Source organism: Humulus lupulus, chromosome 5 (genome assembly GCF_963169125.1).
Source record: "Humulus lupulus chromosome 5, drHumLupu1.1, whole genome shotgun sequence".
NCBI lineage: Eukaryota > Viridiplantae > Streptophyta > Magnoliopsida > Rosales > Cannabaceae > Humulus > Humulus lupulus.
Window position 1 is genome coordinate 87,682,522 of NC_084797.1, and position 72,089 is coordinate 87,754,610.

The 72,089-nt window shown below is 44.0% G+C and overlaps 1 pseudogene; it reads right to left on the bottom strand.

The window, feature by feature from the left end:
* Positions 1-27,916: 27,916 nt before the first annotated feature.
* On the bottom strand, positions 27,917-35,552 carry LOC133779283 (uncharacterized; annotated as a pseudogene).
* Between the last annotated feature and the right edge of the window lie 36,537 nt (positions 35,553-72,089).

Consider the following 72,089-nt stretch of genomic DNA (forward strand, 5'->3'; position numbering starts at 1 on the left):
ATTTTACCAAGTTTTCAAAATAAAACTAAGTAATTTACATGCAATTGATTTCACAAAACAATTCATATAAACATATAGGACAATCCTAATAATCATGTTTCTACTAATGAGATGCATGATTATAACTGTGTGGGTTTTCATGTATGGCATACAATGCATGAACATGTTATCAATCACATTAACCACATGAAAAAAATTATTTAAATAAATAAATAAACAATAAATGTTGAACCGGGTGCTTTTGGGTATTTCTAATTTTACAACCACTTTATAAAATTACAATAAATAAAATAAATCTGCCTTGATCTCCATCGAGCTTCTTTACTTTACTGTCGGTAGGATATGTGGCATTGTTGGTCCAGAATAATAATAAGAAAAAAAATTTCAAATTATTTTGATTAATTAAAACAAACTTTTAAATAATCATTATTAAAATCTGAAATAAATTTAAATTAAAATCTGTTATTTTGAAAAAATAAAATTTAAATAAGATATTCAAAAAAAGTTTGTTAAGACAACAAAAATATCTCATTATTTAAATATCAAATTTCAAAAATAGGATATTTAAACATTTTAAAATTAAAAAAAAACAGATTAATTTCAGAAAAAAAAAATTCAGGACCAGTCAGGCGGGGACATGTGGCGTCAAACGGGGCCGCCGGGCTGGACTGTACGGATCCGTACGGACACGTCCGTACGGCCGTCCGTACGACGTCCGGCAGCGGCTCGGAGGTCGGCCTCAGAGGTGCGGTGGCTGAGTTCTGAATCCCGGGCTCCGTTCTGACTTTTGTGTGATCAGAATTACAATTTTATGGTGTCGAAAACCAAATAAAATTACATAAATCCTATGCCCTTTAATGGCTTACACAATGATCTAATCATAAACAAATCCTAACCCAAAAACACCATACAATTAACGATTCAACATTCCCACATATTCAATCACATTAAGCCATCCATTCATTCATCAAGATAAATAAATGCATAAAATTAAACCCACACAGATTCAATACATATTGTTGACCCTGATTTTGGGCAACTGACACAGAGTCAAAATACGCTTGACGTGGATGAATTGAAAAGAACGTAATGACGAAAAGAATAAGAACAAGATATTTTATAGTGGTTCGGCCCCAGGATCTGGTAATAACCTACGTCCACTTAGATTGTTATTGATGTGAGATTCAAAGGAGTGATCAAAGAACTAGGGTTCAATGAGTTTCACTAACCTTTGCAGAACAATACAATATGAGTGATATGATAACTCTGATCTCAAGCGATTTAGAAGTCAGAAAAGAAAAAAAAGGATATGCTTCCCTGAGCCCTCTTCTTCTATTTATAAGCTTAGGGAAGATTTACATTGATTTGTTACAGATATTATTTCCTAAATAATCAGATACTCAGGAAATCATGGGAGAGAATTTCAGATTCCATCATAACTGCCTAAGATTTCCTCCGCGTGTTACATGCATACGACCAGACTGGTCGTATGAAGAGATCGATCGCATAATGCCGAATATCTTCCTGGTCGATAGTCGAACACAGGTTTTGCCAGGTGTCAGCCACGTGCAATTAATTCCTGCCATGTCATTCACTTCTGATTTTCGGGATAACATTTGCCCCCCAAGTTTGTTTAGTGTGACCAGTAATAAAGAAACTTAAGGGAACATCCGTTCGTCTTTCCCACGTCTGTCAGAGTCCCCGTGCATTTTCGAAAACCGTGTCATAATTATGTCTAATCAAGCCTTTTCGGTTTCGAAAAAGACACTTTCGACGGCTTATACACTTCCCCACGTTTCGAAAGTGGGAAGTAATGATTACCACCTTTCTGCCATACCCTCAACCTTTATAAATAAACTTTTCTTTCCCATTAAGAAAATTTTTATTCACCATTTTCGCCCATATTCTCAAGAACTTGCACCAGAGTTCAGAGCTTCGAATATTAGTCCGACGTCTAGCCGAAGGTTTTCCAGCTCGAGTCTTCATTTTCTTCCGAATCTCCTCCTTCTCTCAGGTAAGGATTCCATCCTTTAAGCTCTGTATTACGCCATGCATGCTATTTTTGTGCTCTGATATGTTTGCGTTCTTGAATAGGGTTTTTAGGGTTTTTGGTATAAACCGTCTAATATTCTGTAGAAGTGCGTCTTTATACCTTACATGGGTTAGATCAATACTTTGATAGATAGAGTTTCTGATTTGGGATGTTAGGTTGTCGAAAGATTCAACCTTTAAGCTAGACAAAAAAACTGAAATTTTTTCCCGCCCTTTAGGAGTTGAAAAAAGTTCTTTTCAGAAAACGTTCTTCTTTCCTTTTTTTTTAACCCACGTTGAAGTTAGCGTAGGATTAGGATGCTGCTGGCTATTAAGGCACGAGCAACGTTATCCTAGCTTCCCCACACTACTTCGCAGATTGTGTCTTATCTCCTCCATTGTCTGTTTACAGTTCATATGCAAGACCCTTGGGGGGGAGAAAGACCTATCGAAGACGAACTCTTAGCCCAACTGCTTGAAGGCGAAGAGAATCCATCCACGTTGATTCAAGAAATTCCATTTTCACGCTCTAACCCAAATCCTCCACCAGCTCCTACCCAGAAAATGGCCAGAACAAAAACCAAGGCCAGAAAAAGACACAACCCTTCTCCAAGTCAGCCTCCTGCTGATGCCCCCTCGACCAGTGGTCGAGGAGAATTCCCTCCTGAGACCGAAGTTCAGGCACGTGCCCATCCTCGTCATGCCAACCAGCCGGTTGTCGAGTGGCACGTGGTATCTCCGAGCACGGTGACCATTTGCATGGTCTCCAATTATTTAAATAAGTATAATCTGACGGGGGTGACCCTAGTCAGACCTACCATCGACCAGCGAGCCAACCTGCCAAGGGGGGCTTATAGCACCTGGTTGAGATACCACATTGAGGCGGGTACCACCTTGCCTCTGCATTCATTTTTCCAAGGGGTGGTTAATTACTTCAGGGTGGCCCCTTTTCAGACTACCCCGAACGGATATAGGATGCTGACCGCGCTCTATATCCTTTACAAACTCAAGAAATGGCCAGCCCCCTCCCCTCATGAGGTCAATTATCTATTTGACCTCAAGTCCAACCCCAACCAAGACGGTACGGGGTTCTTCCATTTTTGCCATCAGGAGACCGGACGCACCTTCCTGTCCGAGACCACCCATATCTCCAATGTGGGGAAGTATCATCTGGAGTACTTTCTCACGCCTGACATTGCTGCGGACAACCTAGCATTCACCCGAGGAGGTAAGGGGAATAACGAGCCTTAAACCAGTAGTTCTTTCCCTTTAAATTTTTCTTGTCATAATACTCCACTGTTCCACTGTACTCCAGGTCCATGGTTGCGCCCGACCCCCACTCCAGGAATGGAGTCGAGGGCAGCACTCTTAGCTAGCATGTCCAATACTGCTAAGTATGTCAAAAACTTGATCACTGAGGCTAACCTTAGGTTGGCTGGCCTTAAGGGCTCCTCTCCTGCGACCAGCGAACCTGCGGCGGGTGGTGTCCATGCTGGCGTGGGATGCGAGCAGGGTCCCGAGCAGCAACCTCAGGCACCTCCTCCTAGGAGGAGGCCAACTGGGGTGACAATCAGGAAGCCTGCTGTTCCCCAGCGAGCAGCAGAACCGTCGATCCCCAAGGGCAAGGGGAAACAAAAGGCTGCTGAGCCTGCCGAACAGTCTGACGACTCGTCGGATGTATACGGTACACCGTTCTCGTTTTTAAATAACTTGCCAATTCCCATCCACCTATTTGATGGGGACGGCAACTTTAGGAACACTCCTTCTTTAAATTCAGATTTCTTCCAGGAACTAGGTAGTTCAGTAGACAATGTTACGACCAGTAGGTGTAGCTCGGGTACCTTACTTTTGCAACCCTTATACTCTAACCTCTGTTTCTCTGCGACCCTTTAATCTCATCATTTGAAATGTTTATTCTTTGTGCAGGCATGGACTCCGGGGACTTCTTTGCACACTACCAAGCTGCTGCCGATGCTTCTGTCCCGAAGGACAACAAAAGAAAGTAGCAAGACCCCCTCGAAGAAGCCCGAACTGAAGATGCTCCCACCGACGCTCCCTCCAAGGAGGACTTATCACATCCGCCTGTCCCCGAGCAGCAGACTCCCATGGCTGCCAATCCTTGGTCTTCCACAAAGGCCATAGACAAAGAGACTTTTGGATCATTTGTCCGAAGGCTCCCTGCCCAGCCACGTAGTTGGCATGGCCAGGGAGAGAATATATCGGCTTTCCAAGCACAAACGCACCCAGGTCGCCATCAACGACACTGCCACAATGGACATCCACGAAATCGTTAACAGAGGGTTGAATGAGATTGCCAGTGTAAGTTGTCTTTTGCTGCTTTGTCATTTATGCTAAAAAAAATTTCATAACTCATTTTTTTCTTCAGGGGTTTTTGTCTTTGACTGCTGGCTGGCGCCGAGCTGGGGCAATGGTCTCTCGAGAGAAGAACTTTGACTCCAGGCTTGCACAGTCCATGCAAGCACTCGAGAATGAGAAGAAAAAGCTGCTCGAGGAGAACAAGGAGCTGTGTAAGCTGAACGAGCAGTTATGCGAGGACCAAGCCAACCTCACCCAAGAGCTTCAGGAAAGTCAAGCGGCCCGGAATAAAGTCATCGATGAGCGGCACAAATGGAAGGAGAACTGCAAACTCAACACCCAAGAGTGTAAACAGCTCACACTCGATCTGACCGCCAGCAGGGATGAGGCGAAGAAGCTTGGGGAACGGGTACAGGAACTCGAGGGGCGCATTAAAGAGCTTGAAGAGCACAATCAGGAGCTTGAGGAGGATGGGGCCAGAAATCTGGAGAAGTATAAGGAAGCCACCTTCCTAAGCTTCTTTGATTTCTGGAAACACAACCGGGGGGCTAGAATCGACTACCTAGCCAAGAATTTGCAACGGTCGCTAATGGCGCAATGCACTGCTCGGCTGGAGGCAGAAGAGAAGGCCAAGGCCAAGACCCCTGCTGCTGGTGCTAAGGTTGCTCCTCCAGCTGATAAGAATGCTCCTGCTCCAAAGGACCCTCCTGCTCCAAAATAACTCTCTTTTTTTTATCTTTCACGGTTTTTTGCGGCCCACGGGCCTACTTGTAAAGACAATTTCCTTCTATTGATGCGTGGGCAGCTTATTCTACTTATGTTTGAACAATTACATCCGAGCAGTACTGCTCGTGGTGTAAAGGTTTTTCCTTTTAATTTCATATTTACATCCAAGCACTAATGCTTGCGGTGTAAATGTTTGCCTTAATGATATTATAATATTTCTATTATAATACCTGTTCGCATGACCGAACTTAACATAGTACTTTGGTTTGATTTAACAAAATCATAAATTTTGAAAAATACTCTAAGTACCGTAGCATGCTTTCACTCATTTTGTTCATGTGTTTACATATCTCGTGGTATGCTTTGCTATCGATGTACCTTATATGCCCCCCAAGTGATCGAGGAGCTTTAGGTCCTTGGTCACTTGCCTTGACCAAGACCTGTTCGAACATTACTGCTCGTTATGAAATTCAACACTTGTAATACAGCAAAACAACACACGTAATGAACAAATACTTGTAAAAATAAATCCACAAAGGTTGGCAAGAATGACTGGCTGCGCACAGTCCCTTATAATCTCGTATTAAAATGGACTAAACATGTCTGTACGAGTGATCTTAAAAAAGATCTTACATTTATAAGCGATTAGCCATGCAACGTGGCTAACCCTTTTTGCTAAACTTGTAAAAAGTAAAATTTAATATAAGCCAGTCCTTTAAAAAGGACTGTTCATTGATAATACTTGCGCAGGTGTTCTCCATTCCAATAGCGTGGAACGAGATCTCCGTTTAGGCGTGCAAGTTTATAAGTGCCCGGGTGAAGGACTTCTTCAATCTGGTATGGTCCTTCCCAGTTTGGCTCGAGTACTCCAGCAATGGGGTCGCGGGTATTCAAGAAAACTCGTCGTAGCACTAGCTCTCCGACGTTGAATTTTCTTTCTTTTACTTTTGAATTAAAGTACCGGGCGACCTTTTGCTGGTATGCAGCTACTCGGAGTTGGGCTTTTTCTCGGATTTTGTCAATTGAGTATAGGGACTCCATCATCAGTTGGCTGTTCTGGTCCTGGTCGTATGTTATGCGTCGATGTGAGGGGGGATCTAACTTGACAGGTAACATAGCCTCATATCCGTAAGCTAAGGAAAATGGGGTATGACCTGTCGCTGTTCGGTGAGACGTTCTATACGACCAGAGGACTTCAGGCAGCTGCTCTGGCCATGCTCCTTTAGCATCTTCAAGCCTCTTTTTCAGGGTGTCCTTAAGAGTTTTATTCACGGCCTCGACTTGCCCGTTTGCTTGGGGATGCGCAACTGAAGAAAAGCTTTTAATAACTCCGTGCCTTTCGCAGAAGTCGGTGAATAAGTCGCTGTCAAATTGGGTTCCGTTGTCCGAAACGATCTTTCGGGGCAAACCATACCGACAAACAATGTTCTTGATGACGAAGTCAAGAACTTTTTTGGTCGTTATGGTAGCGAGTGGTTCAGCTTCGGCCCATTTGGTGAAGTAGTCAACTGCCACAACTGCGTATTTCACTCCACCCTTTCCCGTTGGCAGGGATCCAATCAAATCTATCCCCCATACCGCAAAAGGCCACGGACTCTGCATTTGTTTCAACTCGTTTGGAGCTGCTCGTGGAATTTTGGAGAACCTTTGACATTTATCGCATCTTCGTACAAACTCCATCGAATCCTCATTCATAGTTGGCCAGAAGTAGCCTTGCCTTAGAATCTTTTTTGCCAAACTCTGCCCCCCAGCGTGATCTCCACAGAATCCTTCATGCACCTCTTTCATTAGTTCCTTAGCTTTTTCTGGTGTAACGTACCTGAGAAGTGGCATGGAATATCCTCTTCGGTACATAACACCATCGACCAGTATGCACCTAGCGGCTTGCCTTTGCAGAGTTCGGGCCTTGTTTCTATCTGTTGGTAGTATACCTTTTGTCAGATACTCCAAGTAAGGCGCCATCCATGTATTCTCCATTCGAATTTCCATACTGGCTTCAATTGCTCGTATGCTTGGCTCACTCAATCTTTCTACTGGCACAATGTTCAAGGTGTCAACATCTTTCGCGCTCGCGAGTTTGGCTAAGGCGTCTGCGTTTGAATTCTAATCCCGCGGTATTTGCTGGAGGGTATACTTAGTGAACTAGGCTAGCAGGTCTTTTGTTTTATTCAAGTAGGCCACCATTTTTAGGCCTCGCGCTTGATATTCCCCTAGAACTTGGTTCACTACCAGCTGTGAATCACTGTAAATATCAAGCGTCTTTATGCCCATGTCTTTGGCCATTCTCAATCCAGCGAGGAGTGCTTCCTATTCGGCTTCATTATTTGACGCGGTGAAGTCGAACCTAATGGCGTAGTGAAATCGATGCCCTTCCGGCGTTATCAATATCACTCCCGCTCCTGCGTGGGATTCGTTGGACGACCCATCCGTGAATAACTTCCATGAAGGAGTTTCATCTTGAGGCTCAGGCGCGCTAGGCTGCTCGCACTGCTCGCTGTCTGGGAGTTCGGTGAACTCTGCATAAGATCAGCCAAGACTTGTCCTTTTACTGCTGCTCACGGTGAATATGTGATATCAAATTGCCCTAATTCGACCGCCCATTTTAATAAGCGCCCAGCCGCTTCTGGTTTCTGGAGGACTTGCCAAAGGGGCTGGTCGGTTAAAACTGTGATAGGATGGGCTTGGAAGTAAGGGCGCAGCTTCCTTGAGGCCAGGATTAAGCAATATGCTAGCCTTTCGATGGGCGGATATCTCAGTTCTGCTCCGATCAGCCTCTTGCTTACATAGTAAACCGCTTTGTGTACGCCTTCTTCCTCTCATACTAGTACCGCACTAGCAGCAACTTCAGTGATCGCCAGGTAAATGAACAAAGTTTCTCCTTCGATTGGCTTTGATAAAATGGGAGGCTGTGGCGTGTGGGCTTTCAAGGCATGGAAGGCTTGCTCGCAGTCTCCTGTCCATTCAAATTTCTTATTGCCCCTAAGTAGATTGAAAAAAGGGACGCATTTGTCTGTTGATTTTGAAATGAATCTACTTAGGGCTGCGATTCTCCCGGTAAAACTTTATACATCTTTGATCCTTTCTGGCGATTTCATATCGATCAGGGCTTTTATCTTGTCGGGGTTAGCCTCGATTCCTCTTGAATTTACAATGAACCCCAAAAACTTCCCTGATCCAACTCCGAAGGAACATTTGAGGGGATTTAACTTCATCTGGTATTTTTTCAATACATCGAAACATTCTTGTAAATCCTTCACATGTCCTTCTGCCTTTTTAGACTTTACCAGCATGTCGTCCACGTATACCTCCATGTTTACTCCGATCAGCTCTTTAAACATGTGGTTGACTAGTCGCTAGTAAGTCACACCTGCGTTTTTCAGTCCGAAGGGCATTACTTTATAACAGTATAAGCCCGTATCAGTCGGAAAGCTGGTGTGATCCTCGTCAGGGGGATGCATGCTAATCTGATTGTAGCCCGAATATGCATCCATGGTTGATCTGATCTCGTGTCCTGCAGTAACATCGACCAACTGGTTGATTCTTGGGAGTGGGAAGCAGTCTTTTTGATACGAACCACGCCAACAAGTATGACGAAACCCGACACCAAATATGGAACAGCCACCAAGAACACACGAGATTGGAATGGAACCGCGACCCAATGCTTAGCCAAGCACGAACCTTGGTATGAGGAAGACGCCACAAACGGGGATGGAATCCGTTTGATAAGTCAGGATGAACGCCACAAGGAATCTCCTTGATAAGTTCAAAAGTTTCTTCAAGAACTCAAGAAGAAATAAACTCACAATTTCATTCAACATAATCTGATTTTTCCAAATGTTTTGGCAGTCCTTATAAGGACGAAAATTACATGAAAAGAAGACCCTTGGTCTTCCTAATGAAACCGAAAAATTAAGGACAGCCCCTTTGTCTTCCTAATGAAAACCGAAATTAAAGACAAGCTTTTGTCTTCCTCATGAAAACCGAAAAATAAAGACAAAAGGACTATTGGACTCACACAAGTCAAATGTTTGACTTATCACAAAATAAACAAAGACTAAAAAACGTGACTAAAATAAAAAGACTCATTAAGCTCCTAAACTCAGTCAACTTTGATGAGTAAGACAAGTCTTTGTTCTCCTTCAATGTTGACCACGGTCTCCTCTTGTTTTAGGACTTTGTGGACTAGGCTGTTAAGTTCTTCCTTGAATCTCTTGGCTCGTACTGGACCAACTGGAACTTGACTTGATACTTGGGTCTTGGTGTCCTCATCACTTTTGGGCAGGCTTTATTGAGGTCTGTAAAATCCACACAGGTTCACCATTTGTCGTTAGGCTTGGGAACCAGCACTGGATTGGAGACCCATGATGGATAATATGCTACCCTGATGAACCCATTCTCCTTTATCTTTCGACTTCTTCTTTTAAGGCTCTCGACCGATCTTTATCGAGCAGCCTTCTTTTTTGTTGCACGGGTGGAAAGGTCTTGTCTATATTCAGGACATGGCTGATAACTGCAGGGTCTATCCCAGCCATGTCTTTGTGCGACCAGGCAAAGACTTCCTGGTTCCTCCGCAAAAATTCCACCAGTGTATGCTTTGTGGTTGGTTCTAGGTTTTTCCCGACCTTCTCGACTCTGGTCGGGTCTTTTTCGTCGAGTTGGACCTCTTCCAGGTCCTCGACGGGTCCAACGTTCTCTTCAAAATCCCCAAAGCGAGGATCTAGATCTCTATCCTCCCTTTGGGCAACACCCTATTTGGTGACCTCATCACCGGATTGGGCTTGTGTATCAATTTCCATCTGCAACCTATCTGAGGTAGTGCTCTTCGATGTTCCCTTTTTCGCCTTCGTAACTGAGGCGTTATAGCACTCTCTGGCCTCCCTCTGGTTTCCCAACACGCGTCCTACCCCTGCGTCTGTCGGGAATTTCATGGCCAAGTGCCACATGGAGGTGACGGCCCGTAGATCAACCAGAATGGGCCTCCCAATGACGGCATTGTACGCCGAAGGACAATCGACTACTATAAAAGTAGCGAGTAATGTCCTGGTAGCAGGCGCTGTACCTGTCGTCACTGGCAGTTTGATTGATCTGGCGGGGGCGAGTCCCTCACCAGAGAAGCCGTATATTGTTTGGTTGCGGGGCTCCAGGTCCTTAACGGACAGTTTCATGCGTTCCAGCGAAGACTTATACAGGATATTCACCGAACTTCCTGTATCGACTAGCACTCTCTTCACCATCATGTTGGCCATTTGGATATCCATGACCAGCGGATCGGAATGTGGGAACCGGATGTGTTGGGCATCGCTATCAGAGAAGGTTATTTCGCCCTCTTCTGACCGAGCCTTTTTTGGCGCATGGTCCTCCACAGTCATCATCTCGATGTCCTGGTCGTGGCGCAGAGTCCGAGCGTATCGTTCCCTGGCCTTTCCGCTATTTCCCGCGAGGTGCGGGCCTCCACAAATGGTTAACAGTGTGCCAGTCACGGGGGCAGGCTGCAAAGGTGGCGAGCGTTGGCGTGTGGGAGCTTCTCGTTGGGAATTTCCCGAGGCCTGTACGTATCTTCTCAAGTGTCCTTGTCTAATAAGGAACTCGATTTCATCCTTCAGCTGGTTGCATTCGTTGGTGTCATGTCCGTAGTCGTTATGATAACGTCAGAACTTGGTAGTGTCACTTTTCGAAATATCCTTTCGAATGGGGGCAGGCTTCTTATAAGGCACACTGGAACTCATGGCCTGATAAACCTTTCCCCGAGACTCAACAAGGGCAGTGTAGTTAGTGAACCGAGGTTCATAACGGTTACCCTTGGCTCGTTTATTGTCGGAGGTGGAAAGCTCATTGTGTGGCCGTTTTCCACCATTCTTGCCATTGCCGTTACCATTCCCGTTACCTTTGCTGTTAGGTTTAGACCCATTGGCGGCTTTGGCGGGCTCGGCAGCCTTCTTATCCTTGCCTGAAGGCTTTCCATCGTTGGCTATGGCATCTTCAAGCTTGATGTAACGATCAGCCCGGTCCAAGAATTCCTGGGTAGTTCTAACCCCATCCTTCCGGAGGCTTTTCCAGAGATGGGTGCGGCGCCTAACCCCCGCGGTTATGGCCATCATTTTGCCTTCGTCCCCCACTATTTTTGCACCAGCTGCTGCTCGCATAAAGCGCTGGATGTAGTCTTCCAGCGATTCTCCATCCTGCTGGCGAATTTCAACCAGCTGGTTTGCCTCTGTCGGATGCACACAACCTTCACAGAACTGTCCGTAAAACTCCCTTATGAACATCTCCCAGGAAACTATGCTTGCAGGAGGGAACTTAAAAAACCATTCCTGCGCGGCATCAGAAAGTGTTGCAGGGAAGATCCTGCACCGAGCATCTCGGACACTTTCTGAATGTCCATTTGTATCTCAAACTTATTAACGTGAGATACCGAGGAGTCTCTGCCATAGCTATCCTCTAGACGAAAGGAGTGCCTTTCCTCCTGTCGTGGTCGATATGAGATGTTCTTCCCCCGACCAGCTGTTGCACCGCCTGGTTGAGGGCATCTATGTGGGCTTGCACAGCGATAGGAATCGCTGTGGCCTCTGTTGCTGAGGGGATGTTCTCGCCATGCCGCTCGCGGCGATCGTTGAGCACATCTCTCAAGTCCTCGTCTCTTCTCCGCTGCTCGCTAGCTCCAAGCCGGTTGAAGACGTTATTCTGCCTGGATTGCCCCCTAGCGTCCCGTCTGCCGGGTTGGTCATCGTGAGGTGGCTGATTCCTGTTTCCACCTCTTTCGTCATTCCTCCGACCGGCATTTCCTCTGCCGGAATCGGCCTCATCATAACCATTGCCATCTTTGAATCGCGATTGGCTATGACGGGATCGACTGTTTCCTCGATTTCCTTCCCGGGCTGAAATGTCCCAAGCGTTAGAGGGTGGCCTGCGTTGGTCGTTAGGTACCCGTGCATTATCATGCCGTGGGGGACCTCGGACCGCAGAGCCCAACTCTGAGCTCCTCCTATTACCAGGAGGATGTTGTCCTCTGTTCGGAAGGTTCGGCTCGTCGCCCCTATGGCGTCTAGGACTACGAGGCTGATGCTCGGTCCTATTCTACCTCTGATGCGGGGGATTGCCGCGACTAGCTTGGGATGGAGGCTGTGCCTCAGGGTCCAGTGGGACATCGTCATGAGGCACCTGAGGCTGCTCGGGCCTTTGCGGGCTCGAGGGTTGGATAGGCGGGCTAGGATTGGGACCCCTGTGCGGTGGCTCATTCGCAGGCTGATCAGGCTGCGAGGCAGGTGCAACCTGATTCCTAGCCAATTGCAAGGCTGCCTCAAGGGCTGCCATGGCTTCGCTCTGGCGACGGTCCATCTCCGCCTGCATCTCGCTCAACTCCACGCGCTGCCTTTCAATTTCTTGCTGCTGCCGCGCCATGATTTCGGTAGCACTTTCTTGGCTGGCCCTCAGATTGGCTAGCTCTTCATGAAATGCCCCCAGAGTACTTTTCAGCGTCGCGTCATCCATTTCTTTGTCCTCAAAATCCAAATGTGGCTCATCCTCAGCCACGCTTGCAGGAGGAGGACGAGGAGGAGGCGGGTTTGATGGTGCAGCGGCGGCCGCCTGTCCAGTTTTCCTTGCATCTTTCGCCATTGGTTTTCTCAACGGTGATATGTCAAGCTCTCAATGAAAGCACCAGAATGTTGACCCTGATTTTGGGCAACTGACACGGAGTCAAAATACGCTTGACGTGGATGAATGCGTTGAAAAGAATGTAATGACGAAAATAATAAGAACACGATATTTTATAGTGGTTCGGCCCCAAGATCTGGTAATAACCTACGTCCACTTAGATTGTTATTGATGTGAGATTCAAAGGAGTGATCAAAGAACTAGGGTTCAATGAGTTTCACTAACCTTTGCAGAACAATACAATATGAGTGATATGATAACTCTGATCTCAAGCGATTTAGAAGTCAGAAAAGAAAAAAAAGGATCCGCTTCCCTGAGCCCTCTTCTTCTATTTATAAGCTCAGGAAAGATTTAAATTAATTTGTTAGAGATATTATTTCCTCAATAATCGGATACTCAGGAAATCATGGGAGAGAATTTCGGATTCCATCATAACTGCCTAAGATTTCCTCCGCGTGTTACGTGCATACGACCAGACTGGTCGTATGAAGAGACCGATCGCATAATGCCGAATATCTTCCTGGTCGATAGTTGAACACAGGTTTTTCCAGGTGCAACCACGTGCAATTAATTCCTGCCATGTCATTCACTTCTGATTTTCGGGATAACACATATATATGTGAAGATGGCTCTGGTACCATTTGTTGGTTTTTATTGATCAAATCAGAGATTATGCGCAGCGGAACAACAATCAAATTGTCAGATTAATCCCATAAGATTTCTAGATCTACTTCTTCACACTCATATATATATTGAATCAAGGACAAGAATAGAAAAATTACCTCATGTCCTTCCTTGCTGCTATCTTTTCGTATGGCTGAATCCTTGAGATCTCACACCAAGATCTTCCAAAATGTTCTCAGGCACACAAAGAACGAGTGTGGGCTCGCTATACAAATAATAGGCAATAATTATTTATCAGATGTTCTCAACACATGAGATCTGATAAAGTTTGGACCTAGGTTTTGTGACGAACAATGACCTTTGTTTTTGTCACTGTTCTCTTTTCTCTGAGAGAATCCTAGATATTTTTCTATCCCTGAAAAATTACGTTTTGTGAAAACTGATATCCAATATTTAATAATATCCAATATATTAAAATATTTGTTATTTTAAACAAATTCAAAATAACTTATCAGTTATCAGATTTTTGTTTAAATAATAATATTTTAATCATATTAAAATATCTCATTATTTATTTAATATTTAAATAACTAAAATTGTGGAATCAAGAGACTAAGTCCATCTCTTATGCGTGTAGCACAGTGCCTGTGCACTGTGCCACACGTGTACCAAAAATTTTTCCCAAATTTTATTATTATTTAAATACCAAAAATCCTAAAAATAAATTAATTATATTTTTGATAAATCAAATAATTAATTAATTCTTAATTAATTAATTACACATAATTCAACAATAATTATGTTTGATACATAGAAAAATATTTTACTTATCACATAAGTCTTTTTTGCCCATTTTTGCATTTGCCTTTGACAGTGATTGTTTGAGCCATTTCGGGGACCATGGACCTATAACATTAAGCTTCAATAAATTGAAACTAAATAATTAAACTCTTTATAATAGTTAATTGATTAATTCTGATTTTACTCCACTATAAATTCAGAATTGCACTCTTTATGTTATAGATATACTTTTACAAAAATCTTTTTCTTAAGTCGTCCATTGATACATCTTACAATAGTTCAACCCTCTAATTAATTAGTTCATAAATTAGAATGGGAGAATTACCATTTAACCTTCCTAATTTACTTCTTATTCCTTAAGTACCATTAATTCACTAGTGAATAATTAATCTATAATCTAATTATAGATTTGAGCTCAAAATCATTCAGTTCCAGAATTAACCCTTAAGGGAACAAATATACGATCCGTTAGGAAAGATTAGATTCCGTATTATTGATACATGTTCCCAGCCATCCATGATATTAAATCTCCAAAACAAAAGTCATTAGCCTCATTCTTTGAAGAGACCTTAACGAATGAATCAAAAGATTTAATAAACATGAACATGAGTTCATGAACACTCAGGGTTTAGGTTGATCTATAAATGATCATCAGTTATGATATGAATTACAAGTCTATATTGTTAAATGGTTTTTGGATAAAGACTTCAATTCATATCGGTCCATGTCATATATAATCATATTATATAAAGCACCTTTACCGAGATGTCTTACCACATCAATAATCCGAATCTAGATTATTTGTATCATTATGGTACTCAGTAAACCGTACTTACAACTCCAATTAAAGAATTCCATAACTTTAATTTGTTGTTGTTGACTATTTTTATTCATTCATGTGATCTTAATTCTCTCGTTCTAATACAAGATCACATCCTCAATAATGAATATGGAATTGTTCTGATATTTACAAAATTATTCAAACAATATTTAACAATCTAAATATGACAATAATAATAAAACATTGTATTTATTTATTCACAGAAAAAACAAATGTCTTTACATGCTTTTAGGACACACTCCTAACAAATTGCACCCTTGTGTGGTAGTGAACGGGACTGAGGTTCCCAATTATTGATTGCTTGTACTATGTGTTTGTAAGATTGACGTGATATAAGAGAATGAATGGCCTAAGAGAGCCAGGGCTAACAGTAAGCGTACTGAACACAGCTCGGCCTAAGCGATCCAGGGTCAACAAGATCAATAGGGGTCTCGGCCTAAGTGTGCAAACCTTGAATAGTTGTGAACTTGAGATTATGTGTTTATCATTGATTAGTTGAATATTCATACTCTATTTTATGATTGAATTGAATGAGTTAAGCTTGAATGAATACCATTATTGCTACATGTATCTGCTGTTTTCTTTGGTTTTCTTGTCGGGCCTTGGCTCACGAGTGCTACATGGTGCAGGTAAAGGTAAAGGAAAGCTGGACCAACCATGAGTTGGAGAGCTATGGGAGCGAGGTGTACATTGTCAGCTGTTCGTCCATCACAGTCGAGAGAAAGGGCAGGGACAAAGCCTTGAAATTTGTAATTTTCCACTAGAGTGGCTTTTGGTTGTATAAAATTTTTTATGGTTGTAAATTGTCTCTTAAACCCTGTTTTTAGGATCCCATGTACCAAACATCTATTTTAATGGAAATTAACCGTTTATGGTCAAAATATTTTAACCCTACCTCATAGTTGACTTTAGAAACGCATTATTGTTCAAACGGCTCGATTAGCGAGTCTTGCACTATTTTAAAATACACAGTGTAACGGTCTTGGTTACCCAGGGTGTTACAACTTGGTATCAGAGCCATCTAGGTTTAAGGGTTCTTGAAGACTAGCTGGGCATGTACACTCGCTGCTAACACAAACTCGACTCAGGGTTGGGTAATTGTATAAATGTGATGTTGACGGTGAACTCGTCAACCAAGTTAAGTTAGAAAAATTGAAATACAAAGCTTATCAATGAAAAACTTCAAAGATCTAATCGGAAACTCAAAGAAAATGGTGAAATGAACTTGTATTTTTTATGGTGTAGTGCTACAGTGTTTTTTTCCAACCCCCTTCCATGTGGAAGTGTGGTTTCTTTTATAGTGGGCTCTAATGGCCCTTGATACATTGTGGTCCAGGGGACCAGATGGTACGCAGTACACTGTCAGGAGAGTGGTCTCAGGGGTAGTGGTGTTGGCTCCAGTACCTGGTCAAATATAATGAGGATGTTCCACTACTTATTTGTATGAATGTCAAAGGGGTGGCACCAGGCGTAGTGGTGCTGGTGGTGGTGTTGATTCTGGCATCTGGTTAGAAGTATTGAGGCCATGTCCCCTCTCCTAGTACTCCCACTACTTGTCTGGCATGAGTATGTGGATCAGGCATACGGGGTCTTAAGGGTCGTACCCCGTACAAGATTGTACTAGTATGACCCTTTTGGATTATACTTGGGCTTTTACCTCCAAATGATGGTGCCTCAATAGGTCTTCATGGGAGGCATCCACTCAAGGTGAAGGGTGCGAGACACCTGGGATGCATTGGGCGTGCAGCCGAGGTATGGGGGAGACATCGTCTTGTAAGGCTCGTGTTGCTGGGCCATGGGTGCGCGCGGCCGAGGTGTGGGCGAGGCACCATCTCGCGAGGCCCGTGTTGCTGGGCCATGGGTGCGCGAGGCGCTGACCTAGGCGAGGCGTGCGAGGCACTGGCCTGGGCGAGACGCGAAGCCACTTGGGCAGCTGCGGGCGCGCGAGGCGCTGGCCTGGGCGAGGCGCGAGGCCGCCTGGGCAACTGTGGGTGCACGAGGCTCTGGCCTGGATGAGGCGCAAGGTCGCCTGGGCAGTTGCGGGCGCGCAAGGCTCTGGCCTGGGCGAGGCGCGAGGCCGCCTGTGCAGCTGCGGGCACGCGAGGCGCTGACCTAGGCAAGGCGCTGGCCTGGGCGAGGCGTGAGGCCACTTGGGCAGCTGCAGGCACGCGAGGCACTGGCCTGGGCGAGGCGCGAGGCACTGGCCTGGGCGAGGCGCGAGGCACTGGCCTGGGCGAGGCGCGAGGCCGCCTAGGCAGCTGCGAGCGTGCGGGGCGTTGGCCGGGGCGAGGCGCGAGGCCACATGGGCAGCTGCAGGCGCAGGAGACGCTAGCCTGGACGAGGCGCGAGGTCGCCTGGGCAGCTATGGGCGCACGAGGCGCTGGCCTGTGCGTGGCGCGAGGCATGCTACGGGGGTCCTCTACGGCCCACCTGCCGGAGTTTCATCCGGCAAGGTTTATCGTATTGTGTAAGCATAGGTACATACTTAAGCACTTATGGGACCTTAGGACGTGTTTTGGACCTTTCGTAAGCACAGAGTTTTGAGCATCCACATGTGATTACATGCTTAAATGTTTAATTAAGTGAGATATAAATGCTTTATTGTATGATTATTGGGGAGCATGAGATACTGATAGGGCCTGTCTCTTGACTGTTGTGTGATCATAATGAGGCATGCTTATTAGCATTGCTGCTGCATGTGAATGAATGTTTAAATGCTTAATTGCATCCTAATTGTATATGGTTGGTTGAGTTTGAAAGGTAGATTATGGAAAGACTGTTAACCTGTCATCATTGCTTGACCGCCGAGTCGTTGATTGCAGATAAACTTGGATAGCTATGCATCCAAGGCGATCAATATGACTAGTCGGCACAAGGATTGAGGCTAGAGACGATGATCAAGGCCAAAACCCTCCGCCAGTCCCTTAGAACTGGCAGCAGATACTTGCTGATATGCAAGCCCGATTACAGAGTCAAGAAGAGCAGATTCGCCTTCCGAGACAACAGGCTCCGTTAGGGAGTGCTACCCCTCCTACTGTGGCACCAGTTGTACAACCACCTGAGGTTAGGAACAGGTGGGAGCCACTTTATGAGCGGTTCAGGAGACAGCATCCTCCAACCTTTGAGGGGGACTAGATCCACTGAAGGCTTAACAATGGATGAGTATGATCATTTCTATCCTGGATTTCATGAGGGTGGAAGGTAATGACAAGGTGGCCTTTTCCACCTATATGCTTAGAGAGGATGCTCATATTTGGTGGGAGGTGGCATCATAGACCAGGGATATTTCTACTTTGAGTTGGGATGCGACTAGACATGACAGGTTCATCCGGGGGCTAAATGCCATGATAGCTCGTGATGTGAGGATTACATCAGTACGTGGGCATACAACTTATGCTCAGATTGTTGAGAAGGCTCTTACCGTAGAAGAGGAAGAAAATAAGATCTGGAGGGAGAACGCTGCGAGATGGGATGTTCGCAGGGCAATGCCTCCATCCACAGGAAATGGAGTCCATGTTCTCAAATTTCGTATGGGATCTTGTGGAAGCACCTAGTGACTTTAGGGCCATTGGGTGCAAGTGGATCTACAAGAAGAAACGAGGTGTTGATGGAAATATAGAGACATATAAATCTCAATGCAATGACCCAAAAATCACTATTAAGGCTTAAGGGTCTTGATAAGTATGCCGGGAGGGCATAATTGATTTATGTGTGAATTAAATAATTTAATGCGTGATTCCGTGATAAGCATGCTTATATGATTATATGGATACATGGGATGCATGTCTAAGAGTATTAGTGTGCATGTAGGCCCTGCCTAACTTAGAGGGGCATATTTATAATTTTAGCCCGTTGAGGGCATAAATGTGATTATGTTATAATTGTGAAGACCACATTATTATGTGGATATATCTGCAGCATGCGACTTGAGGCGATCCTAGGGAGCCAGTTAGTAGAAAAGTCACAACGGGACCCAATACTTGACTCGAGGCGAGTCAAGAGGTGTTTTGGGGATTAGATAGTTATTTGCGTTATCGGGTTATGGAAATAAATAATTGGAGATAAATTTAAGGTTAGGAAGCTTAGGAGGAAATACTGGGAAGTTTACCATTTTGCCCTCGGGGACGTTTTTGGTACCCCGAGCTTTGGGATTAAATAGGTAAGATAAAACAAAATAGAGGAAATAGCTAGAATTTTGACAAACCGACCCTTCCTTCTTCTCTCAGCTTAACTCTCTCTCTCTCTCTCTCTCTCTCTCTCTCTCTCTCTCTCTCTCTCTCAAGGAACCACTGAAAGTAAGGAAGATTTGGCTAGAAATTCAGAGGTTTGAGCTAGAATCTGGGGGATATCTTAGTAGCAATCTGAAGGTTCAGACATGTAATTTAGGTAAGTGTTGAATTTTGGTTTAGCTGATGAAATTCTTTAGTTCTAGTTGGGTTCTAAGGACTTGGGAGTTAGCTCAACAATTGCATGGTGGATTGGTTCTTCAGTGAAGGTAAGCTCTAATTTATAGTTTAGCATCTGAATTTTGTGCTATCTTGGCTGGTTTTAGTGTTCTTGAGCTTATGGGTTTCAAAGATTAAAGTGTAATTTTGATGAGTTTCTAAGCTAGGTTTTCGTTGGGTTTTGCTGCTGGAAACATGTTAGGATGTTTATGATAGTTGAATTGTATCATTAGGATGGTTTTGGGTGGATTTGAGTGAGGTTTGATTGTAATAAATGGTGGGTTTTCTGGGTTCGAAGGGGTCGAGCCGCGACTCAGTTCTTAGTGCGCTGTGGCCCTCTGGAGCAAATGAGAGCTGAGGAAGAGGGGCGGACCACGACATGGGGAGTGTTGGGCTGCGGCCCGTGTCTGTTATTTGGTGAGGCTGGGCCTTTGGAAAGGGGCGGGCCGCGACATAAAAAGCTTGGGTCGCGGCTCTTAAGGGCATTTTTTATTTTAGGCGCGGGAGCCTAACCTAGGGTGCTCGGGATCGATTCCACCACCGTGTTCGGTGGAATTCGATGTCCCAGAGGCTAGAACTTGGTCCGGAAACCCTTATACAATTATTATTGATGGAATCCCTTATCTTGGTTGTGATTAGGTGTAAGCTAGGGCTCAGGAAACAGATTGTGCTCAAGGGTCATCTCTCGTAATCAGAACACTTGGAATTAAAGGTAAGAAAACTGCACCTGCTTGTGAATTTATGACGGGACTAAGGGTTCCCTATTCTTGTATGCATTACGTAAGGTGGTATTATGCCATGTGAACATTAAACAAACAACCTAAGAGTGCCAGAGTTTACATTGGCGCACAGGGTGCGGCTCAACCACTGGTAGCTGAGGACAACTTAATATTCACTGAGCTCAGTTTAAGCGGACTAGAGTCAGTGGGGGAAACAAAGGGTACGACCGAAGAAGGGCGTCGACCCTTATTATTATGTGATTTGGTTATCGTTGTTAATTGATGAATGTGATATTCTGAATAGTTTTGTATTAGTTTGTGGATTTCCTGGTTATGTCTATGGATTATGTGATTAGTATGGATTGTTAAGTGCATGATCATGCTTAAAGAGTTATTTGATTATTATCATTGTTTGTGCTATGATGTTATGTTTTCTTGTTGGGCCTTGGCTCACGGGTGCTACGTGGTGCAGGTAAAGGCAAGGGTAAGCTTGATCATCCCTGACTTGGAGAGCTCTAGAGGCGGAATGTACACAGTCAGCTGCCCGGCTGCCACGGTTGTGGGTTGGACAGGAACGGAAGAACCTTACATGTCTGTTTTGCCCTTAGAGTGGCTAGCAGTTGTTTATACCCTGATTTTTTTTGTAAACTGTCCTTTAAACGTTATTTCTTTTGGGAACCCATGTACTACAAAACGTTTATTTATATGAGATGTGTCTTTTATGACTAAAACCTTTTAACCCTAGTTAACTAATGGTCTTAGCGACACATTTTCAACTAATTGGATTGATTAGCAAGTCTTGCACCTTTATAACACATAGTGTAACGGACTTGGCTACCCAGGGCATTACAACTTCGTATTAGAGCGTCCTGGGTTTAAGGGTTCCTGAAGACCAGCTGGACATGTACATTCGCCGCTAAAGACAATCTCGATTCAGGGTTTGGTAAATGTGTATATGTGTTTATATGCTTAAGTGATTGGAAAGAATCGTGATTGTTGCTATCTGTTGGATTAATAAGAAGCATGAGATACTGATAGCGCCTGGCTCTTGATTGCTGTGTGACAATATTAAGGCGTGCTTATTAGCATTGCTATGCATGTAAATGAATATTTGAAATGATTAGTTGCATATTGCGTATATATGGATGGATGTCTATATCTTGATTGTTTGTGATTGATTGTGTTCCATTGGTGGATTTTGGAAAGGCTTTACCTTGTCATCATGGTCTGATTGCCGAGTCGTTGATTGCAGATTAACTTGGATAGCTATGCGTCCAAGGAAATCTACGCGACTAGCCAGCACTAGGTCTGAGGTTGGAGGTGATGACCAGGGCCAGATCCCTTCGCCAGTTCCTGAGAACTGGCAGCAGATTATGGCAGAGATGCAAGCGTGGCTTTAGAGCCAAGACGAACAGATCCATCTTCTGTGACAGCAGGCTCCGTCAGGGAGTACTGCACCTATTGTGCCACCTGTAGTGGCACCAGTTATTCAGTCAGTGGAAGTTGGGAACAGGTGGGAGCCATTGTATGAGTGGTTCCAGAAGCAGCATCCCCCAACCTTTGAGGGAGGACCTGATCCACTGAAGGCCGAACAGTGGATGACTATGACTACTGCTATCCTGGATTTCATGAGGGTAGAAGATCATGACAGAGTGGTCTATGCGACATATATGTTGAGAGAAGATGCCCGCATTCGGTGGGAAGTGGCATCACAGACCAGGGACGTCACTACTCAGAGTTGGGATGGATTTAAGGACTTGTTCAGTTAGAAGCACTACAATGTTGCTATCAGGGTAGCGAAGGTTAATGAGGTTTTGGGATTGGTGTAGGGCAACATGACAGTTACTGAGTATGCCCTGAAGTTCGACAGACTTGCAAAATTTGCACCAGATCTTGTGCCAACAGATGCAGCTAGGAAAGACAGGTTTATTAGAGGGCTTAATGTTATGATAGCCCGAGATGTGAGAATTACAATAGTATCTGGGGGGACGACTTATGCCCAGGCTATTGAGAAGGCTCTTACCGCTGAAGAAGCGGAGAACAATATTTGGAAGGAAAGTGCGGCGAGGTGAGAGGGTCGCAGAGTGGTGCCTCCATATTCTCTGTCTGGTAGGGGCAGAGGCCCCAGTGATCTGAACAGGAAGACCCCTGACACTTTGACCACTGTTGGTCCTGATAGGAGGGGTCGGGGTGCTCAGGGTGGCTGTCAGGGAGGCGGTGAGGCATAGAGAAGTTATCGGGAGTGCACGAGGTGCAGAAGACGCCATCAGGGCGAGTGTCGGGCCAAGGCCTACTATGTGTGCGGAACAGTGGGACATCTCAAGAAGGATTGCCCAACAGTGAAGAAAGGGGAAACAGGGAAGGTTAACAGCTTAACTCCAGCTCGGGTGTTCACCTTGACACAGGCAGAGGCCGAGGCTAGTCCCTCGGTGGTGACAGGTCAGCTTTCTAGCGCTGGCTCTCCTTTTACTGTATTGATTGACTCTGGTGCTACACATTCATTTGTTTCTCGTAAGGTGATTTATAGATTGTGTAGACCTAGTGAGTACCGTACTGTGGGGTTTGGGACCATATTGCCTACTGGGGAACTGGTACTTTCTAGGAGGTGGATTAGAGAACTTCCAGTGATGGTTGATAGTAGGGAGCTTTCAATAGATTTGATTGAGTTAGATATGGAGGACTTTGACATGATTCTAGGAATGGACTGGCTAGTCAGGTATGGGGCTACTATTGACTGCAGGAAGAAGATGGTGACCTTTGAGTCGGAGGGCGAAGATCCCTTCGTTTTCGTGACCCCACGTACCCAAGATATTAGCACTGAGAGCCAAAGACTTGTTACAGGGAGGATGTATAGGTTTTCTTGCTAGTGTGATGGATACTACTAGGGTTTTGCCAGCAGGACCGGGAGAGACCAGATTGGTTTGTGAGTTCTTAGATGTATTTCCTAAGGATATTGCCGCCGCGCAGGGAGATTCAGTTTGTTATTGAGTTAGCACCACAGACTGAACCAGTATCAAGAGCACCATATAGGATGGCACCGGCTAAGTTGAAGGAATTGAAGATACAGTTACAAGAACTTCTGGATTTGGGATTCATTAGGCCTAGCTACTCTCCATGGGGTGCTCCAATTTTGTTTGTAAAGAAGAAGGATGGGACTTTAAGGATGTGTATAGACTACAAAGAATTGAATAAGTTGACCATCAAGAATAAGTACCCTCTACCAAGGATTGATGACTTGTTTGATCAGTTGCAGGGAAAGACGATGTTCTCAAAGATTGATCTTTGATCTGGTTATCACCAGCTGCTGAGGATCAAGGATGAGGACATACCGAAGAAAACCTTCCGAACGAGGTATGGGCACTATGAGTTTTTGGTCATGTCATTTGGTTTGACCAATGCCCCGACATCCTTTATGGATCTAATGAATAGGGTGTTCAAGGACTTCATGGATCAGTTCGTCATTGTCTTCATCGATGACATCTTAATGTGCTCCAATTCAGAGGTAGGGCACGAGCAACATCTTCGACAAGTCTTGCAGAGGTTAAGGGAACATCGGTTATATGCCAAGTTTAAGAAGTGTGAGTTTTGGTTGCCAGAGGTGACTTTTCATGGGCATATAGTTGGCGCAGAGGGGATTAAAGTGGATCCATCCAAGGTGAAGGCAGTGAGAGATTGGCCGAGGCCAAGGAACGCCTAGGAAGTTCAGAGTTTCCTCGGGTTAGCAGGTTATTACAAGTGGTTTGTAGAAGGATTCTCGAAGATTACTACAGCGATGACAAAATTGACACGGAAGAACCTGAAGTTTGTTTGGTCAGCGAAGTGTGAGAACAATTTCCAAGAATTGAAGCGACGACTTATTTCTGCACCTGTGCTGAGTCTTCCTTCGGAGGAAGGAAAGTTTGTAGTATATTGTGATGCATCAAGGTTGGGTTTGGGGTGTGTGTTGATGCAGAATGAGAAAATTATAGCTTATGCATCATGACAGCTGAAGAAGTATGAGCAGCGATATCCTACCCATGATTTGGAACTGGCGGTAGTGGTTTTCACACTAAAGGTGTGGCGACATTATCTGTATGGGGAGAAGTGCGAGATATACACTGACCACAAGAGTTTGAAGTATTTCTTCACCCAGAGGGATTTGAACATGAGGCAGAGGCGTTGGTTGGAGTTGGTAAAGGTCTATGACTATGACATTCTTTACCACCCAGGGAAAGCCAATGTAGTGGCGGATGCATTGAGCCGGAGGGGCTCGGGGCCGTTATTCAGTTCTGTTCAGATTTCCAGAGAGTTGGCTAATGAGATGACCAGGGCAAGTATAGAACTGGTGGTGGGTCGATTGGCCAATGTTACTTTGCAGTCAACCCTACTAGAGCGAATCAAGGAGGGTTAATTGGTGGATTCGCAGTTAGAGGAATTAGAGAGAATGTCTTAGCAGGGGTAGCTTAGGACTATTCTATTTTAGAGGTTTGTTTGCTACGGTATCAGGGGTGGATTTGTGTTCCAGCAAATGTAGGGATCAGATGAGAGATACTAGATGAGTCCCATACTACGCCGTACTCGGTTCATCCGGGAACCAGAAAGATGTATAAGGATCTACAGACATTGTATTGGTGGCGTGGGATGAAGAAGGATGTAGTGGAGTACGTGGCCAAGTGTTTGACCTATAAGTAGGTGAAAGCTTCGCATCAGTGACCAGCGGGGTTACTTCAGCCTTTGGGTATTCCTGAGTGGAAATGGGAGGATGTTTGTAATGCCCCAAATTTCCTAATAAGGTTTAAGACCTTGATTAGGAGGCCGAGAGGGCCATAATTGATTTATTATGTGATTAAATGATAATATGCATGTGTTAGGTGTATTAAATATGCATGTGAACCCATTTCTGATAATTGGGTGATTTTAATATTTTGGCCATTTCGGGCATATTTGGCATATATGTGATATGTGTGTGGTGCTTTATTATTATTTGGTTATGCCAGGTTTACTGAGCATGACACGATCCTAGGAGGTAAGCTAGTGGGAAAGTCACAACAGGATTTGTTCTTGACTCGGAGTGAGTCAAGGGGTATTTAGTGCATTATCGGGTTATTGGGTAATGGGAATAAGAATTTGACGATAAACTGGGAGTTAGTAAGATCAGAGGGAAATTTGGAGGTTTTGACGATAAGCATGCTTATATGATTATATGGATACATGACATGCATGTCTAAGAGTATTAGTGTACATGTAGGCCCTGCCTAGCTTAGAGGGGCAAATCTGTAATTTTAGCCCGTTGATGGCATAAATGTGATTATATGTTATAATTGTGAAGACCACTTTATTATGTAGATATATCTGTAGCATGCGACTTGAGGCGATCCTAGGGAGCCAGTTAGCAGGAAAGTCACAACGGGACCCAATACTTGACTCGGGGCGAGTTAAGGGGTGTTTTGGGCATTAGATAATTATTTGGGTTATCGGGTTATGGAAATAAATAATTGGAGATATATTTGAGGTTAGGAAGCTTAGGAGGAAATACTGGGGAAGTTTACCATTTTTCCCTCGGGGACGTTTTTGGTATCCCGAGCTTTGGGATTAACTTAAGTAAGATAAAACAAAATAGAGGAAATAGCTAGAATTTTGACAAACCGACCCTTCCTTCTTCTCTCAGCTCAACTCTCTCTCTCTCCCCTCTCTCTCTTTCTCTCAAGGAACCATTGAAACTAAGGAAGATTTAGCTGGATATTAAGAGATTTGAGCTGGAATCTTGGGGGATATCTCAGTAATAATCTGAAGGTTCAGACCCGTAATTTAGGTAAGTGTTGAATTGTGGTTTAGCTGATTAAATTCTGTAGTTCTAGTTGGGCTCTAAGAGTTTTTGGGTTTTGAAATTGAAGACTGAATTGGGGCTAAGGACTTGGGAGTTAGCTCAATAATTGCTTGGTGGATTGGTTCTTCAGTGAAGGTAAGCTCTATTTTATAGTTTAACATCTGAATTCTATGCTCTCTTGACTGGTTTTAGTGTTTCAAAGATTAAAGTGTAATTTTGATGAGTTTCTAAGCTAGGTTTTTGTTGGGTTTTTCTGTTGGAAACATGTTAGGATGTTTATGATAGTTTAATTGTATCATTAGGATGTCTTTGGGTGGATTTGAGGGACGTTTGATTGTTAAAAATGGTGGGTTTTCTGGGTTCGAAGGGGTCGGGCCACGACTCAGTTCTTGGTGCGCCGCGGCCCTCTGGAGCAGATGAGAGCTGAGGAAGAGGGGCGGGCCACGACGTGGGGAGTGTTGGGCTGCGGCTCGGGTCTGTTATTTAGTGAAGCTGGGCCTTTGGATAGGGGTGGGCCGCGACATAGAAAGCTTGGGCCGCGGCTCTTAAGGGCATTTTTGGCCTTAAGGGGATTTTAGGCGCGGGAGCCTAACCTAGGGTGCTCGGGAGCGATTCCACCACTGTGTTCGGTGGAATTCGATGTCCCAGAGGCTAGAACTTGGTCCGGAAACCCTTATACAATTATTATTGATGGAATCCCTTATCTTGGTTGTGATTAGGTGTAAGCTAGGGCTCAGGAAACGGATTGTGCTCAAGGGTCATCTCTCGTAATCAGAACACTTGGAATTAAAGGTAAGAAAACTGCACCTGGTTGTGAATTTATGATGGGACTAAGGGTTCCCTATTCTTGTATGCATTACGTAAGGTGGTATTATGCCATGTGAATATTAAACAAACAACCTAAGAGTGTCGGAGTTTACAGTGGCGCACAGGGTGCAGCTCAGCCACTAGTAGCTGAGGACAGCTTAATATACACCGAGCTCGGTTTAAGCGGACTAGAGTCAGTGGGGTAAACAAAGGGTGCGACCAAAGGGCGTCGACCTTGATTATTATGTCATTTGGTTATCGTTGTTAACTGATGAATGTGATATGCTGAATAGTTGAGTATTAGTTTGTGGATTTCCTGGTTATGTCTATGGATTATGTGATTAGTATGGATTGTTAAGTGTATGATCATGTGTAAAGAGTTATTTGATTATTATCATTGTTTGTGCTATGATGTTATGTTTTCTTGATGGGCCTTGGCTCATGGGTGCTATGTGGTGCAGGTAAAGGCGGTAAGCTTGATCAGCCCTGACTTGGAGAGCTCTAGAGGCAGAATGTACATAGTTAGCTGCCCGGCCACCACGGTCGTGGGTTGGATAGGAACAGGAGAACCTTACATGTCTGTTTTTGATACGAACCACGCCAACAAGTGTGACGAAACCCGACACCAAATATGGAACAGCCACCAAGAACACACGAGATTGGAATGGAACCGCGACCCAATGCTTAGCCAAGCACGAACCTTGGTATGAGGAAGACGCCACAAACGGGGATGGAATCCGTTTGATAAGTCAGGATGAACGCCACAAGGAATCTCCTTGATAAGTTCAAAAGTTTCTTCAAGAACTCAAGAAGAAATAAACTCACAATTTCATTCAACATAATCTGCCTTTTTCACATTGTTTTGGCAGTCCTTATAAGGACGAAAATTACATGAAAACAAGACCCTTGGTCTTCCTAATGAAACCCGAAATAAAAGACAAGCCTTTTGTCTTCCTCATGAAAACCGAAAATTAAAGACAAAAGGACTATTGGACTCACACAAGTCAAATGTTTGACTTATCACAAAATAAACAAAGACTAAAAAACGTGACTAAAAATAAAAAGACTCATTAAGCTCCTAAACTCAGTCAACTTTGATGAGTAAGACAAGTCTTTGTTCTCCTTCAATGTTGACCACGGTCTCCTCTTGTTTTAGGACTTTGTGGACTAGGCTGTTAAGTTCTTCCTTGAATCTCTTGGCTCGTGCCCTCGTCACTGGACCAACTGGAACTTGACTTGATACTTGGGTCTTGGTGTCCTCATCATTCCCCCCCTCTTTAGAAGGATTTGACCTCAAATCGTCACCTGCATCAAAAGGACTCAAATCAGAAACATTAAAAGTAGCACTAACATTATACTCACCTGGTAAATCGAGTCTGTAGGCATTGTCATTGATCCTTTCAAGTACTTGAAATGGACCATCTCCTCGAGGTAGCAATTTTGAACGCCTTTGTGTTGGGAATCGCTCTTTCCTCATGTGTAACCATACCCAATCACCGGGCTCAAAAACCTGCTTATGACGACCCTTGTTAGCTTGCTTAATGTATTGTTCAGTCCTTCTCTCTATGTTGAGTCGCGCCCTCTCATGGATTTTCTTCACAAATTCTGCCTTCTTCTCGCCATCTAAATTCAAATGCTCAGAAACAGGTAAAGGTGATAAATCCAAAGGAGTTAGAGGATTAAAACCATAAACAATTTCAAATGGTGAAAATTTAGTAGCAGAATGCATTGAACGATTATAAGCAAACTCAACATGTGGCAAACAATCTTCCCAAGTCTTAATATTTTTACTTATGATAGCCCTCAACAAGGTGGATAGGGTCCTATTAACTACTTCTGTTTGACCATCGGTTTGAGGGTGACAAGTAGTAGAAAATAATAGTTTTGTCCCAAGTTTTCCCCACAATGTTTTCCAAAAATAGCTTAAGAACTTGGCATCCCTATCTGATACAATTGTTCTAGGCATACCATGTAATCTCACAATCTCCCTAAAGAACAAATCTGCAACGTTAGAGGCATCATCAGTTTTATGACAAGGAATAAAATGAGCCATCTTAGAGAATCTGTCTACAACCACAAAGATTGAATCCCTCCCACGCTTACTTCTAGGTAAACCCAACACAAAATCCATTGAAATGTCAACCCATGGTGAACTAGGGATAGGTAGGGGTGTGTAAAGGCCATTTGGCTGAACTCTTGATTTAGCTTGCCTACAAGTGACACACCTACCACAAATTCGCTCAACATCTCGTTTCATGTGGGGCCAAAAGAAGTGCTCTTGCAACATAGCTAGGGTCTTAGCAACTCCAAAATGTCCCATCAACCCTCCCCCGTGGGACTCTCTAACTAGCAAATCTCTCAAAGAACAATTAGGTACACACAACCTATGCTCCCTAAACAAGAAACCCTCATGCCTATAAAATTTTCCTTCAGCAGATTTTTCACAAACACCATAAATTTCCCCAAAATCATGGTCAGCAGAATACAGCTCCTTTATGTGTTCAAACCCAAGTAATTTAGCATCAAGAGTGGAGATTAGGGCATACCTGCGAGAAAGGGCATCAGCAACCACATTCTCCTTACCTTGTTTATAGCGAATGACATAAGGAAATGTCTCAATGAACTCAACCCATCTTGCATGTCTCTTGTTGAGCTTGTGTTGGCCTTTCAAATGTTTCAAGGATTCATGATCTGTGCGAATCACAAACTCCTTTGGCCACAAATAGTGCTGCCATGTTTCTAAAGCATGCACTAGTGCATACAATTCTTTGTCATAGGTGGGGTAATTGAGGGCAGCCCCACTTAGCTTTTCGCTAAAGTATGCAAGTGGTCTCCCATCCTGCATAAGAACAGCGCCAATACCTATTCCAGAAGCATCACATTCAACTTCAAAAGTGTTAGAAAAGTTAGGCAAAGCAAGTAAAGGAGCATGAGTAAGCTTGTATTTCAGTAGCTGAAATGCCTCCTCTTGAGCTTCGCCCCATTTAAATATCACATTCTTTTTGATAACTTCTGTAAGTGGTGCGGCGATGGTGCTAAAATTTTTCACAAACCTCCTGTAGAAGCTAGCAAGTCCATGAAAACTTCTAACATTACCTATAGTTGTAGGGGTCGGCCACTCTTGGATGGCTTTGATCTTTTCTTCATCCACCTGAATACCTGTAGCACTTACAACAAAGCCTAGGAAAACAAGCTTATCGGTGCAGAAAGTACACTTACTGAGGTTAGCATATAAACTCTGTTTCCTAAGAACATCCAAAACAGAATGCAAATGCAAAACATGGTCATGCAAATTCTTACTATAAATAAGAATATCATCAAAATACACAACCACAAATTTTCCAATGAAAGCACGCAATACATGATTCATTAAGCGCATGAAAGTGCTAGGTGCATTAGTTAGTCCAAAAGGCATGACTAACCACTCATACAATCCATGTTTAGTTTTAAAAGCAGTTTTCCACTCATCCCCTTCTTTCATACGTATCTGATGATACCCACTTTTAAGATCAATTTTGGAAAACACACAAGAACCATGCAATTCATCTAACATGTCATCTAAACGAGGAATGGGATGTCGATATTTTACCGTTATATTGTTGATGGCTCGACAGTCAACACACATCCTCCATGTTCCATCCTTCTTGGGAACTAGAATCACTGGAACAGCACAAGGGCTCATGCTTTCTCTCACATGCCCTTTCTCCATCAATTCTTCAATTTGCCTTTGCAATTCCTTTGTTTCATCAGGATTACTTCTGTAGGCTGGTCGGTTTGGGATGGAAGCACCTGGAACAAAATCAATTTGATGTTCTATTCCTCGAACAGGTGGCAATCCATGTGGTACTTTCTCAGGAAACACATCCTCAAATTCCTGCAAAATAGACACAACAACACTTGGCAGCGAAGAATCAAGTTGGTTAGTATTTAAAAGAGCCTCCTTATACATGAGTAAAATCATGGGCTGTTTTGTACACAATGCTCTCTTAACCTCACTTTTTTTTGCATAAAAATTATTTTGTTTTCTCTCACTTGATTCCACACTTTTCTCTCTTTGTCTCTCTTTTTCCTTACTCTCATTCATCTTTTCACTCTCTTTGTGCTCACTCATTTTCTTTTTGTCACTCAATTTTTGCAACCTCACTTGATCTTCATACACTTGCTTTGGTGTCAAAGGCGCTAGAGTGATTGTTCGTTGACGGAATGTGAATGAATACTTGTTGGTGAAGCCGTCATGCTGCACCCGCCGATCAAATTGCCAAGGCCTTCCTAGAAGGAGGTGTCCAGCTTGCATGGGAACCACATCACACAACACCTCATCTTCATACTTGCCAATTCGAAATGAGACTAGCACCTGTTTTGTAACCCTCACTTCACCACTATCATTCAGCCATTGCAATTTGTATGGACAAGGATGCCTAAGCGTTGTAAGCCCCAGTTTGGCAACCATGGAGGCACTAGCAACATTAGTACAACTACCTCCATCAATAATGACACTACATACCTTGTCTCTCACATGACAACGAGTGTGAAAGATGTTCTCTCGCTGCACCTCTTCTTCCTCTTCTTTTGCTTGCAAATTCAGGACTCGCCTTGTGACTAGTGCAAGCATCTCACCAGATTTTGGTCCATACTCATTGTCAGAAGCATCTTCCAAAGGTGGCATGTTAGCAAGATCATCTTCATCTTCAGAATCTATCTCTCCACTTTCTCGAATCACCATGACTCTCTTGTTTGGACACTGGCTAGCTATGTGTCCTCGCCCCTGACATTTGAAACACCTTATCTCACTAGAATGAGACTTAGTAGGAGTTGTTTTACCTTGAGGTGGTGTGGCTGTGGTGGCTGGTTTTGGTGTAGATGATGAAGTGGGTTGGTCTTCTTTCTTTGGATAGTTCGACCTCCAAGGTGTTGTACTTGGATTGTGTGGGCTCGGTCTTGACCTCGAACTTGAACTACCCTTCTTGAGCTGCCTCTCCACTTTGATTGCCATATGAACCAAATCCTCCAATTCCACATAATGGTGTAGCTCGATTGGGTCAGCAATCTCTCGGTTCAACCCATTCAAAAACCTTGCCATGGTTGCCTCCCGATCCTCTTCAACATTGGCTCTAATCATAGCCATCTCCATCTCCTTGTAATACTCATCAACACTCTTGGAACCTTGACGAAGGCCCTGCAACTTAAGGTATAGATCTCGATAATAATGAGGTGGTACAAACCGTCGCCTCATCACCCTCTTCATTGCCTCCCATGTGTCAATAGGACGATCTCCACTCCGCCTCCTGTTGATGCACAACTGATCCCACCAAACAATAGCATAATCAGTAAACTCAATGGCAGCTAGTTTTACCTTCTTCATGTCGGAGTAGTTGTGACAATCAAAAACTAACTCCATCTTCTTTTCCCACTCAAGGTATGCCTCAGGATCGCTCTTCCCCTGAAATGCTGGAATTCTCATCTTTATATTTCCTAAATAATCATCTACCTGGTTCCTAGCTTCTCTATCCCGACCATACCTCCTATGGTTACCCGTCGACATCCTATCAAACTCATCATCAGAAACTAACCCTTCAAATCCCCTTCATTCTCATCCTCCCTTTGGTACATCCTATTCCTCCGTGGCCTCCGTTGTGTTCCCTCTTCTACCCTATCCAACCTCTCATGTATCTGCTCACACTCCGCCCTCATCATCCTTCGCATCTCCCCTATTAATGCTTGCATTTGTAGATTCGGAACCTCAGGTGGCGGATTATCATTGCTTGCATCTTTCTCTGGATTTTGTGACATGATAGAGAATCTGCAAAACAATAAGGTTAGACAATTATAGAAAGGACCTCGCTGCACTCCCTCACGTGTTTCACTCAAAGAAAATGGTCACTTAAGTACACTCGTGTTTGCACTCAATGATGGCTTTTACCCTCAAATAAGCTCACCCCTCTGCCTTTTTCCACTCTATTTCCTTCTTTAAGCTCTTTGAAAACTAATGAAACGGTAATATGGAGTATTCAAGTAGCAAATCCAACCAAACAACCAAACGAACACCGACGAAAACAGGTGAAAATGACGAAAAAATGAGGATTTTTGGAACACTTGTGTGGGGTTTTGGCCAAAAGGCCTCTAGACCATAAGGAACAAGAATAGAACAAAAAATTTTAAGAGAGCTTTCCAGACTTTTTTTTTTTTTTTTTTTAGAGTTCGGATCCTCTTGGTTTTCTTCTTCTTTCTTTTCTTTCTTTCTTCTTTTCTTTGATTTCTCAAATGCAGATGCAAGGAACGAATTTGAAAGCAAAAATGAATCGGTTTTCACAAGAGAAACAATGGAGACTCAAAAAGAAAAGAGAAACAATGCAGATTCAGATTTCACAAAAAGAAAAGAGAAAACCCAACCCACTTTCGGATTTAACAATAAGAATAAGTGAAACTCAATCCCAACTCAGATTTCACCATAAGAACAAGATAAAACCCAATCTCAATTCAGATTTCACTACAAGAACAAGAGAAAACTCAATCCCAATTACAGAAACCAATATTCCCAAAATCCAATCTGTGATTCAAACAATAAGATCAAAACCAAAATAATTGGTGGCACTATAACAGTCTCGGATTCCACAACAAATAAAGGAACCAATTGAAACCAGGGACACAATTGAAACAAGGGAATTATCAATACCAATTTCGGATTTCACAACAAGAACAAGAGAAAACTCAAGGCAAAATTCGGATTTCAAAACAAAACAGCACTAGAAACTCAATGAAAATTCAGATTCTACAATTAGAACAAGAGAAAAAAAAACTCAAAGCCCTAATTCACGATTTCAACAAGCTCTAGAATAGTTTCTGATTTCACAACAAACAATTGGAACAAGAATATTAAGAACACAATTTGAACAAAGAAATAATCTGGAATAAAGAGATTAACTATAATGGTTTCGGATTTTTAGAAGGAAAACAAGAACAAAGACTAAGAAAATCAAGAACACGAATAGATAGATTTTTTTTTTTTTTTTATTTCAGAAACCCTAAAATTGAAATACGAATAGAATAGCAAACACAAATGAAAAAAAAAAGGATAGGCCAAACCGGATGATCCTAAGCTCTGATACCAACTGATACGAACCACGCCAACAAGTGTGACGAAACCCGACACCAAATATGGAACAGCCACCAAGAACACACGAGATTGGAATGGAACCGCGACCCAATGCTTAGCCAAGCACGAACCTTGGTATGAGGAAGACGCCACAAACGGGGATGGAATCCGTTTGATAAGTCAGGATGAACGCCACAAGGAATCTCCTTGATAAGTTCAAAAGTTTCTTCAAGAACTCAAGAAGAAATAAACTCACAATTTCATTCAACATAATCTGCCTTTTTCACATTGTTTTGGCAGTCCTTATAAGGACGAAAATTACATGAAAACAAGACTCTTGGTCTTCCTAATGAAACCCGAAATAAAAGACAAGCCTTTTGTCTTCCTCATGAAAACCGAAAATTAAAGACAAAAGGACTATTGGACTCACACAAGTCAAATGTTTGACTTATCACAAATTAAACAAAGACTAAAAAACGTGACTAAAAATAAAAAGACTCATTAAGCTCCTAAACTCAGTCAACTTTGATGAGTAAGACAAGTCTTTGTTCTCCTTCAATGTTGACCACGGTCTCCTCTTGTTTTAGGACTTTGTGGAATAGGCTGTTAAGTTCTTCCTTGAATCTCTTGGCTCGTGCCCTCGTCACTGGACCAACTGGAACTTGACTTGATACTTGGGTCTTGGTGTCCTCATCAGTTTTTCCCTTAGAGTGGCTAGCAGTTGTTTATACCCTGAATTTTTTTGTAAATTGTCAATGTTATTTCTTTTGGGATCCCATGTACAAAATGTTTATTTATATGAGATGTGTCTTTTATGCCTAAAACCTTTTAACCCTAGTTCACTAATGGTCTTAGCGACACGTTTTCAACTAATTGGATTGATTAGCAAGTCTTGCACCTTTATAACACATAGTGTAACAGTCTTGGCTACCCAAGGCATTACACTCAATTAGTTGCAAAGGGTTATACCCAAAGAGAAGGCGTGGGCTATGAGGAAACATTTATTCTGGTAGCCATGCTCAAGTCCATTTGCATCCTCCTATCCCTTGCAGCCGCTCTCGACTATGAGGTCTGGCAAATGGATGTCAAGACAAATTTTCTTAATGGAAAGCTTGACGAAGTCATTTTTATGGATCAACCAGAAGGATTTAAAGTAGTTGGACAAGAAGGAAAAGTTTGCAAGTTGAATAGGTCTATTTATGGACTTAAGCAAGCTTCTCAAGCCTGGAACCTTAGGTTTGATGAAATAATCAAAACCTATGGCTTTAAAAAAAATATTGATGAGCCTTGTGTTTACCAACTGAAGGCAAATCAAATAGTGGTATTCTTGGTTCTTTATGTAGATGATATCTTACTCATTGGAAATAATGTTAAGAAATTTTCAGATGTGAAGAATTGGTTGAACACTCAATTCCAGATGAGGGATTTGGGTGAAGCAAGTTATGTTTTAGGTATCTAGATAATTAGGGATAGAAAGAATCTAGACTCTTAGCTCTATCTCAAGAAAATTACATTGATAAAGTGCTTGGACGTTTCTCAATGACAAATTCCAAGACAGGATGTTTACCGTCTCGCTATGGAATTCATCTTTCAAAGAAGCAGTCTCCCTAGACTCTTGAAGAGGAAGATGCAATGAGAAAAGTTCCTTACGCATCTGCATTTGGAAGTGTGATGTATGTTGAATTACCATGATATTAGCTGTGATATTAGCAGTAATTCTAGGATTAAGTTCTTGGGTGATTCTTTCCTATTTTAGGAATGAATAGTTGTAAGTGAGTCAATGAAATTAGTTGAAAAGAGAATTATGGGTTGTAATTATAGCATGAAAATCCTATATGTAGTGTATAGCATGAAAATCCTATATGTAGTGGCTTTGTAAAACATAAAAATCAATAAAAAAAAGGGTTATCATTTCATCGTTAAGATGGTATCAGAGCCAAACCAAAATTGATAAAAAAAAAAAATCTTGATCAGAGAGCTTTTCATAATTACACATGTTGTGGTCCTCTGTTGTCACGCTTCAACCACTACCATCATATCCAAAGTGGTGATATCATTCTATTATCACTATTATATATATATATTTCTTTGATCAAACTTGTTATTTGGGCCCATTTGTCATATTTTTTTTATTTTTTTGTTTTTTTTTTGTTTCTTTTCTGGTCAATATTCTTGGTATTATTCAATAAGATAAAATGTTTGACAAGAATAGTGAAACAATTAGTGAAAAAAATAGTGAACCTTCGGGAATAAAATCTGTTCCCGCATTTGTTCAGTCTGAAAGCGTGTTCAATGCAGGAATCACTCTAACAGAATCAAATTATGATGTGTGGTCTCAGATTATGGAGATGCACATCACTGAAAGAGAGAAATTATCCTACATCTGTGGGAAGAAAGAACCTCCTGCGGAATCAGATGATGGTTGTTATGACAAATGACAAGCTGAGAATCAAAAAGTCAAGAGATGGTTGCTAATGTCAATGTCTCCAGATGAAACGCTATGCATATTTATCCACTACTCGTGACATTTAGAGTGCTCTAGCCAAAGCATTTTCTGATGACAGTGATGAATTACAGGTTTTTTCTTTGAATAAAAAAGCCTTTGCTGCAAAACAAAATGGCAGACAACTCTCTGTATATTATGGAGAGTTAATAGAAATATTCCAAGAACTTGATCATCGTGACAAAATCATTATGAAGCATCCTGATGATGTTCATGCATATAAGAAGTCGATTGATCGTCTTCGAGTACATATTTTTCTTGTTGGATTAGATGGCAATTTTGAACAGATTTGTAGAGAAATTCTACGAAGAGATTCTATTCCTGATATAGAAGAATGTTACTCTATTGTTCGTCGAGAGGCAGTGTGTCAAACCACCTTCAACTCAGCAAATCACGATGCTTCCGCATTAGTCACCAAGAATCGACCCAACTCTTCAAGGTATGAAAATAATGTGGATAAGTCATCTCTCAAGTGCACCCACTGCCAGAAAACTGGCCATACGAAGAATAAATGTTTTGAGCTAGTGGGTTATCCAGAGTGGTGGGATCATAATCGCTCAAAGAAGAATAAAAAGGGCCCTTCCAGTACAGCAGTTGCTGCAACAAAAACTGAAGATGCCATCACTAAACAAGCCTTGACATTGGTAATTTCTTCAAACAATGGTGGTAAGGTTTTAAATATTTCTACACCTGTTTTGCATAGGACATGGATAATTGATTCTGGTGCCACAGATCACATGACATTAGATTCTAGACGGGTTTCATCATTTAAATCTTCCAACCAAAATTTTTTCTCTACTGCTAATGGTGCTTCAACCCCAGTCATTGGGGAAGGATCTTTGATTCTAACTGATACCTTAAATTTGGATTCTGTTTTAGTTGTTCCATCTTTAGACTATAATATTTTGTCTGTCTCTCAAATAACAACTACCTTATCTTGTGTTGTAATTTTTTGGCCTGATTTTTGTGTGTTTAAGGACATCAAAACCAGGAAGATGATTGGTTGTGGTATTAGGCGGGGGAAGCTATATTACTTGGACATGGAGTCACAAAGCATTGAAAGCCTCCAACAAGCTTTGATAGTAGGTGCTGAAAAGAAAAAAAGGGAAGCAGAAATCTGGTTATGGAATCATCGCATGGGGCATGCTTCATTTGGATATCTAAAAAACTTATTTCCTAGTTTATTTCTACAATTTTATGTGTCTTGTTTCCAGTGTGATGTTTGTGAACTTGCGAAGAGTCATCATGCTTCATTTCTGTTACAATTGAATAAAAGTCTTATTCCTTTTATGATTATTCATTCTGATGTTTGGGGTCCATCTAAAGTGACTACTTTGGGTGGATCACGATGGTTTGCAACATTTATTGATGATTGTACCAGGATGACATGGGTGTGCATGATGAAATCCAAAAGTGAAGTGAATTCACTATTCCAAAAATTTCACAAGTTAATCCAAACTCAATACAAAACACAGATTCAAGTTCTTCGTAGTGATAATGGTGGGGAATATAAAAGTACTAAATTGCAAAAATATTTGGAAGATCAAGGGATGATCCATCATACTACTTTCCCCAACACACCCCAACAAAATGGAGTAGTAGAACGGAAAAATCGACACTTGCTTGAGGTTGTTTGAGCATTATTAATTAGCGCTCATATGCCCTTATCTTATTGGGGAGAAGCAGTCACATCTGTAGCTTATTTGATCAATCGAGTACCCTCAAGTACCCTTGATTTCAAAACACCACTCCAAACACTAACCGAAGCAATGATTGGCCCACCAGTTCCCAATTTACCTCCTCGTGTCTTTGGATGTGTAGTTTTTGTCCATCTCCAAAAACATCAATGTACAAAATTAACTCCTCAAGCATTATGGTGTATTTTTATAAGGTATGCCACACATCAGAAAGGCTACAGGTGTTACCGTCCTCCAACTCATCAATTATTTGTCACAATGGATGTTGTTTTCCATGAAACATTATGTACTTTCCCAAGCCTGAATTTTAGGGGGAGTACCAGAAGGAAATTCAAACTCTCAACTATGATGAAAATGATAACCAAGATGTTGTCAACTTGGATTCAAGTGATATAACATTGGATCAAAGTGGTGATGTTGTCAACTTGGATTCAAGTGGTATATCATTGGATCAAAGTGCTGATGAGCACCCAATACCTGAAGAAAAAAGCATATCTCTATCTCAGCCAGAAACTGAGGATATAGTCCCAACCCCATCCGACATACCACAACAATCTCTTACTAAAGATGTTCCTGAGACACACAAGAGACAACTACCCCCATATCACACCAGAGGTATCCCTAAACTCACATGTGATTTATCTAGTAAAGTCAAATATCCTATGAGCCATTATGTTTCTGACCATCGCTTGTAAGAATCAAATATGTCTTTTATGAATCAATTATCTGTTGTATCTATTCCTAACAGTGTGCAGGAAGCCTTAACTGATCCCAAAGGGAAAACAACTATGAATGAGGAGATGAAATCTCTACAAAAAAAAATGAGACATGGGATCTTGTTGACCTTCCACTGGGGAGGAAACCTGTTGGTTGTCGATGGATCTACACTGTCAAATACAATGTTGATGGCACAATTGAACGCTTTAAAGTGAGGTTGGTGGCAAAAGGGTACACTCAAACCTATGGAGTTGACTATACATACACATTTGCACCTGTAGCCAAGATCAACATAGTGCGAGTCCTTTTATCTCTTGCAACAAATCTTGATTGGCCTCTACAACAATTTGATGTAAAAAAATGCATTTTTTCATGGAGAATTGTATGAAGAAGTTTATATGGATCTACCCCCGGGATGCATAATGCCAGAAAAACATAATTAGAAGGTTTGCAGATTGAAGAAATCATTGTACGGGCTAAAACAATCTCCAAGAGCTTGGTTTGGACGATTTACAAAGGCCATGAAAGCCTTTGGATATCAGCAGAGCAACTCAGACCATACTTTGTTAATGAAGAAGAAACAAGGGAAGATCACTGTCCTTATCATTTATGTAGATGACATGGTGGTCACAGGAAATGATCCAGAGGAAAGAAAAGCTTTACAAGAATACTTGGCTAAGGAATTTGAAATGAAAGATCTAGGTACTTTGAAATATTTTCTTGGGATAGAAGTGTCATGATCAAATAAAGGCATTTTCTTATCCCAAAGGAAGTATGTCCTAGACCTGCTGCAAGAAACAAGTATGTCAGCATGTCAACCAATTGATACACATGTTGAAGAAGGCTTGAAATTATGCATTAAGAGTGATCAGGTTCCAGTTGACAAGGGGAGATACCAGAAACTTGTTGGCAAGTTGATGTATTTAGCTCACACAAGACCAGATCTTACATATGCATTAAGCATTGTTAGTCAGTTCATGCATAATTCTGGGGAACAACACATGAATGCAGTTATGCACATTTTGAGATATTTAAAGTCTTCTCCAGGAAAAGGAATTATGTTCTCTAAAAATACAGTGGAACAAACCATAGAAGTATACACTGATGTTGATTGGGCTGGGGACATGAACGATATGCGATCTACTTCAGGATACTTCACCTTTGTAGGAGGCAATCTGGTTACATTGATGAGGACACCAAGACTAAAGATCCATGTCAAGTTCCAGATGATCCAAGTCAAGAGGGGAGGAATGATGAGGACACCAGTTTAGGAGCTTGATCAATATTTAGCTTCTTGTAATGAGTCTTATTGGATTTTGGCATCTTGTATTTTTATTTTAATCAGTCACTTAATCACGTTTTATTTAGTCTTTGTTTTTATCTTGTGAAAAGTCAAACACTTGACTTGTGTGAGTCCAAGAGTCTTTTTTTTTGTGATTGTTAGGGTTTTCATTAGGAAGACAAAGGGACTTTTCTTTCATGTAATTTCGGCCATAAGAGGGCTTGAAAACATTTGGAAAAATCAGATTATGATGAAATGAAATTTGTGAGTTTTTCTTCTTGAGTTCTTGAAGAAACTATTAGAACTTATCAAGGGGTTCCTTGTGGCGTTCAACCTGACTTATCAAACGGATTCCCATCCCCGTTTGTGGCGTCTTCCTGATACCAAGGTTCGTGCTTGGCTAAGCATTGGGTCGCGGTTCTTCATTCCAATTTCGTGTGTTCTTGGTGGCTGCCATATTTGGTGTCGGGTTTCACCACAATCGTTGGTGTGGTTCGTATCACCTGTTGCAAGGGAGATCAAATGTGACACTCTGGATTTAACACTAAGAATAAGAGAACTCAATCCCAATTTGGATTTCACAATAAGAACAAGAGAAACCCAAAGCACATTCGGATTTCACAACAAAACAAGAGGAACTCAATGAAAATTCGGATTTTACAATCAGAACCCTAATTCACGAATTCAGAAACAAAAAGAAAACCAATTAGGGGAAATTTCAGAAACCCTAATTCAATTGCACGATTTGAATAATGAAACGAAAAAAAAGAAACAAGGAAACAATTGAAATAAGGAAATCAACAAGCTCTAGAATAGTTTCGGATTTCACAACAAATAAGGGAAACAAGGAAATTAGCAAGCTCTAGAATAGAAAAAAAAACAACTAGATGAACACGAATTGAATATAGGAACACGAATTGATTTTTTTTTTTGAATTTTTTTTCAGAAACCCTAATATAAGAACACGAATAGAATAGAAAAACAAATGAAAAAGGATAGGCCAAACCGGATGATCCTAAGCTCTGATACCAACTGATACGAACCACACCAACGATTGTGGTGAAACCCGACACCAAATATGGCAGCCACCAAGAACACACGAAATGGGAATGAAGAACCGCGACCCAATGCTTAGCCAAGCACGAACCTTGGTATGAGGAAGACGCCACAAACGGGGATGGGAATCCGTTTGATAAGTCAGGTTGAACGCCACAAGGAACCCCTTGATAAGTTCTAATAGTTTCTTCAAGAACTCAAGAAGAAAAACTCACAAATTTCATTTCATCATAATCTGCCTTTCCCAAATGTTTACAAGGCCTAATATAGCCAAAAAATTACATCAAACAAGCCCCTTTGTCTTCCTAATGAAAACCAAAAATTACAGACAACCCCTTTGTCTTCCTAATGAAAACCGAAAATTAAAGACAACCCTTTGTCTTCCTAATGAAAACCGAAAATTAAAGACAAAAGGACTATTGGACTCACACAAGTCAAATGTTTGACTTTTCACAAAATAAACAAAGACTAAATAAAAAAACGTGATTAAAAATAAAAAGACAAGATGACAAAATACAATAAGACTCATTACAAGAGGCTAAATATTGATCAAGCTCCTAAACTGAGTCTTTTGGCTCGCGCCCTCATCACCGAACCAAATGGAACTATACTTGGATCTTTAGTCTTGGTGTCCTCATCACACTCCCTAAGCGGAAAGAGAGAGGCCAGGAGGGTCCCATCGTCCCAGTAGACAACAGAAGGACCAGACTCTCCACTAGTAACACACCGCAGACGAAGCAGCATGAACGTCCTGGACCACCGAAGCAGCCCCAGGGGCCAGAGTCGAAGACCAACACTGCCCTCCGTAACTATGTCGAGGTCACCTCAAGGAGAACACCCTCAGATTTACGAGAAGAACTCAACAAAAAGATGGCGGGTAAAAGGACCACACCCCCTATGGCGCCCCGAGAAGGCAAAGGAAAGGGGGATCCTAACCCATCCACGCTGAGAGACTCCTTGAACAAGAGGAGGCAAGACTTGGACACAGAAATGAGGAGCCTACGAAGCAAAATCATCACCACCTTCGGAGGTCAAGCCTTTGAGGATGAGTTTGTTTATCCATAAATCTGCTGCTGATGACGTGGCAAGGATTTACGACACGTGGCTGACACGTAGCAGAGATATGGCTAGCCTATCGACCAGCATTATTTTCACATGGAAACATCACGTTTTATATATGACCAGACTGGTCGTATACTCTGTTCATTTATGTAAAGATCTGTACAGTTGTAATGATATCCAAGATTATCTCTACATTATGAGTTGTAGATCCATTTGTTAAGGATAGATATTATTTCCTAATTCATGTAATCCTTCTTGAGCCTATAAATACACAAGAAATTGCTCAAGGAAGGGGATCGATCTTTTTCTTTCAGAATTATAGCACTATTATCCATCGTTTGTATTGCTTTATTCTTCCAAGGTCTGTGAAACTCAGGAACCCTAGTTCTTTGATCACACCTCTTGAACTCAATACTAATAATAGCATCAAGTGGACATAGGTCATTACCAATCGCTGGGGCCGAACCACTATAAATCTCTGTGTTCTTTATTTTTCCATTAGATTCAATTCTCAAGCTCTATATTACTTTCCTGTCGTTTTCTAGACTCCGTGTCGTTGACCAAAATCAGGGTCAACATTCTGGTGCTTTCGTTGAGAGACTTGAATCCAAGAAAATCTAATGGCAAAGACTACCAAGAAGACTGGACAGGCTGCTGCCGCACCATCCCAGCCTCCTCCCCCAAATATGGCTGAAGACGAACCTCATTTGGAGTTCGATGAGGAGGAAGTGGACTTTGAGACCCTGAAGACAACACTGGGGGTGTTGCAAGATGATTTGGTCGCTCTGAGGGCCAATCAAGAGAGTGCCGCCGAGAAAATGGCATCACTGCAGAGGGAGATAGAGCGCCAGTGCCAAGAGCTGAGCGAACGACAGGCGAAGATGGACCGTCGTCAGAGGGATGCCATGTCAGCCCTTGAAGCAGCCCTCCAGTTGTCTAGGAATCAGGCTGCGCCTGCCTCACAGCCTGAACAAGCCCCAAGTGGGCCACCTCAAAGAGATCCCAATCCTAGCCCTCCGGTCCAGCTGACAAGCCCTCAAAGGCCGGAGCAGCCACCAATGCCTCAAGATGATATCCCACCTAGGGATCCTGAGACGCAGCCTCCGTCCTAGGCTGGTCGAGGCAATCCCCCACGCCCGAGGCAGAATCGGGCCGGGCAACAGCCCCGCAGCCCTAGACGGCCAGGGGGTGAAGAGCCACATGCACCGAGCAGGGGACAACATCCTTCTGCCAACAGAAGGAACTCAGAGACAGGCTCTGCGGTCAGGGGCCCCCCACGTCATGACAATGCACGGGGACCCACCAACCAATGCAGGCCTCCCCCTAACGCCCGGGAAATGCCAGCCCAAGGAGGCAACAGAGGAAACAGTCGGTCCCACCATAGCCAATCAAGGTTAAGAGATGGCCACGGCTACAATGAGGCCGATTCAGGCAGAGGGAATGCTGGTCGAAGGAACGAGGAGAGAGGTGGAGGCAGAAGCGCCCCACCTAGAGAAGACCGACAAGCAGGTCATAATGCTGGAGGGCAACCCAGACAAAATAACGTCTTTAGTCGGCTTGGAGCCAGCGAGCAGCGATGAAGAGATGATGTCTTGAGGGATGTACTCAACGACCGCCGAGAAAGGCACGATGAATACATTCCCCCGGCACCAGAGGCCCTAGCAATTCCTGAAGCCGTTCAGGCTCAAATCGATGCCTTGAACCAGGCTGTGCAGCAGCTGGTCGGGGGTCGAACATCGCATATCGAGTACGATCGGAGGAGAGGCATCCCTTTCGTACAAAGGATTGCTGTGGCAGAAACCCCCAGCAAGTTCAAGATGCCGACTCTGCCAAACTTTGACGGGCATGGAGACCCCGATGTCTCATGTAAATAAATTTGAGATACAGATGGACATTCAGAAAGTCTCTAAAGATGCTCACTGAAGGATCTTCCCAGCGACCCTTTCTGATGCCGCTTAGGAGTGGTTCTTCAAGTTCCCTCCTGCAAGTATAGTATCCTGGGAGATGTTCGTGAAGGAGTTTTACGGACAGTTCTATGCGGGTTGTGTGCACCCCACCGAGGCGAACCAACTGGTCGAGATACGCCAGAAAGAGGGGGAGCCTTTGAAGGAGTACGTTCAGCGCTTCATGCGAGCCGCAGTAGGAGCCAAGACTGTGGGCGATGAAGGCAAGATGATGGCCCTAACCGCTGGGGTTAGGCGCCATTTTCCTCTCTGGAATAGCCTCAGGAAGCATGGGGTTAATAGTACGCAGGAGTTTTTAGATCGAGCTGATCGGTACATCAAGCTCCAGGACACGATTGCCAATGAAGGCAAATCGCCAGCAAAAGACAAGGGGCCCAAAGAAGAACTCGCCAAAGCCACCAACGGGTCTAAAAGCCCAATGGCAACGGCAAAGGCAACGGGAATGGCAACGGAAAAAATGGTGGAAAGCGGGCAAGTGGCGAACCCTCGGCTTCCGAGAGTAAGCGCCCCAAAAATAATCGGTATGAACCGAAATTCACCAATTACACCGCTCTTGTTGAAAGCCGAGCCGAGGTTTTCCAAGAGGCTAGCTCGAGCGTGCCCTATAGATGACCCGCACCCATAAGAAAAGATATCTCCAAGAGACATTCAACGAAGTTTTGTCGTTACCATAACGACTACGGGCATGACACCAATGAGTGTAACCAGCTGAAGGACGAGATTGAGTTCCTGATAAGACAGGGACACTTAAGAAGATATGTACGAGTTGCGGGAGGTTCTCAACGAGAGGCTCAAGGTGGCAACGAGTCGCACCTGCACACCAGCGCTCGCCACCTTTACTGCCAGCTCCCGTGGCAGGTACCCTAATAGTGGAAAAGCGAGGGAACGATATGCTTGAACCCTACTCCACGACCAGGACATCGAGATGATAAGTGTTGAGATCGTGCACCCAAAAAGGCTCGAACAGAGGAGGAACCGATCACCTTCTCTGAGGACGACGCTCAGCATGTGCCATTCCCACACTCCGATCCGCTAGTCGTGGATGTCCAAATCGCAAATATGATGGTGAAGAGGGTGTTGATCGATACAGGAAGTTCAGTCAACATCCTATATAAGTCCTCGCTGGAAAGGATGAAATTTTCCGTTAAGGACCTAGAGCCATGCAACCAAACCATTTATGGTTTTTCCGGAGAAGGGCTCGCACCAGTGGGATCAATCAGACTCTCAGTCACAGCAGGTACTGCGCCTGCTAACAGGACATTACTCACTACTTTTATAGTAGTTGATTGTCCTTCGGCGTATAATGTCGTGATAGGGAGACCAATTCAGGTTGACCTTCGAGCCGTCACTTCTGTATGGCACCTCGCCATGAAATTCCCAATGGATGCAGGAGTAGGATGCATGTTGGGAAACCAATGGGAGGTGAGAGAATGCTAGAACGCCTTGATCACCAAGGCAAAAAAGGGGTTATCGAGGGGTGCCACCGGGAAGGAGTTGCAAATGGCAACTGATGTTCAAGCCCACTCAGGTGATAATCTCACCAAATAAGGCATTGGCCAAAGTGAGGATAGAGACTTAGATCCTCGCTTTGGGGATTTCGAAGAAGTAGGCCCCATCGAGGACCTTGAAGAGGTCTATCTCGATGAGGAAAATCCGACCAGACTTGTGAAAGTCGATCAAAACTTAGAGACAACAACAAAACAAGCACAGGTTGAGTTCTTAAAGAGGAACCAGGACGTCTTTGCCTGGTCGCATAAAGACATGGTTGGGATAGATCCTGCAAACATCAGCCATGTCCTGAACATTGACAAAAGCTTTCCACCTGTGCAACATAAAAGAAGGCTACTCGACAAAGACCGTTCAAAAGCTTTGAAGGAAGAAGTCGAGAAGTTGAAGGAGAATGGGTTCATCTGGGTGGCGTTTTATCCGTCATGGGTCTCCAATCCCGTACTCGTGCCTAAGCCGAATGGCAAGTGGCGTACGTGCGTGGATTTTACAGACCTCAATAAAGCCTACCCCAAAGACTATTTCCCACTCCCGAGGATCGACCACCTGGTCGATGCCACAGCAGGACACGAGATCCTCTCATTCATGGATGCATACTCTGGGTATAATCAGATCAGTATGCATCCCCCTGATGAGGATCACACTAGCTTTCGTACCGATACAGGGCTCTACTGTTACAAAGTGATGCCCTTTGGTTTGAAAAATGCTAGTGCGGCTTACTAGAGACTCGTCAACCACATGTTTAAGGAGCTGATCGGTGCAAACATGGAGGTTTATGTCGACGACATGCTGGTTAAGTCGAAGAAGGCAGAAGGACATGTAGGGGATTTGCAGGAATGCTTCAACATCCTTAATAAATATAGAATGAAGCTAAATCCCTTAAATGTTCCTTCAGAGTTGGATAAGGGAAGTTCTTGGGATTCATAGTTAACTCAAGAGGAATTGAAGCTAATCCCGAGAAGATAAAAGTCCTAATTGAGATGAAGTCGCCAGTGAAGATTAAGGATGTCCAAAGTCTGACCGGGAGAATTGCCGCTCTAAGTAGATTTATTTCAAAATCAACGGACAAGTGCGTCCCATTTTTCAATCTACTCAGAGGTAATAAGAAATTTGAATGGACAGATGATTGCGAATAGGCCTTTCAAGCACTGAAAACGCATATGGCGCAGCCACCCATCTTGTCAAAGCCGATCGATACATAGACTTTGTTCATCTACCTGGGAATCACGGATTACGCTGCTAGTGCCGTTCTGGTAAGAGAAGAAGAAGGTGCGTAGAAGGCTATCTATTACGTAAGCAAAAGGCTGATCGAAGCAGAATTGAGATATCCCCCCATTGAAAGGTTAGCCTACTGCTTAGTATTGGCCTCTAGGAAGTTGCGGCCTTACTTCCAAGCCCATCCGATTACAGTATTGACCGACCAGCCTCTTTGGCAAGTCCTGCAAAAGCCAGAGGCTGCCGGAAGATTACTAAAGTGGGCAGTCGAACTCGGGCAGTTTGACATATCTTATCTGCCGCGAGCAGCGATAAAGGGACAAGCCTTAACTGACTTCATCATCGAGTTCACAGAGCCCGCGGGTGGCGAGCAGATCGAGGAACCTAGCGAGCCCGAATGTCAAATCCAAGCACCCTCGTGGAAATTGTTCACAGACGGTTCATCTAACGAATCTCACGCAGGAGCAGGAGTGATATTGATAACGCCGGAAGGGCATCGATTTCACTGTGCAATAAGATTTGACTCCACTGCCTCTAACAATGAGGCTGAATATGAAGCATTGTTTGCTGGACTGCGGTTAGCCAAGGATATGAACATAAAAGTGCTTGATGTCTATAGTGACTCTCAGCTAGTCATGAATCAAATCTTGGGAGAGTATCAGGCGTGAGGATTGAAGATGGTCGCCTATCTGAACAAAGCAAAGGAACTGTTAGCCTAGTTTGACAAATACACTCTCCAACAAGTACCTCGCGATCAGAATTGCAACGCGGACGCTTTGGCAAAATTGGCAAGTGAGATGATGATACTCTGAACATAGTGCCAGTCGAGCGACTATCCGTGCCCAGCATCCAAGCAGCAGAAACCACTCTGGTCATCCAGATGACGGACACATGGATGGCGTCATATGTAGAGTATCTATCAAGCGACGTGCTACCAGTGGACTGAAACAAAGCTAGGACCCTTCAGTGGCAAGACGTTAGGTATATCCTGGTCGATGGAATCCTATACCGAAGGGGATACTCACTGCCACTCCTAAGATGTATTACAAAGGAGAAAGCCAATCAGTTGATGAAAGAGGTACACGACGGCTTTTGCGGGGACCATGCTGGGGGGCAAAGCCTGTCGAAAAAGATCCTTAGGCAGGGATATTTCTGGGCAACCATGAATGAAGAATCAAAGGAGTTCGTGCGAAAATGTGACAAGCGTGAAAGGTTTTCTAAAATCCCGCGAGCAGCTCCCAACGAGTTAAAGCAGATGCTGAGTCCATGGCCCTTTGCAGTTTGGGGAATAGATCTAATTGGATCTTTGCCTACAGGAAAAGGTGGTGTAAAGTATGCAGTGGTTGCCGTCGACTACTTCACCAAATGGGCCGAAGCTGAGCCACTCGCGACCATAACGACGAAAAAAGTTCTTGACTTCGTAGTCAAAAAAATCATTTGTCACTATGGATTACCAAAGAAGATAGTCTCAGATAACGACACCCAGTTTGACAGTGATCTATTCACGGACTTCTGTAAATGTCACGACATTATCAAAAGCTTTTCTTCAATCGCTCATCCCCAGGCGAATGGACAAGTCGAGGCAATTAACAAAACGCTGAAGGATACCCTGAAGAAAAGAGTTGAAGAAGCTAAGGGAGCATGGCCAGAATAGTTGCCTGAAGTCCTCTGGTCGTACATAACTTCCCACCGTATAGCAACAGGTCATACCCCGTTTTCCTTGGCATACGAGTATGAAGTCATGTTGCCTGTCAAATTGGATCCACCCTCACACCGCAGATTAAAATACGAGCAGGATTCTAATAGCCAGCTACTGATGGAATCCTTGGACTTTATTGATGAAAGGCGTGAACAAGCCCAGCTCCGAGTAGCTACATACCAGCAGAAGGTCGCTCGGTATTTCAACTCTAAAATGCGAGAAAGAAAATTCAATGTTGGAGACCTTGTGCTCCAAAGAGTTTTCCTTAACACCCGTGATGAGGACATCAAGGCTAACGACCCAATTCAAGTTCCAGTTGGTCCGGTGACAAGGGCGCGAGCTAGGAGATTCAAAGAAGAACTTAACCACTTAGTCCAGAGAATTCTACAACAGGAAGAGGTCGAGTTCACTACTGAGGGTGAACAAAAGCTTGTGATACTCATCAAAGTTGATTCAGTTTAGGGTCTTGATTCCTTGTATTATTTTGGGCTTTTGTTATTTGGAATCAAAAGACATGTAATTTTGGGCCTTTTCATTATGTTTATTTTAGGGTTTTTATTTGTCTAAAAACCCTCCTTGTAGTTTCGGCTATATTAGGCCTTGTGGACAACAAGGAAATCAGATTATTTTTGGTTAATGAAAATATTGTGAGGTTTTCTTCTTGAGTTCTTGAAGAGACTATTCAAACTTATCAAGGGATTTCCTTGTGGCGTTCAACCTGACTTATCAAATGGATATTCCATCCCCGTTTGTGGCGTCTTTCACTATACCATGGTTCGTGCTTTGCTAAGCATAGGGTCGCGGTTTACCATTCCAATTTCGTGTGTTCTTGGTGGCTGCCATATTTGGTGTCGGGTTTCACCACAATCGTTGGTGTGGTTCGTATCAGTTGGTACCAGAGCCTAGGTTCATACGGTTTGGCCTATCCTTTTCCTTGTTTTTTTCTTTTTCGTTTCTTTGTTCAAATCGTGCAATTGAATTAAGGGTTTCTGAAATTTCCCCTATTTTGTTTTCTTTTCATTTCTGAAATCGTGAATTAGGGTTCTTATTGTGAAAACCGAATTTTCATTGAGTTCCTCTTGTTTTGTTGTGAAATCCGAATGTTCTTTTTGGGTTTCTCTTGTTCTTATTGTGCAATCCGAATTGGCATTGAGTTTTCTCTTATTGTGAAATCTGAATTGGGCAGTGAGTTTCTCTTTTTTATTGTAAAAAAAATCCGAGTGGCATTGAGTTGCCCTTGTTCTTTGTGAAATCCGAGTTGTTTTGTTTTTTTTCGAATCGTTCTAGTTCCACCAATTCTGAATTTTTGTTGTGTCTTGTACCTGCGTTTGACAAATCAAAAAAAGAAAAAAAAAAAGAAAAAGAAAAGAAAGAAAGAAAGAAGAAGAAGAAAATCAAGAGGATCCGAACTAAAAAAAAATTTGCTCTAATCTTGTTCCTTATGGTCTAGAGGCCGTTTGGCCAAAACCCCACACAAGTGATCCAAAAATCTTCATTTTTCGTCATTTTTCATCAGTTTTTCTATGTTCGTTTGGTTTGTTCTGGTTTGATTTGCTACTTGAATCCTCCATGATATTGTGTGATTAGTTTTGAAAGAACTTAAAGAAGAATACGAGTGGAAAAAGGCAGAGGTGTGAGCCTATTTGAGGGTAAAAGTCATTGAAATTGAGTGAAACACGAGGGGATTTGAGTGAAAATATTGTTCGAGTGAAACACGTGAGGGAGTGTGGTGAGGTCTTTTCTCATGTGGTGAAAATATTTTGTAGATTTCCATCATGGCACAAAATCCAGAGAAAAATGCAAGCAATGATATTCTGCCACCTGAGGTTCCAAATCTACAAATGCAAGCATTAATTGGAGAGATGCTAAGGATGATGAGGGCGGAGTGTGAGAAGATACATGAGAGGTTGGATAGGGTAGAAGAGGGAACGCAATGGAGGGCACGGAGGAACAGGGTGCAACAACGGGATGTTGAGGGTGAAAGAGAGTTTGATGGGGGCGATTTAGAGGAAGAATATGATAGGATGTCAGAGGGTAACCATAGGAGGTATGGCCGAGATAGAGAAGCTAGGAACTGGGTAGACAATAATTTGGGAAATATCAAGATGAGAATCCCCGCTTTTCAAGGCAAGAGTGATCCTGAGGCATACCTTGAGTGGGAAAAGAAGATGGAGTTGGTTTTTGATTGTCACAACTACTCCGAAGTGAAGAAGGTAAAACTTGCTGCAATTGAATTTACTGATTATGCTGTTGTTTGATGGGATCAGTTGTGCATCAACAGGAGGCAAAATGGAGATTGTCCTATTGAGACTTGGGATGATATGAAGAGGGTGATGAGGCGACGTTTTGTACCAGCTCATTACTATCGGGATCTATACCTTAAGTTGCAGGGTCTTCGTCAAGGTTCCAAGAGTGTTGATGAGTATTACAAAGAGATGGAGATGGCTATGATTAGAGCCAATGTGGAAGAAGATTGGAAGGCGACAATGGCAAGGTTTTTGAATGGATTGAACCGAGAGATTGCTAATACAGTTGAGCTACACCATTATGTGGAATTGGAAGATTTGGTGCATATGGCAATGAAAGTTGAGGGGCAGCTCAAGAGGGGTAGTACAAGTTCAAATCCGAGACAAATCCCACAAAATTCTAGTGCAACACCTTGGCAGTCGAACTATCCAAAGAAGGAAGAAAACCCTTTCACTCCCAAGCCTAAAACCGAGCCAAAACCAGCCACCACAACCACAGCCTCTCAAGGTAAAACAGCCCCTACTTCGTCCCGTTCTAGTGAGATTTAGTGTTTCAAATGTCAGGGGAGAGGACACATAGCTAGCCAATGCCCAAACAAGCGAGTTATGGTGATTCGGGATAATGGGGAGATAGATTCCGAAGAGGAGGATGATCTTGATGACATGCCACCATTGGAGGACGCTTCTATGGTTTGTGAGGAGTTTGGGGCAGAATCTGGTGAGATGCTTGCACTAGTCACACGACGTGCCTTAAATTTGCAAGCAAAAGAAGAGGAAGAAGAGGTGCAGTGGGAGAACATCTTTCACACTCGTTGTCATGTGAAAGACAAGGTATGTAGTGTGATTATTAATGGAGGTAGTTGTACTAACGTTGCTGCAGATGGAGTCTGCTGCTCGCGGGGAGAAGGCGGAGTCGCGGTGGCAGAGGGCCTATCCTCCGAAGGGCCTGCGTTCTGGACCTTCTTCGCCTGAGGCACTTTGCTGCTCTCCCCAGTATGTCTCTTACTGGTTTTCGTTTTGCTTGGAGGGGCAACAGCAGCCTCCAGGGTGCTGTAAAGATCGAACACATTGGTGGAGTCCATGTATGAAAAGTAAGAACAAAGTCAAACAGTAAGATAGCATAAATAGCCAAAAACATTACATCAGAAAAAGAAACAAAAAAGGATTGCAAAGTCCAATACCCAAGCTATTATTACTGGTCGCTACACTACAGACTCTACTAGTCTTACACTCATTCTTTGACACAAAAAGTCTGGCCCTAAGTGTGGAGCACATTTAAAATTGCCTTCCCCGTCGAATAGATGACAGTGAATTGGCAAATTGTCTAAAAGCGAAATAACTATATCGTTGTCATTCGACGAGCCGTCAGAGAGGTCGACAGGCTCAGTGGCCTTCTGCTTTCCTTTCCCTAAGGGGGTCGAGGGCCTCTCTGCTCGAGGAGTGCCAGCAGGTTTCCTGATCGTGACCCCAATTGATCTCCTCCGTGGAGGTGACGCTTCAGGTTGCTGCTCGGGTTCCTCTTCGGCGCAAGCACTCCTTGCTGAGGGCCCCCTCGTGTCCGGTTAAGGGGCCCAGAGGCCAGCCAATCTAAGGTTAGCCTCTTTAACAAGATTCTTGACACTCTTCTCAGCATCAGTCATGCTAGCTAAGAGTGTCGATCTCGACTCCATGCCCGGAGTTGGGTTTGGTCGCAGCCACGGGCCTGGAAGACATCAAAAGTTTAAGACATTGTGGAGGAAAACACTAAGTGAAGAAGTCAGCCAGCGATAGGAAAGTTTTACCTCCTCGTACGAAATCCAGGTTGTCCACGACCATGTCAGCTGTAAGGAAGTACTCTTGGTAGTACCTCCCCATGTTTGAGATGTGGGTCGTGTCAGTCAGGAAATTGCGCCCAGTTTCCTGATGACAAAGGTGGAAGAACCCCGTGCCTTCATGGTTGGGGTTAGATTTGAGGTCGAACAGGTAGTTGACCTCATGAGGCGATGGCACGGGCCATTTTTTCTGGTTGTACAGGATATAGAGTGTAGCGAGCATCCTATATCCATTCGGGGTTATTTGAAAGGGGGCAACTCCAAAATAGTTAGCCACCCCCTGAAAGAATGGGTGAAGAGGCAAGGTGGCCCCTGCCTCAATATGAAACCGCGACCAGGCACTATAAGCACCTCTAGGCAGATTAGCCCTTTGGTCCGGGTTGGGCTTGACTAGGGTCACCCCGGGCAGACCATATTTCCTTAAGTAGTTGGCGATCATTCTGATCGTCACCATAATTTCAGAGACTACATACCACTCAACATCCGGCTGAACGGCGTGTCGAGGGCGGGCATGTCTTTGGATGTTTGGGTCGGGAGCATTTTCATCTAGACCACTGGTCGAGGGAGCATCAGCCGAAGCAGCAGGCTGATGAGAATGGTCAGAGTTTTTCCTTTTCTGGGCCTTGGTTTTGGTGCGAGCCATGTTTCGAGTCAAAACTGGGGAAGTGTTTGGATTGGTACGAGAAAAGGGAATATCGGGTATCAATGTCGAGGGTTGTTCTTCGCCCTCGAGCAGTTGAGCTAGCAAATCGTCGTCGATGGGTCTCTCTCCTCCCCACGGGTCTTGCATATAAACTGCAAACAGACAAATGAGGAGATAAGACACACAGCCTGGGAGCTTATGTTGAAAGTTGGAATAACGTTGCTCGCGTCTATGACCAGCAGCATTCTAACCGAAACACTAAGTGAGCAGTTTGAAAAATAGATCAAAAAGTGAAAGTAAAAAGTTTTTCTGGAAAAAGCTTTTTCAACTCCAAAGGGGTGGGAAAAACTCAGTTTTTCAGCTAGCCTAAAAATTGAATTTTTACTTCGATTTTACGCCCCAAACCCATGATCCTGACTATCAAACTGATTCCTAACTTCTACAGAGCAAAACTACACTACCCTATCAAGCATCAAATGGTGTATACAAAATCCTCACAAATTTATACCCAAGAACACAAAAAGTTTCAGAGCACAGGAGCAGTATGCATGGCATCTCAAAAGGGTTAAACGTCGAAAAAATTTACCTGGATGAAGGTTGGAGATTCTGAAAAGGAATAGCTTTGGGCTTGCAGGCGAAGGATCCTTAGCAAAGCGACTGAAAACCTTGAAGTTCCAGGCTCTGAAATATAGTTCTTTAGATTTCTTGGCAAAGACATGGCGTGTAAAGAGTTAAAAGAAGAATGTGGGGATTATTTATGGAAGCTAAGGTGTGCCGAAAAAGGGTAATCATGGGTTACCTTTTTCAAAGCGTGGGGGAGTGTAACAGCCGTCGGAAAGGTTTCTTGAAAACTGAAAAGGCATGATTGGTCGTGATTAGGTCACAGTTTTCAAGAACGCACGAGAGGCTCTAACAGATTTCGTGGGGCATACAAAAAGTTAGTTTCCTAAGTTTACTTATTGCTGGTCGCAATAAAAAAACTTAGGGGGCAAATGTTTATCCATATATCAGCTGCGGATGGCGTGGGAAGGATTTACAACATGTGGCAGACACGTAGCAGAGATACGGCTCGTCTATTGACCAGCATTATTTTCACATGGAAACATCACGTTTTATATACGACCAGACCGATCGTATACTCCGTTCATTTATATAAAGATCTGTACAGTTGTAATGATATATGAGAATATCTCTTCATTATGACTTGCAGATCCGTTTATTAAGGATAGATATTATTTCCTAATTCATGTAATCCTTCTTGAGCCTATAAATACACAAGAAATAGCTCAAGGAAGGGGATCGATCTTTTTCTTTCAGAATTATAGTACTACTATCCATCGTTTGTATTGCTTTCTTCTTCCAAGGTCTGTGAAACTCAGGAACCGTAGTTCTTTGATCACACCTCTGGAACTCAATATTAATAATAGCATCAAGTGGACGTAGGTCATTACCAATCACTAGGGCAGAACCACTATAAATCTCTGTGTTCTTTATTTTTCCATTAGATTCAATTCTCAAGCTCTATATTACTTTCCTGTTGTTTTCTAGATTCTGTGTCGTTGACCAAAATCAGGGTCAACAGAGTTCGACCATGAGTTGCCCTTCATCAAGGAGATCTAAGCCATCCGGCTCCCGACCAACTTCAAGGATCCCCATATGACCCCCTATGAAGGAAGCACAGATCCGAAATACCATATGGATGCATTTAATGACCTGATGAAGTTGAGGGGAATTAGTAGCGGGGCCGGATGTCATTGCTTCGCTGTAACATTGAAAGGACCTACGTACAAATGGTTCAAAAGACTTAGACCAGGGTCCATCAGATCTTGGCAATAGTTTTCTGATAAATTCCTCCAGCAACACCACGCCGTGCGAGACTACACGATGCCAGGTACCAGCCTCGCTAACGTGAAGCAAGGAGAAAACGAGAGTCTGAAGAGCTACATTCACAGGTTTAATATGGAGGCAGCTAAAGTAGGGAGCTTGACCTGTAGAGAGCTGAAAATGGCCATCACAGCCGGAGTGCGCCCGGGAAGAAAGTTATGGGATAACATGATGAAGAGGGAGGTCACAGACTTGGATGAATTTTACGAGCGAGCACAAGAATATATTTGCGTGGAGGATGGTCACGAAAGCCTCAAAGATGGAAAAGGGCAATTGCCACCAAAACCCTCAATCCGAGAAAGCCAAAGTGGTGCAAAGAAGAAGAGGGTCTATGTGGGAACGAGAGATGATCGACCCTGGAAGCATCAGCGCTCTGATGAGCGCAGACATGGCCCCTACACCTTTTATACTGACCTCACCCATGCAAGAGAGCATATTTTCATTACAAACGAAAACCAGGTCCCTTTCAGAAGGCCCCTGCCAATGAAAAATGACCAGTCTAAAAGAGACCCCAGCAAGTATTGCCAGTATCACAAAGATATCGACCACACCACCACGGAATGCAACCATTTGAAGGTGGAAATCAAGGAGCTCATCCGCAGGGGACATTTGGGCAGATACATGTGCAAGGAGAACCCCCGCTGCGGGCGCGAGAGGTGGCCCCAGAAGTACAAGGAGAGATCAAGACCATCTTTGGAGGACTTGGATTCGGGGGCGAATCAAGGAAGGGACAAGATAGATATGCCAGGGAGGCCAGACGAAGTCCACCACCGTGCGTCTTAAGTCTAGAGCAACGCCCCCCGAAGAGTTTTAAGGGTGAAAATGACTTAATAACCTTCACCGAGGAAGACGCCCGGGGTGTACACTTCCCCCATAACGACCCATCTAGTGTTGACTGTCCAGCTTGCTAACATGAGGGTACATCGGGTCTTGGTGGATAACGGAAGCTCTGTGGACATCTTATATCGCCCAACTCTGGAGAAGATGGGACTAAACATCCGACACCTAAAGCCTTGCTATACTTCTTTGTATGGATTTACAGGAGATTTTATACAGCCCCTAGGGGCAATCGAGTTAGCCCTCACTATGGGAGAACAACCAGACAAACCACCATAATGGCAAACTTTGTTGTGGTAGATTGCACCTCAGCCTTCAATGCGGTATTAGGGAGACCTTCCCTAAGAGAATTGGAGGCGATAACTTCTGTATACCACTTAGCTATTAAATTCCCAACTCCCGGGGGAATAGCATGCATGAAAGGAGAGCAGAAGGAAGCGAGAGAATGCTATAACACATCCCTCCACACAACCACAAAGCCATCAGCACCTATGGCAATGGTTGTGCATGAAGGCGCGAACCCACACAAATTAGACCCACGAGTCACAGAAGAGCCCAGAGCTGAACCGGTAGAGGAGTTGGAGGAAGTAACGATCATGAATGAGCCAAGGTGACATGAAGGAGAAGCTAGTAGAGTCCTTGAAAGCCAACCTCGATGTATTTGCCTGGAGTCATAAGGATACTGTAGGGATAGACCCAGCGGTCATGTCCCACCATCTGAAAATCGACCGAAAAGCAAGGCGGTGAGGCAGAATAGGAGAGTGCTGGACCCAAAGAGGAAGTTGACAAGTTGAAGGCGAACAAGTTCATACGAGAGGCATTTTACCCACTATGGGTATCAAACCCAGTGCTAGTCCCGAAGCCCAACGAAAAATGGAGGACTTGTGTGCATTTTACCAGCCTCAATAAGGCCTGCCCTAAGGACAACTTCCCGCTTCCTAGGATAGACCAGTTGGTAGATGCCACAGCGGGGCATGAGCTACTTAGCTTCATGGACGCATATTCTGGGTATAACCAGATACCCATGAACCCTGCTGATGAAGAGCACACTTCGTTCATAACAGACAAGGGGTTGTATTGCTATAAAGTGATTCCCTTTGGTTTAAAAAACGCAGGTGCCACTTATCAAAGGCTGGTGAACAAAATGTTCGCAAATCAAATAGGAAGGAACATGGAAGTGTACGTGGATGATATGTTGGTGAAAACAAAGAAGGCAGGGGAGCTCACCAACGATCTCATGGAAATGTTCAACACCCTTAGAAAGTATAGAATGAAGCTGAATCCACTCAAATGCACCTTCGGAGTTTTGTCACGAAAGTTCCTTGGTTTCATGGTGAATTCCCGAGGTATCAAGGCTAATCCTGAGAAAATCAAGGTCTTGCTGGAAATGAGCCCACCACGAAGCAAAAAAGAGGTGCAATGCTTAACGGGGAGAGTAGCAGCCCTCAATAGGTTCTTCTCCTGATCTACTAACAAATGCCTCCCTTTCTTCAACATCCTAAAAGGGAACAAAAATTTTTCTTGGGATGATGAATGCCACGATGCCTTCACCAAACTAAAGGAACAACTTGGAAAACCACCCCTTTTGGCCAAGCCAGAAAAAGGGGAGAAGTTGTATTTGTATCTAGCTATATCAGAGCATGCCATAAGCGCCGCCTTGGTTAAGGGGGAAAAGAAGCACCAATAGCCTGTGTACTATGTGAGTAAATTTTTGATAGACGCAGAAACTCGATACCCAGAAATAGAGAAGTTAGCATATGCCCTGGTAGTGGCTTCTCGAAAGTTGAGGCCCTATTTTCATGCTCATGCGATTGAGGTGCTCACAAACACCCCCCTGCATCAGGTCTTGCACAAGCCAAAGACTTCGGGAAGTTGTTAAAATGGTCGATTGAATTGAGTTAGTTCAACATCACTTACACCCCAAGGACCTCAATCAACAGGCAGGTACTTGTAGATTTTATAGTCGAGTTTGCATATGATACGAACCACACCAACATTGTGATGAAACCCGACACCAAATATGGAACAGCCACCAAGAACATACGAGATTGGAATGGAACCGCGACCCAATGCTTAGCCAAGCACGAACCTTGGTATGAGGAAGACGCCACAAACGGGGATGGAATCCGTTTGATAAGTCAGGATGAACGCCACAAAGAATCTCCTTGATAAGTTCAAAAGTTTCTTCAAGAACTCAAGAAGAAATAAACTCACAATTTCATTCAATATAATCTGATTTTTTCCAAATGTTTTCAAGGCCTAATATAGGCGAAAATTACATCAAGACAAGCCCCTTTGTCTTCCTAAAGCAAAACCGAAATTAAAAAAAAACAAGCCTTTTGTCTTCCTAATGAAAACCGAAATTAAAGACAAGCCTTTTGTCTTCCTAATGAAAACCGAAAAGTAAAGACAAAAGGACTCTTGGACTCACACAAGTCAAGTGTTTGACTTTTCACAAAATAAACAAAGACTAAATAAAAAATACAAGATGAAAAAATACAATAAGACTCGTCAAGCTCCTAAACTGAGTCTTTTGGCTCGCGCCCTCGTCACCAGACCAACTGGAACTAGACTTGGATCTTTAGTCTTGGTGTCCTCATCATTCCCCCCCCCCCCCCCTCTTGAGAAGGATTTGTCCTCAAATATTCACCTGCATCAAAAGGACTCAAATCAGAAACATTAAAAGTAGCACTAACAGTATACTCACCTGGAAAATCGAGTCTGTAGGCATTGTCATTGATCCTTTCTAGCACTTGAAACGGACCATCTCCTCGAGGTAGCAATTTGGAACGTCTTTGTGCTGGGAATCGCTCTTTCCTCATGTGTACACATACCCAATCACCGGGGTCAAAAACCTGCTTGTGACGACCCTTGTTATCATCAAGTTGGTTAGTGTTTAAAAGAGCCTCCTTAACCTCACTTTTTTTTGCATAAAAGTTATTTTGTTTTCTCTCTAATTTTCCCTCATTGATCGAACTCTCTCTCTCACTTGATTCGACCCTTTTCTCTCTTTGTCTCTCTTTTTTCTCACTCTCATTCATCTTTTCACTCTCTTTTTGCTCACTCATTTTCTTTTTGTCACTCAATTTTTGCAACCTCACTTGATCTTCATACACTTGCTTTGGTGTCAAAGGCGCTAGAGTGATTGTTCGTTGACGGAGTGTGAATGAATACTTGTTGGTGAAGCCGTCATGCTGCACCCGTCGATCAAATTGCCAAGGCCTTCCTAGAAGGAGGTGTCCAGCTTGCATGGGAACCACATCACACAACACCTCATCTTCATACTTGCCAATTCGAAATGAGACTAGCACCTGTTTTGTAACCCTCACTTCACCACTATCATTCAACCATTGCAATTTGTATGGACAAGGATGCCTAAGCGTTGTAAGCCCCAGCTTGGCAACCATGGAAGCACTAGCAACATTAGTACAACTACCTCCATCAATAATGACACTACATACCTTGTCTCTCACATGACAACGAGTGTGAAAGATGTTCTCTCGCTGCACCTTTTCTTCCGCTTCTTTTGCTTGCAAATTCAGGACTCGCCTTGTGACTAGTGCAATCATCTCACCAGATTCTGGCCCATACTCATTGTCAGAAGCATCTTCCAATGGTGGCATGTCAGCAAGATCATCTTCATCTTCAGAATCTATCTCTCCACTTTCTCGAATCACCATGACTCTCTTGTTTGGACACTGGCTAGCTATGCGTCCTCGCCCCTGACATTTGAAACACCTTATCTCACTAGAATGAGACTTAGTAGGAGTTGTTTTACCTTGAGGTGGTGTGGCTGTGGTGGCTGGTTTTGGTGTAGATGATGAAGTGGGTTGGTCTTCTTTCTTTGGATAGTTCGACCTCCAAGGTGTTGTACTTGGATTGTGTGGGCTCGGTCTTGACCTCGAACTTGAACTACCCTTCTTGAGCTGCCTCTCAACTTTGATTGCCATATGAACCAAATCCTCCAATTCCACATAATGGTGTAGCTCGATTGGGTCAGCAATCTCTCGGTTCAACCCATTCAAAAACCTTGCCATGGTTGCCTCCCGATCCTCTTCAACATTGGCTCTAATCATAGCCATCTCCATCTCCTTGTAATACTCATCAACACTTCTGTAGCCCTGACGAAGACCCTGCAACTTAAGGTAGAGATCTCGATAATAATGAGGTGGTACAAACCGTCGCCTCATCACCCTCTTCATGGCCTCCCATGTGTCAATAGGGCGATCTCCACTCCGCCTCCTGTTGATGCACAACTGATCCCACCAAACAATAGCATAATCAGTAAACTCAATGGCAGCAAGTTTTACCTTCTTCATGTCGGAGTAGTTGTGACAATCAAAAACTAGCTCCATCTTCTTCTCCCACTCAAGGTATGCTTCAGGATCACTCTTCCCCTGAAATGCTGGGATTCTCATTTTGATATTCCCCATATAATTATCTACCTGGTTCCTATCTTCTCTATTCCCACCATACCTCTTATGGTTACCCGTCGACATCCTATCAAACTCATCATCAGAAACTACCCCTTCTAAATCCCCTTCATTCTCATCCTCCCTTTGGTGTACCCTACCCCTCCTTGGTCTCCGTTGTGCCCCCTCTTCTACCCTATCCAACCGCTCATGTATTTGCTCACACTCCTCCCTCAACATCATCCTCATCTCCCCCATTAAAGCTTCAATTTGTAGATTTGGAACTGTAGGTGGTGGAGCGTCATTGCCTGCATTTCTTTCTATATTTTGTGACATGATGGAGAATCTGCAAAACAATAAGGTTAGACAATTATAGAAAGGACCTCACTGCACTCCCTCACGTGTTTCACTCAAAGAAAATGGTCACTCAAGTACACTCGTGTTTGCACTCAATGATGGCTTTTACCCTCAAATAAGCTCACACCTCTGCTTTTTCCACTCTATTTTCTTCTTTAAGCTCTTTGAAAACTAATGAAACGGTGATATGGAGGTTCAAGCAGCCAATTCTACCAAACAAATCAAACGAAAACCGATGAAAAGTGGCGAAAAATGGTGATTTTTGGAACACTTGTGTGGGGTTTTGGCAAAAGGGCCTCTAGACTATGGGGAACAAGAATAGAACAAAAAATTTTAAGAAGGGTTTCCAGACTTTTTTTTTTTTTTGCTCTCGGATCCCTTCCCTTTTTCCTTCCCTTTCCTTTGCTTTCTACCTCTCAAATTTGAGAAACCAGATACCAATTTGTAAAGGGAAAAAAAAAATGAATACCAATAGCCAACCCGAAACCCAAACAACCTGTGTTACCAAAACAGATTCAAGAACGCTATGAATGTCATTGTAACCTCCTAATTAGATTTAACCCTTTCATATGTATGTCATTGTAACCCGCACGCTATGAATGAAACCGTTCGCAACTTTACGTGTCATTCTTCTTCTCTATAGCACCCATCAAAGTGCCTGTTGAAATAAATTTCACCAAGCACTTGGGGGGGGGGGGTAGGACAGGAGGCAAAACATACAGCAAAGAAGAGGATCCTAAAAAGGACCCCTACAAAGGACCCCTCGTCTTGGGACCCCTTATCAGGAGGATCCTAAAAAGGACCCCTTATATCAGAGGGAACCTAAAAATGACCCCCTATCAAGAGGATCCTAAAAAGGACCCCTCGTCTCGAGACCCCTTATCAGGAGGATCCTAAAAAGGACCCCTTATATCAGAGGGAACCTCCCTATCAGGAGGATCATAAAAGGACCCCTTGTCTAGGGACCCCTTATTAGGAGGATCCTAAAAGGACCCCCTTAGCAGGAGGATCCTAAAAAGGACTCCTCATATCAGAGGGAACCTAAAAAGAACCCCCTATCAGAAGGATCCTAAAAGGACCCCTTATATCAGGACCTTAAACGAGGTCCTTATATATATAAAAAAAATGCGATGAACCCTTACAAATAGGGAGAAGACTTTGCAAGGCATCTCATGAGTTCACAAGGATTAGCTACCCTTGTGAACATCAAGGAGGCCAAAAGGTCTTACAAAAAGAAAACTTCCAAATATAGGCAGATGCTCCCACAAGAGGAAAGGCCTTAGAAAGAGCACTCACCAATAAGCCTAGTGCGGCCACCAAGCCGTCTAGCCAAAAAGGGTTCCAAAAGAGACCCTTGCAAAAATACTACTATGAATAATGATGAGAAGGACGCTTCTTGCAAAAAATAATAAGCGCGCGCAAAAATATATAAAAGGATAACTAGAACCCAAGGGGTCAATATATCCTTATAAGAATAATCAAGAGGCACCAAAGAAGGACCTATTGAACCCCTTCACATGGGCTCCAAAGGACCTCAAGCTTGATAAATACGGGTTCAAAAGGACCTCAAACACAGAGGAATAAAAGATGAATGATCGCATATGTATATATAAAAAAGAGTTTCGATAACATAACAAGACCCACAGTGGACTAACTGGAAAAAAATCATAAAATGATAATCTCAAGGCCTTCTGCCACGGGCGTTCCACTCAGCCGCCCGAGCAACGGCGTGCTTGCCAAAGTAGGAGAAATCGACATTAGGATTCTGCCTCCATACCCCATAAAGGGCGCGCTTTATGGATCTATACTCAATAGCCGCCTTGTCTGCCTCCATAGATGTCTTGTCCGCCTCTAAGGAAGCCACCCTCCCCTGCAACGCAGCTGTAGTAGCCCTGGCACCCTCAAGTTCAGTCTCTAAGCTGGTGACCCTTTCCTGCAGCATCGTGGCCTTGGCAATCGCCCTCTTCTTCTTTTTTGATGAGGAAGAAGCTTTCGCCAAGGCCTTCTCTAACTTAAGCTTGGTCTCAGCAAGTTTCCTCTCGAGCTCCTGGACCTGGATCGTAAGACGGTCCCTCTCAGCATTTGACGTGGAAAGGTTTTGAGCCGAGTCGGCAAATAGTTAGCCACTGTATAGGTCTGCAAAAGAAAAATAACAACAACAATGATAAGCAACAAAATAGAAAAGGAGAAAAAAGGGATAAGGCCGACACAAGATGCATGAACTCACCTAAGTAGCGGAGCACGCAAGAGTCTCCCCAAGATCCGACATAGAAAAACTCCCAAGATCACTCCAATCAGCTTCAGGAAGGTCCGTGGCGATCTGGACATACCGTCGCCCGTAAGAGGCCGCCATGCGGCCCACCCAGGGCGCCCCTTCAGAGCCAACGGTACTTGGTTGAGTAAGGACAGATGACCTACTCGCCGAAGCAAGAGGGGGCGCAGGAAGATCGAAAAAATGAGCCCCCGATGGACCAGGAGGGGGTGCAGGAAGATCGGATGAGTGAGCCCCCCAATGGACCAGGGTCACAGGATGCCTAAGGAAAAGCATCGAAGTCCTCAGAATAAGGACAGATGAAATGCCCCGGCATGGTCTGTTGAACCTGGGAAGCCATGTCAGGGCCTGTAGGGGATAAAGGAGGGCATCCCGCGGGAGACGAAGACAACTGGTGAGGTGCCCATGTCTAAGGGAGACCCCCTCTACCACACGCTTAGCCTCACCCTCGTCCGAGCGATGTTCAGCCGAACAACCTTCTTCTTCTTTGACCAAGGAATATTCCACTACAACCTGGGATCCGAAACCGAGGACAACTTGTGAAAGTTGAGTTTGTCCACAGTGAAGAGGTATGTAGCCATTTTCTCAGCAAGGTTAGCATTGATGAATACATTCACTGCGTCTGCCTCCGACCCAACAACTCCAGGCATGGCGAAATGCTCTGCACGATTCACACAATTGCCGACACAAACATAAGTTCCAAAACAGTAAGTTTCAAAAAAAAAAAAAAAGAAAAAAAAGGGGCTTCAAGGACTTACTAGGAGCAGAACGAAAATGCTCACGAACAGAGAGGGGACCCTGCACAAAGAAAAAGTTCTGCTACCAGGACCCCGGGTTGGACACAGCGCCTTCTATCAAGGGGACCGAAGTATTGGATTTTTGCAGGAAATGAAAGCCCTTGGACTTAGGAGAGGGCATGAGATTGTACATGAAATGCACCTCTTGGGTCGTAGGAGCACGCTGGACACGATCCATAAACGAGATGAAGAGGCAACTCAAGGTCAGCCAACTATTGGGTGCCAGCTGGAGTGGAGCGAGGTCAAAATAATTGAGAACCGCGACGAAAAATGGGTGTAATGGGATTGTACCACCCGCTTTCAAGATATGCTCGCTCATAGCCATGTAACCCAGATTTGGGCAGTCAGCCAGGCACTTGTCCGAAGTTCCCTATAATGCGTATTCTGGGGGAACACGGTAGTTCCCTATTATTTTCAACAATTTATTTTTGGACACATGGGACACTAGAGAGGATCCCAACAGGGGGGGGGGGGGGCAGTGCCCTGATCGTCAGCAGTCAACTGTCGTCGCCCTCTCTTCGGCATATCTGCAAAACCAAAATAAAAAGGTTAGATGGAAACAAGACACTCTACCCTCCATTTTTTCTTCCTAGCAAGAGTCTTCCACCGAGGCACCTGCTGCGAGAGCGCTAAACTAGGGTAGATAAAGAATAAGGGTTGAGGAGAAGACGGGACGACCCCGTGAAGTACTCCGTGTCCTCTTAACACCGAGTCTATTTCGCTCTCTACCACCCAAATTGTATGCCTAAGTTCAGCCATATGCTCAAGATGACGAATACGAGCCTGCCTAAAAGTGTCGTAGTCATGGTACGAATTGTCCTCGGGGGACTCTGAGTCTAAGGACAAGTCAACAAACTCGACCCCCGGAGGAACGTCGAACAGACCTTCACATGCCATGAGACCTCATCCCGAAAGCAAAAAGAGTTCACGTATAAATGAGAGGATTGCTACAAAACACAAAGGAATGGACTCAAAACCTCTAGGTACAAATGCTCTAAATGACCCACTACAGGGTATGAATAAGGGGGCATGCAACAAGGTTAGCTCACGACAAGCTCAGGCCAAAATACCCCATCCCGAGTAGTGCTAATTTGGACCCAATGAACCTGCATGAATATAGACATACAAAAAATGAACTCAAATAATAATAAAAAAGCGGATTACAAAAGTGAGGTTGTGGGGGATTGAACCCCTTACCTCTTGAAAAGAGCAAGGATCTAAAAACCACTAGGCCAAGGAGATGGAGTGTAATTAATTGCCTAGCTGTGAAGGCTTATTTATATAGGAGGCGCAGGCTCATCTCAACCATCGAACCAAAGCCCTGATCAATGGTTAAGAGGGGAGCATGGTACTTGCCTTAGGACTCGCGGAGCACAATAATAAGCTTACATTCACCCTCCAAATCTCACAGACATCTTGAATGCATCACACCATGAAGTCTACAAGAAAGCCTAAAGACCCTCTCCTAGACTGGGGGGCAAGTGTAGACGCTCAAGATTCCATACTTGTGAAAGGTCCAAAGCACATATTAAAGTCCCTTAAACACCTAAATACAGGCCTCGCACGGGGCGCCTCGCGAGGGCCTCGCGCCCAGTGGCGATGCCTCACTAGAGGCGTCTCGTGACGGCTGGGTGCCACAACTCGGCGTGCCCAGATGCTCCTCCTCACGAGGGGCGTATCACGAGGGCCTCGCACCCAGCTGCCATGCCTTGCTGGAGGCGTCTTGCGAAGGCTGCGTGCCCAGATGCTCTGACTCACGAGGGGCGTCTCGCGCCCCTCTAGGTACGCCTCGATGGATGCATCTCGCGAATGTTATGTGCCCAGATGTTCCGCCTCGCGAGGGGCATCTCGTGAGGGCTTCGCGCCCCTCTAGCCATGCCACAATGGACGCATCTCGCGAAGGCTACGTGCCACCAATCGGCATGCCCAGCAGCCATGCCTCGGTGGAGGCATCTCGCGAAGGTTGCGTGCCACCACTCGGCGTGCCCAGGTGTTTTGCCTCACGCCCCTGTATCCATGCCTCGATGGAGGCATCTCGCTAAGGATGCATGCCCAGATGCTCCGCCTCGCTAGGGGCGTCTCGCACCCCTCTAGCCACGCCTCGATGGAGGCATCTCGCGAAGGCGGCGTGCCACCACTCGGCGCGCCCAAGTGCTCCACCTCGCAAGAGGCGTCTCGCGAGGGCCTCACACCCAGCAGCCACGCCTCGCTGGAGGCATCTCGCGAAGGCTGCGTGCCACCACTCAGCGTGTGCAGGTGTTCCGCCTCGCGAGAGACATCTCACGAGGGCCTCACGCCCAGCAGCCACGCCTCGCTAGAGGCATTTCACGAAGCCTTGCATCATGCCTCCTCTTGGTGCACTTGACCCTACCAGGCCTCATCCGCACCACTAGGGGTCACCTCCCGAAATTGGCCTGATTAGAGGGGTCTTATCTCACCCCTTAAGATTAGCGCCACCTACTGGGCACCACTCTTACCGTAAGTCCAACAAGAGGTAAGATCATGGATCTCTCTAACACACCAATAAGGGGGAATTAGAGGGGCCTCATAGCGATTCACACCAAGTCAGAAGAAGTACAGACACTAAGCCCATACCAGATAAGTAGTGGCCATACAAGTGAAGTACTTGTTATGGTCCACACCAGACAATCTCTGACACTCGTACTCAATAAGTAGTGGAGGCATCCCCACAGACTCTGACCATGTACTAGAGCCGACACCACTACCCCTGAGACCACTCTCTGATAGTGTACTCATGTACCATCTGGTCCCCTGGACAACAATGTATCAGGGGCCATTAGAGCCCACTATAAAAGAAACCACACTTCCACATGGAAGGGGGTTGGAAAAAACATTGTAGCACCACACCATAAGAAATACAAGTTCATTTTACCATTTTCTTTCTACAACTATTTTTTGAGTTCCTGATTAGATCTTTGAAGTTTTTCATTGATAAGCTCTATATTTTGATTTTTCTAACTTAACTTCGTTGACGAGTTCTCAGCGTCAACACTTTTCAATTGGCGGATATCGCAGCTCCACTCCAATTAGCCTCTTGCTTACATAATAAACAGCCTCCTGTACGCCTTCTTCTTCCCTTACTAAGACAGCACTAGCAGCATATTCCGTAATCGCCAAGTAGACAAACAAAGTCTCCTCATCGACTGACTTTCATAGGATGGGTGGTTACGCCATGTGAGTCTTTAATGCTTGGAAAGCCTGCTTGCACTCCTCCGTCCATTTAAATTTTTTGTTTCCTCTAAGTAGATTAAAAAATGGAACGCACTTGTCCGTTGATTTCGAAATAAATCTACGGAGAGCGGCAATCCTTCCGGTCAAACTTTGAACAACCTTAATCTTTGCTGGTGATTTCATATCAATCAGGCTTTGATTTTCTCGGGATTGGCTTCAATTCCTCTCGAGTTAACTATATATCCCAAGAACTTCCCTGATCCTACTCCGAAGGAGCATTTGAGGGGATTCAACTTCATCTGATATTTGTTCAAGACGTTGAAGCACTCCTGCAAATCCTCTATATGCCCTTTTGCCTTCTTTGACTTTACCAGCATGTCGTTGACGTATATCTTTATGTTTGTCCCGATCAGCTCCTTAAACATGTGGTTGACTAGTGGTGGTAAGTCGCACCAGCATTTTTCTAAGCGAAGGGCATTACCTTGTAACAGTAAAGCCCTGTATCAGTCCAAAAGCTAATGTGATCCTCATAATAAGGATGCATACTAATTTGATTATATCCAGAGTATGCATCCATAAAAGAGAGAATCTCATACCCTGTAGTGGCATCGACCAGTTGGTCGATCCTAGGGAACCAATCCTTGGGGTAGGCTATATTGAGGTCTGTGAAATCCACGCATGTTCGCCATTTGCCATTCGACTTGGGAACTAGCACGGGATTAGAGACCCACGATGGATAAAATGCCACCCTGATGAACCCATTCTCCTTCAGCTTCTCGACTTCTTCTTTTAAGGCCATTGATCTATCTTTGTCGAGCAGCCTTCTTTTCTGTTGCACCGGTGGAAACCTTGTCGATGTTCAGGACATGGCTGATGACTGTAGGGTCTATTCCAACCATGTATTTGTGCGACCAGGCGAAGACTTCCTGGTTCCTCCTCAAAAACTCCACCAGTGCTTGTTTTGTTATTCTCTCTATGTTTTTACCGACTTTCACAACCCTGGTCGGATTTTCTTCATCGAGTTGGACCTCTTCAAGGTCCTCGATGAGTCCTATTTCTTCCTCAAAATGCCCAAAGCGAGGATCCAAGTCTCTATCCTCACTTTGGGCAACGCCCTATTTGGTGACATAATCACCCGACTGGGTCTGAGCATCAATTGCCATTTGCAACTTTTTTCTGGGAACATCTCTCAACACACCTTTCTTTTCCTTGGTTATCGAGGCGTTGTTGCACTCCCTTGCTTCCCGCTGATTTCCCAAAACGCATCCTACCCCTGCGTCTGTTGGGAATTTCATGGGAAGGTGCCATATTTAAGTGACGGCCCGTAGGTCAACCAGAATGGGCCTCCCAATTACAAGCCGAAGGACAATCAACTACTATGAAAGTAGTGAGTAATGTCCTATTAGCAGGTGCAGTACCTGTTGTAACCGGAAGCCTAATCGGCCTAGTTGGGGCGAGCCATTTGCCGGAAAAACCATAGATGGTTTGGTTGCATGGCTCCAGGTCCTTGACGGACAACTTCATTCTCTCTAGTGAAGACTTGTATAGGATGTTGATCGAACTTCCTGTGTCGACCAACACCCTCTTCACCATCATATTGGCAATTTGTACGTCTACGACCAGCAGATCGGAGTGTGGGAATCGTACGTGCTGGGCATAGTCTTCAGAGAAGGTTATCAACTCCTCCTCTGTTCGAGCCTTTTTTGGTGCTCGATCCTCCACACTCATCATCTCGATGTCCTGGTCATGGCGTAGGGTTCGAACGTATATTCACTGGGTCTACACAATCTATCAATCACTCTACTAGAAACAAAAGAATGTGTAGCACCAGAATCAATCAATACTGTAAAAGAAGAGCAAGCGCTAGAAAGCCGACCTGTCACTACTGAGGGACTAGCCTCAGCCTCCGCCTGAGTCAAGGTGAATACTCGAGCTGGAGTCAAGCTATCCACCTTTCCCGCTTCACCTTTCTTCACCGTTGGGCAGTCTTTCCCGAGATGCCCCACCACCCCGCACACAAAGCAAGCCTTGGCCTGACACTCGCCCAGATGGCGTCTTCTACATCTTGGACAATCTGGATTGGTCCGCCATGCCTCGCCGCCACCCTGACGGCCACCCTGACCACCCCGACCCCTCCTATCAGGACCAGCAACGGTCGAAGTGTCAGGAGTTTCCTCTTGAAGTCACTGGGGCCACCGCCCCTACCAGACCCAGAATATGGAGGAACCGCCCTATGGCCCTCCCTTCTTGCTGCACTATCCCTCCATATCTTATTCTCTGCTTCCTCAGCGGTAAGAGCCTTCTCAACAGCCTGGGCATAAGTTGTTCCTCCAGCTACCGTTGTAATTCTAACATCTCGGGCTATCATAGCATTCAACCCTCTAATAAATCTATCCTGCCTCGCTGCATCGGTAGGCACAAGGTTTGGTGCGAACTTCGCCAGTCTATCGAACATTAGGGCATATTCAGTAACGAACTCATTTACTTTCGCTGCTCTGACAGCTACATTATAATACTTCTGGCCAAACAAATCTTTGAAACCTTCCCAACTCAATGTAGTCACATCCCTAGTCTACGATGCCACTTCCCACCAGATACAGGCATCCTCTCTCAGCATATAAGTGGCACAGGCCACCCTATCATGCCCCTCTATCCTCATAAAGTCCAGAATTACGATGATCATAGTTAGCCACTGCTCGGATTTCAATGGATCTGGTCCACCCTCAAAGATTGGGGGTTGCTGCATCCTGAACCGCTCATATAACAACTCCTATTTGTTACCAATCTCCCCAGACTGCACAACTGGTACCACTACAGGTGATATAATAGGGGCAGCACTCCCTAATGGAGCCTGCAGAATATGGATCTGCTCATCCTGATTCTGTAGTCGAGCCTGCATATCAACCATTAACTGCTGCCAGTTCTCAGGCACTGGCGGAGGAGTCTGGCCCTGGTCATCACCCCTGATCCCGGACCTAGTGCCGGCTAGTTGTGTAGATTTTCTTGGACGCATAGCTATCCAAGTAAATCTGCAAATAACGACTCGGAAATTAGACCATGATGACAGGGTAAAAGCATTTGCAAGATCCTCCAATAGAATATCACCAACCACAAACAATCCACATATAAGCATCCATTCTCATGCACTGGCTGCTAATAAGCACGCCTCCAATCTCACTATGCAATAACTGTAAAGCAGGCATTCATACATGCACAATATACAATTAATCATTCAAATATTCATCCACATGCACGGCGATGCTAATAAACACGCCTCAACATTCTCACACGATAGTCAAGGGCCAAGCCCTATCAGATCTCATGCTTCCTAATAATCCAGTAAATAACAGTATTCATAGCTCATCACAAGCACATAAGCACATAGGCATATATACACATTACCGAACCCAAATTTGAGCTTGTCTCTAGCAGCGAATGTACATGTCCAGCTTGTCTTCAGGAACCCTTAAACCTAGGACGCTCTGATACCAAGTTGTAATGCCCTGGATAGCCAAGTCCGCTACACTGTGTGATTATAAGGTGCAAGACTCGCTAAACAAGTCATTTTAATCAAACGTGTCATTAATTGAGGTGTTCTAGGGTTAAAAGATATTTTGGCCTCAAAAGATACATTTCATAAAGTATAAATCATTTACAGCAGGGATCCCTGAAACCATTTAGTGTTTACAAACAGATTTACAAAAACAAAAGTCAAGACAACGTTGGCCCTACTAAGGCAAAATAGGTGATTCCGGTCCTCTTGTCCCTGTAACCTCCTCAACCGTGGCGGTTGAGCGGCCTGACATGTACATTCACCCTGCAGTGCTCTCCAATCAGGGCTGATCGATCTTGCCTTTGCCTTTACCTGCACCACGGAGCACCCGTGAGCCAAGGCTAAGCAAGAAAACATCATACACAACATAAACAATATTATCAAACAGACATTCCAATAAGCATGATCAGATATTTAATCCACAGCGTATAAGCACACTTCAAGGTACAAGTAACCTCATCTATACTCAGATTATTCAAGATTATTCAACAATCTCATTAATCACATTCATAGCTTATACGAACCATACCAACAATTGTGGTGAAACCCGACACCAAATATGGAAGCCACCAAGAACACACGAAATTGGAATGAAGAACCGCGACCCAATGCTTAGCCAAGCACGAACCTTGGTATGAGGAAGACGCCACAAACGGGGATGGGAATCTGTTTGATAAGTCAGGTTGAACACCACAAGGAACCCCTTGATAAGTTCTAATTGTTTCTTCAAGAACTCGAGAAGAAAAACTCACAAATTTCATTTCATCATAATCTACCTTTCCCAAACATTTACAAGGCCTAATATAGACGAAAATTACATCAAGACAAGCCCCTTTGTCTTCCTAATGAAAACCAAAAATTACATCAAAGACAAGCCCTCTGTCTTCCTAATGAAAACCGAAAATTACATCAAAGACAAGCCCTTTGTCTTCCTAATGAAAACCGAAAATTAAAAAAAAAGACTATTGGACTCACACAAGTCAAGTGTTTGACTTTTCACAAAATAAACAAAGACTAAATAAAAAACGTGATTAAAATAAAAAATACAAGATGACAAAATGTAATAAGACTCATCAAGCTCCTAAACTAAGTCTACTTTGATGAGTAGGACAAGTCTTTGTTCTCCTTCAGTGTTGACCACGGTCTCCTCTTGTTTTAGGACTCTGTGGACTAGGCTGTTAAGTTCTTCTTTGAATCTCTTGGCTCGTGCCCTCGTCACCGGACCAACTGGAACTTGACTTGGATCTTTAGTCTTGGTGTCCTCATCAATAGCCAAATATAATAATCAATTAACACAAATACTAGGGTCGACACCTTAGGTCGCACCCTCTGTTTAACCCACTGACTCCGGCCCGCTTAAACCGAGCTCAGTGCATAATAAGCTGTCCTCAGATACCAGTGTCCGAGCTGTGCCAATTGCACAAGTTAACCGTGGTACGCTTAGGCCGTTGGTTTACAATTTACATGGAATAATACCATTCTTTCAATCATATAAATCAGGGAGCCCTTAGTCCCGTTCAAA